Source organism: Hibiscus syriacus, unplaced genomic scaffold (genome assembly GCF_006381635.1).
Source record: "Hibiscus syriacus cultivar Baekdansim isolate YM2019G1 unplaced genomic scaffold, ASM638163v2 tig00010968_pilon, whole genome shotgun sequence".
Lineage (NCBI taxonomy): Eukaryota > Viridiplantae > Streptophyta > Magnoliopsida > Malvales > Malvaceae > Hibiscus > Hibiscus syriacus.
The window spans coordinates 2,219,350-2,291,438 of record NW_024062239.1 but is presented as its reverse complement, the minus strand read 5'-3'; the positions used below and the strand labels follow the sequence as shown (position 1 = coordinate 2,291,438).

Here is a 72,089-nt window from a genome sequence, read left to right as displayed (position 1 = left end):
TAAACTTGCAAGTAAGTGTTATAGATATGGATCCTTAACACATATGGTAAGAAACTAGACTAGTTAAAGGGGCGATATTTCACCTCAATCGAGAGAAGTGATCCCAGTAGTTTAGTATGATTGAGAACCTTCACATAGAGGTTTTAGTTTCATACTCAAACAGGAGAGTAGAGGAATGGATCAATCAGTTATCGACTTGACTAAGCATAATTCATCTTAGCAGATTATGGAGAGCAAGGTTAAGATGTTAATGTCGCATATGAGATATAAGTTAAAGAATCCAAAAATGCATATCCAAGTGGATAGTAGGTAGACATTAGTAGATTAAACAAGATTAACTTAGATAGTTGTTGAGGGATTAGATTAAACTCGATAGTAGACCTAAAGGAAGTCGTTAGCACAAGTGTTGCTTAACCTTAGGATTTTAAGGTTTAGAGTTAGGAGAAATTATGGTTATTCCTTGTTGCGTTGAAGATCAACTCTAAGAAAATGCTTAGCTGTAGAATCTTTCACCCTTTTGTTTTCCCTAATGGAATATTCTTGTAGGTTGTCAAAGTTAGATACAAGACTATAAGGATGTCTTCAAATCATCAGTAGAGGGTTCGTGTGAATGACCAGCAGAGAATTAGTAATATCAGGCTGAGTCTTAGAGGTAGAGATCCCCATGAGAGTGTTAAGAGTACTTATATTACTCTTGTAGTATAACAACCACCCTATTGTCAGAAATCTCAGAATATGTCCCAGCAAGGGCCAAAGTACTTCGGTTGCTAACTGGGTACATATGCCCCAAGGACTCGCGAGGAGTAAGTTAGCCTTATATATATTTTGATATAGCAGTTCCGAAATTCCACCCTCAATTCTAGAGTTACTATAGGTATTATAGTGAGTTGTGGGTTTTGAGGTACAATGACCCCTTAAACATCACTAGGATCTCTTTTTGCGTAAATAGTTAGTGAATTAGCTAAATGAGCCAAACCTTGTCAGTTGTGTCTTCGTGTTGGTATATGAGCGAGAGCTATATACAACAAATACCAGTAGTCAGTGTTATGTAGTACCGAAGATTTTAGTGCTTCAGACTAAAGAATATCCAGTATGATAAGCTATTTGATTAGCATTAGATGTCATTAAATAACTTAGTAGTGGTAGGTGATAGCAAGTGTCAGACATAGAATCTCATAATCCTTAGTCATAGAACAGTTATAAGAGATCTCTACTTTGTGAGGTGTGTTTTCCAAGAGAGTCAAATGTTGCTAGTTTCGCTCGAAAAGTGGTCGATTTACAGTTGTGAGTGATGAGTGTTTAGAATCATTAATATTTTCTCGTTATTTCTTCGAACTTGTGGATTTATTGCTGCTAATTTGGTTGTGTTATGCTTATTTTCGTGCAGGGTCTTACTTTGCAGAATTAGTGATAAAACGGGTGCATTCTGCATTTTTTATTATTTGGTCACGGCTGGAGACATGGGCACGACTCTGGGCATGACACGGTCTAACATGGCCGTTTCTAGAAGGTCCAGTCAGCGGCGGTTTCTAGAAGATCTACTCAGCGTGTCTTCTAGAAGATGTACGAGCAGAGTTGCATTTGGAGACTTGTTTAAAGTTTGAATTTAGGAAAAAATAATTATCTTTCGGATTATTTTATTTTATTTTCTTTGTTTATCCTTAGGCTTTGAGAGATTATAAATACCCTCTTGGGGTAAACCTAAACACACATCTCAGATTACAATCCTCTTTTCTTTCTAATTTTAGTAAAGCTTTCTCTTTTATTTTACTTTTCAAATTTTTCATTTTTACTTATATTTTCAACTTGTTTTTAAATATGATAGGTATGACTTTTGTCATGCATAACTAAATTTTTCATAAGCCAAGAGCTGAAGCGATGATGCAATTCCAACGGGAGAATTGAAACATGCCCTTAATATCTTCAGAATATCTCTCTCAATCTCTGCGCTTATTTTTCAAAATCAAAACAGTTTTCAAAATCAAAGATAGACTTTGCTCTAGATTGTTATTGCGATTAAACATGTGGGAGGAAGATTCAGCTTATAGGAAGCACATTCGACTTCCTGGGAACACACTTGGTGATATAGCTTCACCAAGAGGGAATTGAGATCAAAATTGACAGTTATAAAAGAAACAATCCAATTCAGTCACCACGAACATAAACAGGGAATGATCTACGACAATTTATGTTGATAGTGGAGTACGACCCAGAGATCGAAGCCAAAGCTATAAGACTCCACGCACAGACGCTTCAGAAAATAAGGAGACAACGATCAAATCCATAAGAAGAATCAAATTTAGGTGAATCTGTTAATACAATTCCGATGGTCGATCCTGCTATCTAGGAGTTAGCCGCAGCACCTACTGAACAAGGGCCTTTGTGCATTGATTTTCCCCAAGGTGAAACTCCATACCAGTTGAAAACTGGCCTTATTCATCTCCTCCCTACATTCCACGGATTGCCAAACGAGAATCCACACGACATTTCAAGGAATTTCACATGGTATGCTCCAGCATGAGACCATAGGGAGTAACTGAAGACCAAATCAAACTAAGAGCTTTTCCTTTTTCCTTAGCTGATTCGGCTAAGGAGTGATTTTTTATCTTCCCCCTAATTTTATTACTACATGGGCTCAAATGACTCATCTTTTTCTTGACATATTTTTCCCTGTAGCGAAAGCAAGTGAACTACGAAGGAGAATACTTCGAATCAAGCAGCTCGATGGAGAGTCAACCTAGGAGTACTTGAGCGGTTTAATAAGTTATGTGCTAGTTTCCCACAACTGAATAAACACTTATTCAATACTTTTATGAAGGATTATCTCCCCTGGAAATGAAGATGATCGATGCTGCTAGCGGTGGAGCCTTGGTGAATATAACTCCTACCGAGAATAGAGACTTAATTTGTATAATGGCCGCAAATTCCCAACAGTTCCGCACAAATAATGAACCTCCTCGAAGGGTTCATAAGATAAGTTCAACTTCCTTGGAAAATAAAATAGATAAGTTAACTGAAGTTGTCAACTCTCTTGTTGTAGGAAAAATAGGACCAAACAGATTATGTGGAATATGTGCTTTACCTGATCATCCGACAGACAATTGTCCACTTATTCGAGATGACACAGCAGCTCAAGTCAATGCAGTCGGGAACTTTTCGGGGCCTCCCCAAAGAACTTATAATCCCTACAGCAATACATACAACCCAGGATGGATGGATCATCCTAATTTCAGTTATGCTCAGAACTCAAGACCAAATCCAGGTTATCAGGCAAGACCACCTCCACCTCCACAAAAGCCGCAGAAGACATCATTAGAGTCGATTGTCGAGAGGTTAGTACTTTCCCAAGAAAAATTCCAGACTCATACTGAAGCCCACTTCCAAGAGATGGACAAACAGATAAGCCAACTGGCTCAAACCGTAGGCTGTTTGGAGTCACACAAGGTAAACTTCCATCTCAAACCGAGGTAAATCCAAGGGAGAATGTTAGCGCAATCACTCTTCGGAGTGGTACAATAGTGGCGCCATATGTTCCATCCGATAAAGCAATCCAAAAAAGAGAAGAAGACTGATGATTCAGGATCCCAGAAAAAGAATGACGAAGAACAAATGGATGATCCAACGGCATCTCCCTATAATGTGCCACCACCTTTTCTATCAAGGTTAGATAAAAGGGATAAACACGCTGAGGAAAATGAAATATTAGACATACTTCGGAAGGTGGAAGTTAACATACCTCTCCTTGAGGTTATCCGAAAAGTTCCAATGTATTTTTGGTTTTCGAATGACCTTTGCACAACAAAGAGAAAACTTACCGGGAACAAGAAAGTGAATTTGGGAGAGCATGTCTCAGCTGTTTTCCAACGATTATGAAGCACAAGAGTTATTTACCGCAAGAATGACCAAGAGTGTTGAATGGACATTTATTTATTTAATTGGAGGGAAAACGTAATAATAGAAAATAGAGTATCGATACTAAGAAATAAACCCGAGTCAGATATCGGTCTAGCCGGTCTCATAGCTAGTAATCAGAAAACATAGTAGTCATCATGAAGTCACAAAACTCGTAGAGACTTATTTAGAGTTAGAGAATGACTAAAATGCCCTTAAGTAACAAAGAACTAGATCTACATAGACTATCAGTAATAACATACTAATAAACCCTTGCATAACATTCTAGATGAGAAAACGAGTGAGATAACAACTAGGGAGAGTAGTAAACAAGATTAGTAATAACTCAGAACAACTAACAACATTAATAGATAGAATATCATAAAACTAGCCTTTTGTGACACTCGGGAAACAACCAGGACACCCGAGTTACTTTAGCAATAGGGAGATTATATTGTTTGTTAAAATGTTAAGGTATATACCAGTTAGTGCCAAGGCACTTCAGATGCCAGTTGGGCGCAGATGCCTCAAGACTCGACGAAGTAAGTTGGCGAGGTATACATTTCCAATGCAGCTCTGAATCTCACCCTAAACACCATAGGGGTCAGGTGTATGTTTTCGATGCAGTTATGGATCTGACCCATAGGCACCCAAGGGTAACTTAGGTAGGCTAAAGGGGTGTGTGAGCTCTGAGATACAACCCTTGAACCGTACCTTATTTCCTACCTCAGTTTGTGTGTTGTATAGTAGTTTCAATATTATATTAAGATAATGAATAGTAGAGTCAATGTTGCATTCAGACAATGCACATCAGATTCAGTGTTGCATTCAGACAATGCACATCAAAGTTAATGTAATATTGAGATAATGTATAGGAGTGTTTGTATCTCATTTAGACAATACGCATCAGATATAATCAGTAAAGTTAGGGACCCCTTTAGAGGTGTACTCATGGCTAAGGCCTTAGTAAAACATTTAGGGAAGCATGAGACCCCTACTTCAGTGATAAGACATCTAAGCCTTAACTAGGTAACACTTGATCTAGATCATGCATGTAACTATTGCTTAGTACATTGTCTTTAGCATGCTTGTGTTTATGAAATTCTTATGCTGCTCTAAATTAGCGATTATACTATTGGGTTCTATAAGTTCAGCCTTAGGATGTTTTCCGTTGGCATGTCAGTTGCTTGAGTAGTTTGTGGAGCAATGTCGTAGCAGGACTTCCAGTATATCCTTTAGCGTACCGTACCATAGCTTAGTGGGCATATATATTCATAGAACCTTACTTATGTATTCAGATTATTAAACTCAAAGTTTGTATTATTTTGGTTTTAAATTATGCGTCTCGGAGCTTCAATTTTGTAAAATGTTTTATAATAATTATTTATGTTTATTTATATTATCATTTAGCATGTTTGAAAAGAGAATAAATATGTTTTGAAAATCAAGGCTTACCTCAGTAGCCCAATGTGGCACTTTCGACACAATCGGATTTAGGGTGTTTCAAAGTGTGTCGAGTTGATTTCTTCAATGGCTTAAGGAATAAAGATATCTATGCATATGTGTTAGCCACAAAAATGATATTGTAACATTCTCATCGGTCAACTAGAGTGGAGATGATATCACTAAGGTTGAAGAAACTTGTCCTTGGTCTCTAAGAATATGGAAATAACTCATCAAAGACGCAGAGACCCTTTACAAGGAAATGAACATGATTTCGGATATATCTATGAGATAAATTCACAACATTTAAATCTCCTACTTAATTTTTATAGAGAATAATTAAATTATACATTCAAACTACGGACTTGGAAAATTTTTATAAATACATTGAGTTCCTCCACCTTATGTTTATCGATTCAAACGTGTTTCCTAACGAAGCGTAAAGAATCCTCTATAGAGAAGGCGTATAAGCTTGAAATAACTATGCCCAATTTAATCTTGCCAAAATTAGATATCTAATCAAGCATAAAGAATCCTCTATAGAGAAGGCGTATAAGCTTGAAATAACTATGCCCAATTTAATTTTGCCAAATTAAGACATCCCAACAAAGCATTGAGAACCCCCACAAGGTATATATGCAAGCGTGAAAATAATTCTACCTAATTTAAAATTCATCAACTCGAACCTGATACAAATTGAAATAATGATGATTAAAATAGTAGGCTTAGAAAAACATATAATTAGGCTCTTTACAACACATGCAGTGTAAAGATACTTCTAATCGTTTGAAAAAACTTAAACACTTTTATGAGTGAGAACGAAAATCTAAAAACCCATTCACTTACCATAGCTACAAATAATAAACAAAAATATCAATAATTTAAAAGATGGGATAAAATAAACTTCATTTAAGCAAAATTAAGTACATGATCCATCAAACTTATTACAACAAAAAACTATGCTAGAGGATTGTCAATAGAAGCCTTCAGATGGGCAACTAACCCATCGGAAGAACGCTACAGAATAGGACTAGAAACTTCTCTTAGATAAATCTATGCATGTAGGTCTGAAAGATAATCCACGACGGCTTTGTAAGAAATATAAGGCCTTACACCCACCTTGAAATCCTTCCAACTTTCCCCAAAAGAGTTATAGATGTCAAAAAAAAAACCTCTTGAAGACATCCCAACAACGTTAGAGATTTCACTTCAACATATCTATAGAGCCATAAGCCTTTTGAAACACACATACAAAGCAATGGTCACACCTCTCCTTATAATTCTCGAAGCTCTAAAGCTTCTATATGGCCTCATCGACCAACTTTTCAACATAAGGCTTTGCTAGAAGTAGCTATTGAATGTTCATATTCAAAGCTTCTCGCTGATGCTACTACTCTGCTATCCTGACTTGCAAAGCCCCCTCATTATTTGAAGTCCCCTTCCTAACTTCCTCGAACTTGTGTCATGCCTTTGTAATCTCAAGTGGGAGTTATCTACATACATTCAAACATTCATAACTTGTTTGCAGGACTTTCTCACCTGCCTCTAAGCTTTTGTTGCTTGCCTCTAAGCCACCGAAACATGCTCTTGAGCTCAATTTCCTCCCGAGCCTCATTTCGAACCATGTTTAGCTCTTGCTTCAACTTTTATAGTTCTTTCCTTAACAATTGGATAAGAGCATTGGTCGCCAACAATTTCAACCTCTTTAAAAGACGCCCCTTTTCCTTATGTTCAATACATTCTACATTGGCCTTTTCAAAGGTAGAATAGATCATCTCCTTCTTCATTCCTTAGAAGCATCCCACAACCTTAACATGGATTGCTTTCCCCCGACAATAGCTTGACTCACTTTTCGGATTCTCATCCTCTATCGGGTACTCTATATTCTCATTCGGATGCATAAATATTTTCATTTCATTATCATTTAGACTTTCATGATGAACTTTACATTATGTTGGATATTATTACATATTTCCTACAACTTTTATTTTTGGATATTATACTTTTGTGTACTACGATTATGTTGTATATTATGCTTTTGGCCTTATTTGATTATGTTGAAATTATATTATCTTTTATTGGCTGATTTTTCTTATTATTCTAATTATTTTCTTGCATGTATCTCTCTTAATAATTTTAGGGACAAAATTTATAGTCAAATTTTTCTTTATCAAAATTTTCATTTTTAACATAATTTTTTAAAAACACAACCTTAAATTCTTTTTCTAATGGGAGAAAAATGAAAATTTTAAAACTTTAAATTTTTTCATATTTTTAATAATTATCTTTGAAAATTTTTTATATTATACAATATTTTACAAAATGAATATATTATATAAAAGGGGGAAATCGATAAATATTCTTAAATGATTTAAGTATAGTAATGAATTAAAAATGATAATTTAGTAAAAATGTTGTTAATTATATTCTATTTTAAAAAATTCAAAGGATCTAAAAATGATTTTCTAGAAGTTAGAGATGTTAAGAATTAAGTTCTTAAAATTTTTGGAATCTTATGGACTGTCTAATATTTTTAAAACTCAAAATAAGATAAAAGTTTCAAAACATGAAGCAATGTTTCAAAACCTTTGAGACAATTCCTTTGTGGTTTCGAAACCACTCGAAAAAAGGTTTCAGAACCCTCTGCATGATTTCAAAAACCTCTTAACCAGTTTCGGAACCTCTACGATGTAAAAGTCAAAATTTTCATCCAATCATTGATGGTTTCAAAAACCCCTCAAAAGGTTTCCAAACCTCTCTGTAAATGAGCATTAATTGCAAAAAATTAAGGCTTCAGTGACTCTAAAACTACTCTAACAATTTTAAATGGCTAGAAAATATTGACAGCATATAAAAGAAGTCTTATAACAAGCGATGATGATAAATAAAAGGATAAACTATGCGAATAGTCCCTTTGCTTTGGGTATGATTGACTTTGGTCATTGGTTTAAAAATTTAGTGTGGATAGTTCCTTATATTATTGGTCCTTTTAGTTTAGGTCCCTAAATCCTTAACTACTATCAATCCCTTAACAGAAATGTTACGTAACAATTAAAAAATAAATAAAAAATCACGTGTCTCCTCCTCCTCTCCTCCTCCTCCTCTCCTCCTCCTGCTGCTGCTGTATCCCAAATAACAAAGCCAGCTAGTTTCCCAAATAACTGCACTTGAAAAAGCCAGAATCACTACTAAAAACTAAGCTAGGTGAAACCAAGTACCCAATTCTCCACGAAGGAAATAATGGCTTGTAGTGTTGCTGAAAACCCAACTAGCTTGTGCTCATTTCCATATCTGGAAATCAAATATACAAAAGATATTATTGAAGTATCATCCTTTACTTATAAATCAAACATGACACCGTTTGCCAAGGATTCTTTATAATAACTTGTTAACTTTTCAAATAAGTGATGCCCATGGAACGCAAATGGTTTTAACATTCAAACAGTGAAATTATTATTGAATAATCGTCAACTTCACACATATTCTCAATTCTAAAATTCAGTTTATTTACATATACACATCCTTCAACATAAACAGTTAAAAACTTTAGTAAGAATTACACATTTCAAGTCTAAGTGCTTGTTAGTCTTACCAATGAACATTCAAGAGATAATTCTATAGATAATGATAAGTAAAATACGTTGAATACCTCCCCATTTTGAGCAAAACTGCTCAAGAGATAATTCTCATCTATATAATACATTAATACTACAAATCTCCAATCCATAAAGTCTGAACCTCATCTTTATTGGTTGACCAGATTGACCCGTCGTCCATTGATGAGTCAACACCCCAGACGATACCTATTGTGGGGGCCACATCGGAGGAGGATGACTCCGAAGTGGCATCATGTATATGTGAGGTTTGTGACTGAGGAGCCGGAGAAGGTTGCTGGTATTATTACTATTGTTGGGCCGACGGATCTGCCTCCATAGATGGTGGTGGAGCCATTGGAGGTGGGACCATACCCGGTGTTGGTTGTTGCATCATCTTCAGTTTTGGGATTGAGAGAGGGATTCAAAGGGAATAAAACCTTAGTCCTAAATAAGGTAAGGTTTGAGAGATGTGTAAGGAAGGAAGCCATTGTTGGGAAAAGAAAATTCTAAGTGGTTGTAAAGTTACACTTTGTTCTAAAAGCTTGAGCAAGTTAGTGAAGTTTTTAAAATCCTTAGCAAAGAAGTTAATGTAGTAGATGTAGACTTTATTGAGAAGATTAAGTCACTCTTAATTGTTTGTGTCATTCTTTCTTATTTTTACCAGAAATCCCTAAAATTTTTACCGACAATTCAACCTATTCTTAGCTATATGCAAGATCGACTGACTCAACACAACTTATTGAAATTTCTGAATTATTTTCAAATGTCATTTTGGTGATCAATGTACTCATCATGATCTGATTGTGACGTTTAGATCAGATATAGAGAGTTGCATATTAGATTTTAAAATATGCGTATTTTAATAATTTCAATTTGAATATGCGTATTGTTTAAGTCGAGGCATGATACTAAATTTAGTTAGAAATTTAATTATTCGTATAGATACAATAACTATGATTAGTAAGTTTAGTTAAATATTTTGTACAATGGATAAAGTAGGTTAAACCCTCCCAAACTCCTCTATTTTTAAACTAGTCCAAACCTATCTTCTCAAACCCTTAAATTTGAAGTTAAGAAGTGCTTAAACAAATTTAAATTTACATTCTTCTAAATATTGCCACAATAAAAAAATAATATTAGATTAAGGTAACTAGGTCTATCTTCTTTGTAATCTATCATTAAATAAACTATTTATGTAACACTTCGGCATTCCAATTAGCTTGCTTACTTTTGTTTTAATAATTCCTTTCTTTGTATATCTTCTTTGTAATATATCATTATATACCAACAACCAGATGGTCTGGTGGGATGAGCACTAAATTCCTTAAGTAAGGTCGTAGGTTTGAATCTTGACGTTTGCGAATGGAGAAAACTGGGTTGGGAGGGTCGCCTTTGTGTATGTAATATTCGATATGAATTAGTCGGTCAATAGATCGGATACCAGATTAATTAAATAAAACAATTCCTTTCTTTTATTGATTCATTTTAGGTGGTGCTGATGTTATAAAGATAAAGATGTTTGAGGAGGATAAATGATGGATATTTGCATTTTGGGGATTAGTGCTGTGTTCCATTAAATAAGGAGATTCCCGAGATATTGCTATTCTTGCGTAGATTTGACAAGGAAAATGGACGTGACTAAGATGCCAAGACTGCTTTATTCCATGTTGAGATGAATGGATTTTAATGGCTTTATAGGTTCAATTCGTTTTCGTCATTTGGGCCCTGCAAAATGCGAGAGATACCCCAGTGAGAATATGTGCCTTGGGATCAAATTCCGCCTTTGATTAGCTGCTTCATCCATTGAAAATTCAAGTAATGAAAGGTTGAGATGAGATGAGATGATTAAGCGAATAACTTGTCTATAAAAGGGGCCTCATCAGCTCATTCCATACTCAGGCTGATCCTTTCTAAAACATCTCTAGTCTCCGGAAACTAGAGGCAACGTTGTGTGCCGAGCAAAGTGGGTTTTCGAGCTGTGACATGCGACTCTTTTTCACTCTCTTTCCAAAGGCTTCCAACGGCTAAATAAGATTACAGTTCGAAGCCTTTGAGAGGGAGTGGAGAAAAGTTTTGTCATGTTTTTATCCGCCATCGATAATGTATACATATTCACTCTCTTATATCTTGTAATTATTGTTTACATACTAACGCTTCTTTTGTTCTCGTCCTTTTTACAGTTTGGAAAATTATTCTATTCAAACAGAACGCTCGTAAAATTGATGACTCAGTTTTCAAACTTAATTTAAATATATAAAAATAATCAAGTACTATTTCTTTATATCACTTGTTGGTCATTTTTAGTTTTAATATTGATAATAATCTAGTTAGTTTAGTTAAACAAAATACTAAAATTTTAAAATAATAATGAATATTTAAATTTAAAAAGATAATTTTATAATAAACTTCAATAATATCTAATTTAAGTTAATATGCTAATAATAATTATTATAAAAATATTTCTTTGTTATTCAGATCAATTTAATGTATATATTGTTAACTCTACTAAGGGATTGAGAGGGTTGTTCCCAACCCAAATTTTTTAGTATGACTTTTTAGGTCATTTAGTTTAAATATTAATCAAATAAGATATTTGTGCCTCCTAATTTTAATCAAATAAGATATTTGTGCCTCCTAATTTTTATATTTAAATTTATAATAAATCCTTATTCTTTTGAAGTATAATTTAACTTCTATAATGTTTATTTTTTTTAATAGTACGAGGAGATTACAAGGTAGTAGTTGGTTAAAATTTTTCTTAAACTATGACAACACACATACTGCAGATGCAACTGTATAGAATCTAAATATTTTAAGAAGAATAAATTTTCTTTTACCCATAAGGCGACACGATAAATTTCATTCGTTTTTTTTTTTTTGAGTGATCGATTCTTTGAAAATATTTCACAGGCCAGTTCTTATAATGTATGGGATTGCAATAATAATTGTTGAAGATCTTGAAATAGTTAATTTGTTTAATTTTTGAGCTAAATAAAAAATCTGTCGCCAATTTTAGAAGTACTTTATAAAATAATAAATATTGGGGTAGACTCAAATGGCCACTTAACTATATGCTTTGTATCGATATGATTATCATACTTTTAATTTTAACAATATGACCACATAATTATTTAAGTGGTTTTAATGTAGTCACTTATCGTTACAAAACAAACGCAGTAACTGATGTGATTGTTTTTACTAAGGACGAAAGAGAAACAGGATCAAAATACACAATTTTGCATGCAAATAAAAGGTAAAGGCTATGTTTTGAAAACCGGACCGGCCGGTTCAACCGGGAACCGTTGCCTAGTCTGGTTCAATCTAAACCGGTTGAACCGCTACTAGTGAACCGGCCAGAACCGCTGAACCATTCAAACCAGACCGGCTGAAAATCGGAAAAAACCAGAAATTTTATTTTTTTTTTTAAAAAAAAAATTAAACCAAACGTCGTTTGTTAAACAAGCCAAGTCGAACTCGAGTATTGCTGAGCTCGACTCGAACTTGAAAACTTTAAAAGTAAGCTCAACTCCACTCAAACTCACAAGTTAAAAATTATCAAGTTCAACTTGAACTCGAAATATAATATTGAAACTTGAACTCAAAAAGGCTTGAACTAAAAAAAAATTTAGAAGCTCAATTGAAGCCTAAAATTCGAGCTTGATTGAAGTGAAAGAATAGTTCACTCAATGTTCACCAAAAGGCTCCATGATTTTGAATTCCAAATTACCTCTATTATTTATAGAAGTTAGTTGTGATGCTCTTCTATGTTTCTTAGCAATGTGGGATTGTTTTGTTCTCATATTTTTACTCTTTAGACTTTTGGGATGCTCTTCTATGTTTCTTAGCCATGTAAGATTGTTTAAAAAAAATTAAACCAAACAATATCATTTTGTTATGATTTTTTTAGCCCCAAATTTATTTTTTAATTATAATTATATAATTATATTTATTATTTAATATGTTTTACCTTAAATATTATGTTGTAGTTAATTTGAATCATTTTGTTTCACTTGATTTTATGGTTTTTAATTTATATATGTTATGACTTGCTTTGAATATGACTTGTGATATAAAAAAATTATTTTTATTAAATATTTTTGGTATTTTTATTTAATTTTTTAAATAATTATGGCGTCGTCCGGTTCTTCCGACCGGTCGGACCGGTTCGACCGGTTGAACTAGTGAACCGGTCCGGTTCTGAAAACCATGGGTAAAGGTAAAGATTGGTGAAGAGTAGAAACACTTCGAATCTAGGTTGACGAATGGATGCAATGATTGTTCTTCGAGTATCATCCTTCTGGCTCAAGCTGGCTATTCTTCTCATAACATAATAAGAAGCAGCACTGTGAAGCCAAAAGCTTTGGACGTGTGAGGATCCCAATTCAAGTGCTAACTCTCCTCTTTTGGTCAACACTCAGCCCTTTAGCTCCTCGCCCTCCAATTCGAGTATCCATTTGCAAATCCATTTTCTTATTGTCATTTCTGCTCTATATTTCTTCTTTGATTTTGTTATTGTATCAGGTAATTGATGCTGAGCTGAGTAGTTACTCCAAAAAAAAAACTGGGCTGAGTACTAAATAGCTTCACGTACAGTCAACGCTGTAATCAATGCATCGTCTTGGGTTAGATATGTACGCAATAAATATTATTGTATGAAAAAGGTAACTTCTTCTTTAATGAAATTTATTGGTTAATCTATCCTTACTTATGTTCCATAAGTTAAGGCTTGTTTACGTCCATTGATGAGAATATCTCTTGCTTGTCTTGTGTTTGGGTCAGTCTGCTTGTAAATGAAAAACTGACACCAGGAGTGAACTTTCATCATGGAACATATGTTTGTTTAATGAATTTACCTGATAAGGTATCTAGAAGTGTGGGTTTACCACAATTCACAGGGTCGGTCTTGATTATTTTTTTGATTCGAGGCAAAAATTAAAAATTGACCTCTAATTTTAAAAGAAATTAAGAAATATGTAATATCATATTTCTATTAGAATATTTTATTAGATTAAACAAATAATAATTCATTACAATATCAAAAAAAATATTTAAGCATATAAAAACTATAAAAAGTTGTCTTCGAGCCTTTATTGATATAAAAACATTAATGATAGTGTCAACATCAAAAATGATTGTCCCTCTTTCCCATATGTATGGGGTAAGAGGGAGGTAAGATAGTATGCTATCCCCAACAACAGGTTGAGAACAGCTTCCGTAAGAGACCTTTGAATTATAAAATGCCCTTATGGGACTCGATCCCACGACCTCAAGGTTAAGAACCTTATGCTCTACCAACTGAGTGGATGGTCATTTGAAATTTGGAAATATAACATAGCATTTGGAAATAAAAGAACGATATTATCTAAAATTTGGAAATATAAAAAAATCAAAAGAAAATTTTTGAAAACATGACCTACCTAAGATTTTAAGAACAATCTTCAATATGATTCAAGCAACACAGTTCATGATAAACAATTGTGACTTCATGTTTGTGAGAAATATGAGAAATTAAAATGTGAGAGTAATAATCTTCAGAGGAATTATGAAATGTGGAAGAGAAAAGAAACATGTTAATTATACTAATTTTTCCTCCCATTGAATTTTAAAGAGAAAAAAAAATAAGGATATAATAAAATTTTCTACTAATATGAAAAATCAAGAAATAAATTTGGTGAATTGATTGTGGGAATTTAGAAAGATCTAAATTTAAAAGATTCAATTGATTTTTTTTTTAATTTTGGGAAAGAAATTTTAAATTAAATTTTATGAGAAGTTGAACAATTTATTAATATTAATATAGAATTTCAATGATAACAATTGACACTTTAATAAACTCATAAACCTAATTATTTTATTTTACAGTTTTTCAAAAAATTCTTATCAAAAAATAAAGAAAATGTTAATTTTTTTAAATTTGTGGGCTTTTGCCGGGCGTCCTTCTTGCCTTGACCCAGGACCGGCCGAAGGACCCATTACTGCCAAGATTTCACTGGGGCGGGAGTAGCCGATTCGGCCTCAAAGGATCGATCTTCCTCCGACAACCGTGACTCACAAATCGTCCCAAGTCAATGAAACGTCACCCACCATGAATCTGTTACTTCTACATCACTGTTACTTGCTGGTACTGGATTACGTTTTCAACTTCGAAGACAGTTCGAGTTTCTGGTCTATTGTGCACCGGTTCTGAATTATGAAAGAAAGCTGCCATGAGTTGGAAAGCAAGAAGGACTCGAGATCGAATCAGGGACCAAGGTCTCATTTTACTATGCCGTTTCGGGATCGGAACAGGGACCGAGGTCTCGTTTACTATTCTTTTTCGAGATCGAAATAGTTATATGGTAATATTGTCAAAATTTGAAGTATGGTAATTATATTTATAGCAACCCGATAGTTAAGTGGTCCTTAGAGTAGTTTACCCTAAATTCTTTGGTGTGATGGAGGGACTTTTGGTTTTGATCTTAGATACTGGAATCATTGTATATTTTTGTTTCTAATGACGTTAATTGGTGTTCTTAAATCGTACGATTCTACCGCCTTTTCTTTATGTAAGTATTTTTTCCCTCAATTTCTGTTAATAATAAATCATATTTACTGAGAAAAAAAAACTCAAGCTGCCGTAACTTCTGGTTATATTTCGGGAAATCAGAAAAAAATGCATCATGTGAGGCATTCTCAAGTGAAGTTACAGCAGGAACAACAGCAGCCAGCATCTGGCCATGAAAAAAAAATGAAATCACTGCACACATTTGAACTTTTTTCCTATGAGATCCACTTGCAGTTCCTGAACTAATTTCCTTTATTAATAGATAAAAGCTCCATTATATGCAAAGGAACGTGGTCTTTGGGAAATAAAGAAATGGCAATCCAAGTACCTTAATGATAGCCACATGAGGTTTTGTTTTTCATCTTCAGGAACTAAAAGAACTGGATCCTGCATTTAACCAACACTAATAAACATAAATAATGCCACAAATATCAAAAGGTATAAATCAGAAAAACAGACCATATATGGGGACAGATAATTAATTATCAAGTTACCAAATACTACCAGCAAACAAAATAAAACAGAATGCCAGAAAAATGCATTAAAAATGGAGTTAATTACATGATTGATCATTTATATTTATGTTTTGTCTACTTTTTCTTATTGATTCTAAAAAAACATATCGATTATTTAATTAAGATGTAGTCACCACGAGTTAACTGCTGTTAAATATTTTAGTATAATCACACATTTGATCTCAGTTACACGTGGCATCATTTAATTTAAGGATTAAATTTATTTTAGTTTAATGTATTTATTTTCCACTAATTAGAGTCTGGTTGAAAGAAAACAAAGCAAAATAAATTAGAGCTAAAGGTATTCAAACCTAAATTACTTGGGAAACCAAGTATGTATCCAACCATTGAGTCAAGATCAATATTTGGTTTAAAATAGAGTATATATTTGGTATCTCAGTGTATAAATACCTAACTTAAATTTATGATATTTTATATATATTTACTTATTAAATATATTTTATTATTAACTTAATTTAAAAAGTATTTTAATTTTAATTTAAAAATATATATTTTATGTTAAAAAATTATGAAGTTATGAAAAAATAAAATATATTTAATAATTTAAAGTAATAATACAATATATTTTTAAGATAAAATGTGTACTTTGAAATGTTAAAAATAATAATAAAATATATTTTTAAAAGTTTAGATAAGAACAAAATATATTTAATAAGTTAATATAAAAAATATATTTTTTTAAAGTTAATATATATAAAATATTATGAATTTAAGTTTAGTATTTATATATTAAAATAATATATATATATATATATATACATCATTAAAATACAAAATATATACATCATGTTGTTTATTTTAGACCAAGCATTAGTCTTGGTTCAATTGTTAGATACATGTTTAGTTTCTCAAGAGACCTAGGTTTGAATCTCTTTACCTCCAATTTGCTTTACTTTATTTTCTTCAAACAAGAGGGTCACACATGTAAATAAAATAAATTAAAACAAACCTAAACCCTTTGACTGAATGGTTGAAACTTATTGTGTCACATGCCAATAGTGACACATAACATCATTTGATCGGATGATTAAATTTTATTTTAATTTATGAAAAATAAGATTAAATTGAGAGAATATCTAAATAATAGAGACTAAATATGTGATTATACCAAAATATCATGTCACTAATTTGTTAACTGTTAACGATAATTATTTTGTGGTAATCACATCTTAATTAAATAAAAATAAAAATAACCATATATTATATTTTTTGAAATCTATGAAAAAAATGAACAAAAGATAAATATAGGTAAACCTTTAAAAATATTACAATCACCTCCAACAACCAGAAAATCAGACCACGAAGTCAGATAACAAGAACCAAAACATAAAAAGAAAAAAAGAAAAGAAAAAAAACCTAACGTAGAAAAAAGGTAAACTATGTGAATAGTTTCTTTTATTTTTTATCTGAACGACTTTGATCATCAATTTTTAAATTAAGTTGACTTGATCATTTAAACTATTGATCCATCCAATTTAAGTCCCCGAACATTATCCTCTGTTATAACCTATTAGCAGATGTGCGACATAACAATTTTAAAATAATAAAAAAATCCATATTCACCAGCTGTGCGTTTCTTCTTCTTCTTCTCATTTCATTTCTTCTCTTTCATCCAATATTTCTTCTTCTTTTTCCTCTCCACATGGGTTTAAAAACCAAAATTGTAATTTTTAGCTAATTTGTCTACCCCTCTCAAAATTATTATTATTTTTTTTGAAAAACATCAAATTTTTTATTAGCCCGTAGAAGAGAATACAACGTAAATATAGGTTGATCAAAACATCTGTGTTTATCCCATAAAACCTCCCTAAGCTTTCCTTCTTACTATTTACTTTCCTTTATTCTTAACACTTTCTTCAACAACACTAGATAAAACCAAAACATCATCCATCATAATCTACCCTTGACAAAGCTGGTGTAGAGTTTCTTCCACGCATCATTGTAGGCTCCATTATCTCCAAATTCACCTTCAACCCATCACCATACGGGTCCTCAATATAGCAAAATTGTGTGAGTCAATCAATTAGATGAAACAAAATGTCTTTGGTGTACTCAGGGTGGCCTTAGATGCCCATCATATGATCCTCATATCTAAATATCTCAAACCCACACTATATCAAAACTGTTCTGCAGTGGCGTTTTAGCGGCGTTTTGAGACTAAAAGCCACTAACTTTAAATATATAGCGGCTTTTTAAAAGGAAACACCGCAAAATGGTACATTTAGTGACGTTTCTATACAAACACTGTAATAGGTTTCATGTATAGTGGCGCTTTTTCAACAAACGTCGTAATAGGGAGAACTTTAGATGCAATTTTTGTACAAACATCGTAATAGGATTCATATAAAGAGGCATTTTTACAAAAAAAATGCCGCAACATAATGTACTTTAGCAGTATTTTTATACAAATGCCGTAATAGGTTTCATATATAGTGACGTTGTTACAACAAATACGACAATAGATAAGTGTTTTAGTGGTGTTTGTATAAACATCGCAATAGGGTTCATAGATAGTGATGTTTTTCCATCAAACAGCAATGAAACAAGTGTATTTTTTCCAAAATGTATGACCAAATATGGTAGACTATAAATAATGGCGACATTTGTTGTATAGCGGATTTTTTTTTATAAAACGGTGTCAAATACTCTTACGTTAGTAGCATTTGTACACAAATGCCACAAATGACTCATACGTTTGTGGCGTTTGTAAACAAACGCTGATATATACTTGTATGTTAGCAGCATTTTTGTTCAAACGCAACAATAGTAATGGACTTTAGTGGCATTTTTTTTGAAATAAACGTCGCAATAGTGCTGCACTTTAGTTGCGTTTTTATTATAAACGCCACAATTGCGCAATCCTTTAACCCATCGTGTTCTAAGTTCCTAATTGTTTCATTCACCCATCTTAAATTACTTACCAACGGTAGCCATCACACTGATCTCACCCCCGGGCAACCATCATCGAAGGCTCAGCATCACGCCTTTTCCTGTTCAGCTTCTTAATGCAGCCAGAGCTTGGGCATTCTATGCGTTTCACGTCTTCCTTTCTAGTTCCTCCTTAGCTTTAGTTATATCCTCCAGCCGACGTACATCCCTCAATTTAGATGCTTCATTTTCCTTTCTCAATGCATCTGTCTTCCTAAGCCTTTCCTTTTTGGTGTTTGTTATCTTCGGTTTTTCTTCTTTTGCTGCTTCAATTGTATCCCTGCTAGAAGCAGTTGTTCAGCCACTTGCTGGAGGAACAGGTTTCGTGGACATTTTTGGTTTACTTATCTGATTCTTTTGCTCCATGGGGTTCACTGCAGGTTTATCCATTGCCGTTTCAGTTTTAACAGGAGTTGTTTTCTCTTGCAATCATTTGTCTGTCGTCTCAAGTAACTAAAGCCCAAGAGCAGCCAATGCTAATACGCCAGTCATCAGGTACTTTCAGTTTTGACCATTGTTGTCTTCCCTTTCTAATTGCAAATCAATCCATGTATATTTATTGTTTATTGTAGACCCTCATTTTCGTCCACATATTTTTTATTTTATTTTTGTATATATATATATATATATTATAGTTTGCAAACGGTTTTTGAAAATACGTATATAATATATAGTCTTTATAAAACATTTATGAGAACATATATTATATAGATTTTAAAACAATTTTTGAAAACATATAAATTTATAGTCTTTAAAACAATTTTTGAAATATATATATTATATAGTTTTGAAAACTAGTTTTTAAAAATATATATATTATATAGTTTTGAAAATTAGTTTAAAAAAATATATATTATATAGTCTTGAAAATTAGTTTTTAAATATATATATAATATATATATATTATATAGTTTTGAAAATTAGTTTTTAAAATATATATATTATATAATTTTGAAAGCTAGTTTTTAAAATATATATATATTATATAGTTTTGAAAATTAGTTTTTAAAAATTATATATTATATAGATTTGAAAATTATTTTTTTAAAATCTTATATATTATATGGTTTTCAAAATTATTTTAAAAAAAACATATATATTATATAGTTTTATATATATATATATATATATATATATATATATATTTTATTTATTTATTTGTTTTTATTTCACTTATTATTTATTATATCTTTTTTTTTCCTTTCTCGTTTTAGGTCCAGAGTTATTGTCCAATCAGTCCAAGAAAACCGGGCCTGAATCAGCCCAAACAGTTAGGGTTTTTACGCTTGGGACCTGCGTCTCTCAATACGAAACCGTTAGATCAGATGAAGATCAATTACCAGGATTACAAGGCAACTAGGGTTTGTTTAACCCCCAAACGCGCAGCCGCACAGGAATCGTTGGATATGGACGTCTGATCCAACGGCTAAAAATCCATCAAGAACAACCAAGCCACTGACATACCAAAATCCTCGGCCAAATCGCATGAAAACCGGAACCAAGACCAACTATTCAAGCACGATCACTGGGACTAAACTATCCCGGATGAATCGGTGAGCACCCCACAATATCCGGGGCCACAATGGCTAGTTACGGGGTTATAAAATCCCCAAAGGACCATCGAGTAAAGGGACATCATGAAAACACAACGAAAAAGAGAACCAACACAGAGAGAACCATCGAACACGATACCAACAGAACCCACAAGTAAACACAGTATCATCGAGAGACAAAACCACAAAACACAAAAAACAGTACCAAAACACGACAAGCCAATATCATCACAAGCAAAGGCCGAAGCCCCACAACAAAATAAGTAAAATAAAAGCAAAAGTGAGGATATCGTCGAAGAAGGTGGCATCGGGAGAACGAAGGATTTACAATCGGAAAGGTAAAAAAACCGAACCTTGTGGCCTAGATCTACGATTGGTGGGGTTTTAAGGTATTTTGGATTAGGATTTGGTTTCTCAGGAATGATATGAGTGTTTTGAGGGCTTCAGGTTCTTTCCGGCCGCCACCGGCGGTGGCCGGAGCGGCGGTCGGCGGCCACAACCTTGTGGCCTGGTGACCCCATGATGAGGCGCTGTAGAGAGGAGGGGGAGAGAGTTCTCTCTCTATATTTTTAGAGAGAGGAGAAAATGGAAAAATGAAGCTTTGGTTTGAAGTTTTGCCTGGGTTTGGGCCTTATATAGCCCCCACGAAATGATGTAGTTTCTATGGGGGTGGCTCGTAATTTTGACTAGGGTATAATGACATTTTGAGTCCCTCGTCCTTTGTGCATTGATCTTTTAGCCACTCAACAAACTTTTGCTTCATTGTATTTCGAGCATTAATGTTTCAGAACTCACATTTTAGTCTTAATTTTCATGTTTTTGTTATTATGTTAATATTGCAATTGGATCCTCAAAGTTGTTATTTTTTTATTCATTTTTTCTCTCTTTTATATTATTTTTTATTTAATGCTTTTCTTTTGATATCTTTTTATTTTTTTCATCCTCTTATTTATTTATTTATGTTTCCTTTTATTTATTATTTTATTATTTATTTATTTATTTGTTTTTTTTGTTATGTTGATATTTTTATTCTATTTTTTATTTCTATATTTCTTTCTATTTTATTATTTTAGCATTGTTATATTTGTACTTTTTTATGTTTTTATCTAATACTTATTTATTATTATTATTTTTATCTAACCTTTTCGACTTTTCTTTTAGAAGAACGCCAACAAATCAGAGGTAATTAATTTGAATCGAATGATTTTAAATTTTAATTTAATTTTTTTAATTTTCGCAAATAAAGACACCGACAAATTAATTGGTACCGAAAGGGCGGTTCAAGGGTGCTAATTCTTCCTTGACCGTAATCAACTCCCGAACCCGGCACACTTCTGGTACAATGCAAATCAGGTAAGATGGTGTCCGACCCACCTAAATTCATTTTAAAGTGGTCGGTGGCGACTCCAACCCAATCAATTCAAGTCGAATCCCAATTCCGGGTCCAACCGAAAGACGGTTTCGACAGCTTGGCGACTCCCTGGGGATAGGTAAGTCAGTCAGGCTGAAATTAATTTTCGGTTGTCTTTTTAGCGAAAATTACAAGTTTAAATTTTAATTTATTTATTCGATTCTTATTATTTATCTTTAATTATTTTTCAAGTAAATAGTTGTAATGACATTTTTTTTTCAATGATTTGTGATTTTTAAAAAATTTCATCTCTGGCTCTATACCCGAGCTCCAAACCCTTTTAAGTGGGGGTGAAAACGATGCCTTCGTGGGAATTTATTCTCTGCATGTGCCTAGCAAGTAACCTTTGGGATTCATATACCTTATGCTTTCGTGTGAATTTATTCTCCATATGGGCATAAGGGAATGCATCCTCTCAAGTTTAACTTCGTCCACATAAGCTTGTAATGGGCTTAGGACTAAGGGTCTGGCAAGCCCAAGGGGGTTCCAGCAAGGAGAACTCGGGTACCTTTTTAGAACCTAAACCGGGAGAGTACAGAGAATTAGAGCCCACCCCAAAACCTCATTTTAAACCCTAGGATGCTTGAATTATTTCTTGCTTTACTTTCTGTTCAAAGCATGCAAACTAGACAAATATGAGGTTAAGATTTGTTTGAAATTAGCACGCGGGATAGAGATCATGTCCTGGTAGGAATAATAAGCATGTGGGAAAGAGATTTATTTTATTATTGTTTTGATTTACCTCACTAATTTTTTTTTATTTTTGTCCTCTTTTATTTTGTTTTCATAATTCTCATCATTTAAAAGAGGTGTTGGTCCACCAAAAACGTGTTTGTTAAACATGAATAATATGCATTAATGGACAAAAGGGGTTATAATACAAAGAGATGAAAAGCTCAGAAGTCCAACCGTGGTCAAGAAATACTCCGAGGCAAAGGTTGTAGGGGCAAGACGAGGAAACAGTTACTGACCCAGATGGTCCTTTCGAAAACTACGAGAACAAGATGGCGAAACCCTAGCTAAGCTGGAGACCATTATTGACGAATTCAAGAAATAAACCGATAAACTTGGGATAGAGAGCTCCAATGGAACTTTCGTTAGAAACAAGCTCGGTAGAGAGTGAAAGCCGGAGATGCAGTCCTTCGAGACCTTTTTGGGGCAAGCAACTCATCACTTGCACAGTTTAGCCAAAGGGGCCAGAACGGTTCGACAGGATATTCAACTTGTTTGAGGCTGGTCGGGATTTATACCATCAAAATGTTTTTTTGTCTATTTAGACGTAACACTTTTGTCCCTAATAAGGATTATTTATAATAACAGACACATTTTTTGGATCAATGCCTTGAACATTTCATGCATCATACATTTAGACATATTTTGCATTTTGTTATTTTTCTTTATATTCGCATTAACTAACAGAAACATGTCTCATCGAAAGGAACACATACTGGATACACCACCTCAAGCATTGGACACACCCCATCCGTATAACACCCACCTTAAAAAGAAGAAGATAGAAGCAAGAATCGAGAAAATCGAGGAGAACATGGCAAAATTGTAGAAAGAACTTGAAGATAAGATAAACCAGAGTAGTCTGAGTACTCTGAATACAATCATGAAGAACCAAGACTCTTTGGTTGATCAGATTGTTGCCAAGTTAGTTAGCCTACAATAGACCAGTGTTCCTGGGGAAGGTTCACCGAAATAGGTAACTATACCACCTACCCCACAAGTGGTTGTCTCACTTAAAATCTTACCGGAACTTTGAGGGGACTCATCTACTGCAAAAGCGAAGCCCTCTTCCTTTGTATTTAACCCTGAGAACAATATGAGTTAATACCATATACCAGATTCAGATGAAGAGGATAAATCAAAGAAGATGGAGGAGAAAATCAAGCAATTGGAGGACCAAATAAAGGTAGTTAAAGGAGACCATGACTACCCTGGAGTCGATGCCACGGAGCTCAGTCTAATACTAGACTTGGTTCTTCCTCCGAAATTCAATTCCCCGAAATTCGAGAAGTTTGACGGAAAAAGTTGCCCATCCGCTCACATCATCATGTTCTGCCGAAAGATGACAGGATATGGAGGAAACAACCAACTCCTGATCCACTACTTCCAGGAGAGTCTGTCGGGCTCAGCCATCTGGTGGTACAACCAACTAATTCGATCAAATATCAAGACCTGGAAGGACCTGACCAAGTAATTCTTGGGACAATACAAGCATGTCAATGACATAAGACCAGATCGAGTTATGCTACAAAGCATGGAAAAAAGCATAACGAGAGTTTCAGGCAATACACACAAAAATGGAGGGACTTGGTTGTGCAAGTTCATCCACCCTTATATAAAAGGAAACCCGGAAGTGTTTCGTACAGACCCTGAAGGCTCCATACTTCGGACACCTGGTTGCAATCACATCAAGAAGCTTTTTCAGACTTGGTTATGGCCGGAGAGATGATTGAGTCGACCATAAAGCAATGAAAAATTAAGGATGGGAAGGCTAGTAGGAAACCTCCTATGCGAGAGAGGGATGGAGAGATTAATAACATCAACTATGTCAGTAAAGGTGTTATAATCTCTAAACCAAAATCAATTACAGCTGTACCATCAAGTACTTCTAAACAAGATTCCAGAGAACCCAGGAAGAAAATAGAATATTTCGACCCTATTCCAATGACATATAGAGAACTCTATCAATAACATCTCGACACCCACGTAGTGTCACAATATCCGGTGGAACCCATGAAGCCCCCATACCCCCAAGTGGTATGATGAGAATGCTCATTGTGAATATCACGGTGGTGTCCCAGGGCACACTATCGAGAAATGTTATGCATTCAAGAGAGTCGTACAGAAGATGCATAATCCGAATTGGATCAACTTCAACAACTTGGGGGAATCCAAGTGAGGGAGATCATTTCATCATTTAAAGCATCATGTTAGAATTTGTTTTTTCATTTTTTCTCAAGTTTTTGTAAGGACTTTTAAATAAATTTTTGTTACTTTAAAGATGTTGAGCAATGAATCACATTTGCAAACTTGCAATTCTTTGAATATCAACTGAATTTAAAACTCTGTAAATGATTCAGAATTACAGATCTTTGACAAGTTAACATGATCTGATAAAACACGGACTTTCACCTTACCCAGAATATACCCTCAAACACCGTACCCTGCTCTTACAATTAACAAATATAATATTTTCCTTTAACAACGTGCGAACAACATGGGGCATCCTTTTGCATATGACATTACTATGCTTTTTATTTAAGACGTTCAGTGATGATCATGATCTTCACAGATGGAATAGTCAAGTAAGTAAATCTATTTTAGGTCAGTTGTTTGGAAATTGAACTCTAAAGATGAGATTCCTTGACTTTCAAAAACACTTAGACTATAACAGGTTCTTCTTGAAAAACTTAAGAAATTGAATCCGTATACCCAAATTATAATATTATATATATATAATAAAGCTTGAGTTGTCCCTCTAAGGTAATTGGTTAAACGCCCCGACTTTATGGATAAGATTCGGCTAGCCTGTTAAAGGTGATTATAATATACAATAAAGCTTGAGTTGTCCCTCTAAGGCAATTGGTTAAATGCCCTGGCTTTATGGATAAGATTAAGCTAACCAGATAAAGGTGCTTATATATTAAGCTGTCCATCTAGAGCAATTGGTTAAACGCCCCGGCCTTATGGATCCAGCTAGCCATTTAGTGGCAAATTTAAATAAGGAGTTTCGGTAAAAATGGACTAAGGGAGTTAAGGAACACCTGTTATAGTCAAGTACACACGAGCACTCAAGAATTTCAATTTTAGACTGATATTTCCGCACTGCCTTTGTTAGAGGAGCCTACAAAGCTTGAACAAACGGGAGATTTCAGAGGATCGAAATAGAAGGTCTAGTAATTGATAATGATAGTTGCGTAATTTTGTCCGCATCCAATTAAAATACCAAGCCAAAGAAAAACATGTTGTAATAACCAAAAAAATGACATTTTTATTGTTGAAACCTTAGGCCAACCTAAAATCAACTCATCATTTTGAACATTTGTCAAAGATCTATAACTCTGAAAGCATTAAAAGATCTATTGATTCCTTTGATATACTTTGAACTCAGGTTTACAATTTAATTCAATTAAGGAGAAATATTTGACAACATTTTTATCCTTTTCCCTCCTAAAACAAGAAAAAGGAGAAAAATATTTTCAAGCAGAACAATCTCAGATATGAAAGGTTTATAAAGCCAAAGCTTAAAAAGAGAATGGGGCACGATCGATTCCATAGACCAGATTGGCAGACAAAACACGATACTCCAATCTAAAAGATAAAACATAACTCATTCATGTTGCATGCATCTTAGGCATACTTAAGAGCATCACATTTGTTATTTTTCGCATACATGATTTTTTACAGCTTTTAGAGTCAAGTTTCGACTTCAAGACGAAGGACACTCGATTCGAAAACACCTTTAAAGATTGATGATGGTTGCTTAACTCAGCAACAAGAATCTACACCTCAACCAATTAGATAGATTGAAAGACCGATAATCAATTTCAGATGAGTTCGAGAACCAATTCAGAAAGTGTCTAGTTCAGATTAACTCAATGACGAGTGCCTAGTTCCCGATCGACGTTTTCAAGACATATTTTAATTCCACGACGGAAGATATCCGACTGACAGAGTTTATCAGTGGACTTTCCTGTGAAGGGGAATCCTCCAAAAATCAAATTACTTGGTTCAGACCCGCTCAGGGGAACCACATAGAGAATTATAAACGGCTTAGACTCGTGAAGGGAAGCCATTCTTTAAGAAACTATCGGCAACATAACTCAAGGGTTGTCTGTTAGCCAAGACCTTCGAGTTTGACTACGCTCAGCTCCAAGGCATGTCATCTGCAGCATAGCTCAAGGCTAGAAGGGTTATCTGCCACCAAGACCATCGAGTTTAGCTCTAAGGCGTATCATTTGCAGCATAACTTAAGTCGAGAAGGGTTATCTGCCAACTAAATACCTTCAAGTTCGATTACGCTCAGCTCCAAGGCTCATTATTTGCAACATAGCTTAAGTCAAGAAGGGCTATCTGCTAAGACCCTCGAGTTTGACTATGCTCATCTTCGAGGGCACATCATTTTACAGCATAACTCAAGGCTATAAGGGTTATCTATGACCAAAAGACCTTCGAGTTTGACTACGCTCAGCTCTATGGCATATCATTTACAATATAACTTAAGTCAAGAATGGTTATCTGCCAACCAAAGACCTTCGAGTTTAACTATGCTCAGCTCCAAGGCACATTATTTGCAACATAGCTTAAGTCGAGAAGGGCTATCTGCCAAAGACACTCGAGTTCGATTACACTCAGCTTCGATGGCACATCATTTACAACATAACTCAAGGCTAGAAGGGTTATCTATCGCTAAAGACCTTCGATTTCGACTACACTCAGCTCCAAGGCACATCATTTGCAATATAGCTTAAGTCGAGAAGGGCTACTTGCCAACTGAAGACCTTCGAGTTTGATTACACTTAGCTTCAAGGGCACATCAATTACAGCATAACTCAAGGCTATAAGGGTTATATATCACCAAAAGACCTTCGAGTTCGACTATGCTCAGCTCCAAGGCACATCATTTGCAGCATAGCTTAAGTCAAGAAGGGTTATCTGCCAACCGAAGACCTTCGATTTCGATTACACTCAACTCAAAGGCAAACCAAATTTACAGCATATCTCAAGGTAAGAAGGGCTATCTGTCAATATTTGATGCTAGATGAACTGAATCCTGAAATTGTGGCACCTGAAATTCAAGCTGCACATTTTGAGCTTAAACCAGTTATGTTTAACATGTTGAATTCTATAGGGCAGTTAGGGGGAATGCCAAATAAATATGCTAGGTAACATATTCATAATTTTCTGGAAGTTTGTGATTCTTTCCGCCAAGAAGGAGTGCATGAGGATGTTTTAAAATTAAATTTGTTTCCATATTCGTTGCGTGACCAACCAAGGGCTTGGTTGAGTGGTGTTCCATCTGGTTTGATGGAATCATGGGCTGATCTTTGAAAGAGTTTCTTATTGCGATATATCCCACCAAACATGAATACCCAGCTAAGGAATGATATAGCATCCTTTCGTCAAGACGATGACGAATCTATGTACGAGTATTGGGATATATACAAGAGTTTGCTTCGAAAGTGCTCAAATCATGGTTTTCATGATTGGACTCAAGTGGTTATGTTTTATAATGGTGTCAATGCACCCACGAGAATGATGCTAGATGCCTTGGTAAATAGGACATTACTGGATAAATCACCTACTGAGGAATTTGATATTTTGGACATAATTGCTAATAATGACTATTAATTTCCTTCCTCATGGACTGGAATGGGAGGAAAATTCCTGGAACATTTGAGTTAGATACCAAGGATTCAATATTCGCTCAACTCTCAGCTATCACTAATATGCTAAAAAATTTACAATGTTCGACTGATGTGAAGGAAGTGAAAGCAACTAGCCTGGCATATCAGTTATGCCAAGGCAATCATCACGAGAGTGAATGCCCGACCAACCATGAGTCCATCAACTTTGTAGGTAATTTCAATCGAGGCAATAATAATCCTTACTCTAACACTTACAATGCAGGATGGTATCAACATCCCAATTTATCATGGGGAAATCAAGGAGCCCACAATGCTAATCAGTCCATTCGACAACAGAATCACAATGAAACTCAAGGTTACCAAAATGATATGCCCTGGCATAATACCAACAAAGGAGCTTCATCTTCAGTGAGCATAAGTTCATTGAAAGCTACAATTCAAGATTTCAAATATACTAAAAAGACAATATTGCAAGACTATTATAATTTAATTTAGAATCAACGAGCTTTACTTCATAGTCAAGGCACCTTACTTCAAAGCCATAGCTCGTCTCTGAGAGCTTTGGATGGTCAAGTTGGTCAGATTACTACGACATTGCAAGAGCATCAACAAGGACATTTTCCAAGTGGCACTGAAGTCATTAAAAAGCATGGAAAAGAGTATTGTAATGTGTTAACTCTTAGGAGTGGAACACAAATTAACCAACAAGTCAAGGTTAGTGGGACACAACATGATGACTCTACTCCCACTACTGAAATGGGTGAAGCTGAATTACATGATGATATCATTTTCGAGAAGGATAAGGAGGAGGGTTCTACTAATGATCCTACAAAGGCATAAAATTTTTATGCCAAGGAAAAAGCAATTCCTATTCATGTAGTTAAGAAAGCTAGACCCCCACCACCCTTACTGCAAAGATTGAAGAAACATAATGATGAATTTCAATTCAAGAAATTTGTGGACATTTTTTATCAGATCCATATTAATGTACCTCTCTTGGAAGCTATTGAACAGATGTCGACATATGCCAAATTTCTTAAGGAAATTTGTACCAAGAAGAGGAAAGTAAAGACTTACGAGACAGTTGCCACGACAACAAAATTTTATTCTTCATTGAGTATGTTACCGCCAAAGCAAAATGATCCGGCCAACTTCGTTATTCCTTGTTATATTGGAGCTAATTTCTTTGGAAAGGCACTATGTGATATTGGTTTAAGTGTAAATTTAATGTCGAAATCTATATTTTCGAAGTTTGGCATATGAGATGCAAGACCACATCAATTATTTTACAACTTGCTGACAGATCCCATGTTAAACCTAGAGGGAGAGTCGAGGATGTAATAGTAAGGGTGGATAAGTTTGTGTTTCCAATCGACTTCTTAATTCTGGATTGTGAAGTTGATGCCAAGGCACCCATTACTCTGGGAAGACCTTTCCTAGCCACTGGTCGTATTTTGATAGACTGTGAAAAAGGTGAACTCACCATGAGAGTGACTGATCAGTGTGTGACCGTTAATATGTTTCAAACTCTCAACTATGTCGATGACACTAAAGAATGTCAATGCATTTCTGAATTGAACTCAGTAATTGAATAAGAAATTGAACAACTTTGCCTGAACAATTTTATTTAGCTAGCAGATGTAATGCCCTAAATATTGAAATAAGGACTATATTGAAAGGATTTAAAATTTGAGAATCTATTTGATTAATTGATAAAAGATGAGAATGATTTGGGAAGAGTAGTTTAGACTAAATTGTAGTAATGAATGATGAAAAGGATGTGTTGGTCATTTAGAATTAAACAAATTAAAAATATATTTCCTAATAGTGTATTAAAGTAAGAATAAGGGAAAAAAGGATTTGATTAGGTCAACTCTTTTCTTCTTCTTCTCTCCCCGTGGATAACTCTCATTCCTAGCTCAAAGGTAAGTTTTTAAATTGTTAGTTTATCCTTTTGTTTTTGGTTGGTTATTGAAGCCTTATATATGATGGAAGCTTTAGGAAAGTTTAGATGGGATTAAAACGATGAGATAAGGGAAATAAAGAAGATTTTAGAAAATGAGTTTTAGAATGATATGTTAATATATGAGTGTTTATTGATGTTTATTGGTAGAATTGACTTGTTAAAGAGGTAAATGAAATATTAACATCATTGGATGAGTTTAAAAACAAGTTAGAAATCTTGGTGTGATTATTAGAATCAAATTCTCTTGAGGGATACTAGATGTTTTAAGTATCTAAATGAAGGAAAGTTAGCAAGGATAAGTATAGAAGAGTTACATAGTATTGTTAAGGGTAAACATGAGGAAAATTAACCAAATTTGGGTATATCTCGGGTTGAAAACTGAAAACTCTGGGCACGACTATCGGTACTGATAGAACAATACCGATACTATAGGCTAAAATTGAATGAATCAGTTGAGAAGTATCGATACTGATTCAATTGGTATCGATACCGAAGGGGAGTATCGATACTAGAGGGAAGGTATCAATACCATTTAAAATAGAATGCAAAAATGGCATCGATACCATAGTAGGGTATCAGTACCATAGTATGGTAGTATCGATACCATGGTAGGGGTATCGATACTGTGGAGCCAGAAATTGTAAGATATGATGATATTGATGTAGAAAAGTTAATAATAGGTACCTTTGATAAATGTTTAAGTATAATTGTTAGGAAATATACTAACAATTGATATTATACATGTATTTAATGAATATGGAATAGATCGAAATCATGCTCCCGAGTTGAGTAAAGCAAGAGGCAAAGACATAGTCCCAGAGAAATCATCTTTACATTTTGGAAATCAAAGCAACTCAAGCCTGGTGAGTGCATTTAATTATGTACGTATATGCTATGATAATCATAGTTGTATGAATTATTGATGTATGTATGGTGATTACCAAATAGCACTAAGTGTGTAAAAAGTTAAGAAATTCATACTAAGTTTATGAATTTCCGTATTTGGCACTTTGTGTTCAAAAAGGTAAGGAATTCATACAAAGTGAATGAATTTTCGTATTGGGCACTTTGTGTGCAAAAACTTAATAAATTCTTACTAAGTGTATGAATTTCCATATTGGACACTTTGTGTGCAAAAAGTTATGAAATTCATACTAAGTGTATGAATTTCCGTATTAGGCACTTTGTGTGCAAAAAGTTAAGAAATTCATACTATGTGTATGAATTTCCGTATTGTGCACTTTGTGTACAAAAAGTTAAGAAATCCATACTAAGTGTATGAATTTCCGTATTGGGCACTTTGTGAGCAAAAAGATATAAAATTCATACTAAGTGTATGAATTTCCTTATTGGGCACTTTGTGTGCAAAAAGTTAAGAGATTCATACTAAGTGTATGAATTTCCGTATGGGAAATATGTGTATAGACATAAGAAATTTATAATAAGGAGGTGGATTTTTATATTGGTAATGGGTATACAAACAACCTAGATTATAGTAATGGTTGAGAAATGATGATATTAGCAATACCGATGTAAACCATAGTGTTAATGAATTGAAAGAATCCCTTGTGTGAATTATTGTAAAATAAATTATGTTTAGAATTTTACTTATGATTATTATGCCTCACTAAGAATTTTCTTAGCTTTTGTTAATTTCACGCGTAGGTTTTACTTCCAATGGAGTAAGAAGATTTTTCAGACATTGAAGCTAGGATCACCTCTTCAGTAACAGTATGAAACATGTATACTTTTTTATGTATTTAGTTGGAATGTAACATATTTAGTAAAAATGCTCTGAAAAATATTTGAATGGTACTTTTATTATGTAATTAAGTTAAATTATATTTTGTACTAGTTTAATTAGAATATTTTATAAAAAGAAATAAAAAATTTTAGGTTTTCAAAAGAATAACTATTTTAAAAGTAATATGACATCCATATTCCGTGTATGGAAAGATAAGGGAGACGAGTGTTACATTTATTGGTATCAGAGCTATAGGTTTAGCCGATTCTCGATTGAAATTGAGTGTATTTTGATGTAAAAAGAGTTTACATGCCGCTAAGATGTCAAGTTACTGATAGAGTATAGAAAGAAATATGATAGATGCCTCTTCTTACTAACTTAAGTATTATTTTATGAATGTTGTATTAGATGTCGGATTCTACGAATTCGAGAAGAGCGGCTGGATGATAAAGTAGAGATGGATCGGGAAGTGAAAGTTATGATAAAAATAGCGAACATCTGATTCCGTCAGAGAACTCCAGCACACCGACACCTCAGGTTATGCCTGTTCTAGATTTTAAAGCTTTTATGTAAGCTCTAGATGCTATCTTGACAAGGTTTCAACCTCCTATACCTCCCGCTGCTCCTCCAGTACCGCGAATGTTAATCGAAAGGAGTTAAGAAGTTTGGGAGCTCCTGAGTTCCGGGGAGAATAAAGTGAAGGTCCGATGGATGCATATTTATGGTTGAATGATGTTAAGACAATGTTGGAAAGTTTCAGTGTTCGGATCATGAAAAGTTAGGTGGCGCGGTATCGTTACTTCGAGGATTAGCTTAGGTGTGGTGGACAAATACGCCAATGTATGCATTGCCGGAACAAGTGAGTTAGCAATTTTTCCAAGATGAGTTCAAGACAAGTACATCGGCAAACAATTTGTGAGATACATCTTATTGAAATTTTTAAACTTAAAATAAGGCGATTAAGCGGTGCATGAATATGAGGTCAAATACAATACACTTAGTTGTTATGCTATTGAGGTGGTTCCTAATGACAAAGCTCTATGGGATTGGTTTATTGAGGGTCTGAGGACAAAGTTGAAAGAGATGATGTTGGCCTTAAATTTGCCAGCCTGCGAGAAGTGATTAACAGAGCCAAGGCTATTGAAAGAGCTCAAGAGGAGATGTTAGCAACGAAACAGAGTATTCAGATGGGAAAAAGGATTAGAACGTCTTCATCTACACATTGTGCAAAAAGGGGCAAGGGCTCAGGTTCTCGATTCACTGACAGAGCTTATTATTCTGCAACTTCACAGAAAACTAAGCAATATCATTCCTATGCGGCTAGCTCGGGTAGAGCTCATGGAGAGAAATCTCTATGTCAGACATGCGGTAAGTCACACGAGGGAGTATGTAGGTTGCTTTCTGGTTCTTGTTTCCATTGTGGTGAATCCGGTCACTTTTCTCAGAGTTGCCCGAAAAAATCATGAGATAGATCAGCATAATAGGAGAGATCAATCACCGCACCAAGTAGAAGTAGAGGAAGAGGAAGATCAAGTGGTCAATATGAGTCTAGCCAGAGGCAAGAGACTCATGGTGTGGCCCGAGTTTATAATATAAAGACCAGTGAAGTTATGGATGATCCAAAGATCATAACAGGTACATTTCACCTTTTTTTATGAGCCTGTTTTTTTATCTAGTTGATCCTGGTTCTACGCAGTCATATATTAGTACAAATTTGGTTAGAACTAGATGAATTCCTTTAGAACCAATTTCTAGTGAAATGATAGCAGTGAACCCTATGGGTCAAAGTGCAAGGGTAGCATGGGTGTGTAGAAAATGTCCAATTAAGGTTCAAGGGGTTGTGTTTTTGGCAAACTTGATAAAGTTTCCCTTTGATGAGTTTGAAATCATTTTGGGCATGGATTGGTTATCTCCACACCGTGGATAGGTAGATTCTGAAAATGTGGAGATAGGTGAGAATGCAAAATACCTATCCAATGTGATATCAACCATGACCGTGAAGAAAATGATATTAAAAGGATGTGTAGCTTTTATAGCTAATGTGATAGATAACCGAGTTTTGGAAGTGCAATTGTATGATGTACCCACAGGTAGGGAGTTTCCATAAGTTTTTCCTAAAGAGTTATTGGGTTTTCCTCCAGATCGTAAAGTAGAATTTAGAATTATGGTTTATACGGGTGCCAAACCTATTTCTATAGCTCCGTATTGGATGGCTCCAATGGAGTTAAGGGAATTAAAGGCTCAGTTGCAAGAACTACTCGACAAAGGATTTATCAGACCCATTGTCTCTCCTTGGGGAGCACCTGTACTATTTGTGAAAAAGAAGGACATGTCTATGCGGTTATGTATTGACTATCGTCAACTAAATAAGGTAACAATAAAGAACAAGTATCCTCTTCCAATGATTAATGACATGTTTGATCAATTGAAAGGTGCATCAGTGTTCTCTAAGATAAATCTAAGGTCGGGGTAACATTAGTTAAAGATCGAAAGGGATGATATCTCCAACACGGCTTTTTGGACTCGATACGAACATTATGAATTTGTGGTAATGCCGTTTGGATTGACAAATGCTCCTACAAATTTATGGATTTAATGAACATAGTATTCCAACCATATTTGGATCAGTTCATGGTAGTGTTCATAGATGATATCATGGTATATTCTAAGTCAGAGAAGGATCATGATGCTTATCTTCGAGTGGTCCTTCAGATACTTCATGATAAGAAGTTATACGTGAAATTATCCAAATGTGAATTTTGGTTATTCAAGATTTCTTTCCTTGGTCATATAGTTTCAGCAGAAGGCATTAGAGTGGATCCCAATAATATTCAAGCCATAGCATATTGGCAATCCTTAAAGAATATTACGGAAGTTTAGAGTTTCTTAGGGCTTGCTAGTTATTATAGTCGATTCGTGAAGAACTTTTCAATGTTAGCTCTGCCGCTAACTAAGTTTTTACGAAAGGATGTTCCTTTTGTTTGGATAGAAAAGTGCCAAGAAAGTTTTGAAATGCTAAAGAGAATTGTAACTGAGGCTCCACTACTCGTGCAACATGAGTCGGGTAAAGAATATGTCGTTTACAGTTACGCATCCCATAATGGTTTAGGATGTGTGAGGATGCAAAAAGGGAAAGTCGTGGCTTATACCTCAAGATAATTGAAGAATCATGAGAGAAATTACCCGACACATGATTTAGAATTGGCTGCAGTGGTGTTTGCTTTAAAAATATGGCGTCGTTATTTGTATGGTGAGAGTTACCATGTTTACACAGATTATAAAAGTCTAAAGTATTTGTTGACTCAAAAAGAGATGAACTTAAGGAAAAGAAGATAGATTGAGCTCTATAAAGATTATGATTTGGTTATTGACTATCATTCGGGAGAGGCTAATGTGGTAGCAGATGCACTCAGTCGAAAGACTTTTACAACTCTAAGGGATTTATACGCACATATGTTTTTGAATGAAGATGGTGCTTTGATTGCTGAATTAAAGTTAAAATTGATGCTTTTGGATCATGTAAAAGAGCTGCAAGGTCGAGATAAGAAATGTTTGATGAGATTGGCGTAGGTTGAAAAAAAGAGATCAAAGATTTTGAAATATGGGATAATGGTTATGTATATTACCGTGGAAGGCTTTGCATTCCCGATGATGATGATTTGAGGAATGATATACTTTTTGAATCCCATTATAGCCCTTTCACTATGCACCCAGGCAAGAATAAGATGTATCAAGACTGGAAGAGTCGTTATTGGTGGCCTAGCATGAAAAAAACTGTAACAGAGTTTGTTGCTAAATGTTTGACATGTCAGCAAGTGAAAACTGAAAATCAAGTGCCATCCAGGTTATTTGATGTATATAAAAGAGATAGTTAGACTGCATGGAGTACCAATATCGATAGTATCCGATCGAGACCCAAGGTTTACCTCAAGGTTTTGGAAGTCTTTACATGAGTCATTGAGTACTCGATTGAACTTCAGTATAACTTTTCATCTGCAATCAGATGGGCAATCAGAATGAACTAGTCAAATATTAGAAGATATGCTAAGGGTATGTGTAATTGAATTAAAAGGATCATGGGATAAGTATTTTCCTTTAGCGAAATCCACGTATAATAATAATTATCAATCAAGTATTAAGATGGCCCCGTATGAAGCTCTCTATGGGAGAAAATACAGAACACCATTGATTTGGTTTGAAGTGAAAGATCGAGATCTGGTCGGCCCATAATTGATGAAAGATATGGAGGATAAAGTAAAAATTATCCAGATCTAAGGATAGCCTCATATCGCCAGAAGTCCTATGCAGATCTGAAAAGAAAAGAAATAGAATATCAAGTGGGAGACAAAGTATTTTTTAAAGTATTGCCTTGGAAGAAGGTATTACATTTTGGGAAAAAAGGAAAATTGAGTCTGAGATTTATTGGACCATATGAGATATTAAAAAGGGCTAGATATGTGGCTTATCAGTTAGATTTGCCTCCGGATATGGACAAGATCCATAATGTTTTTCACGTATCAATGCTTAGAAGGTACATATCAGATCCATCTTATATTATCATGCCTGAGGAAATAGAGATTCGACCAAATTTAACTTATGTGGAGGAACCAGTGGGGATCTTAGCTAAGGAAACCAAATAATTGCGTAACAAAATGATCCCATTGGTTAAAGTGATTTGGCATAATCATAAGGTTGAAGAGGCTATCTAGGAAAAGAGAGGAGGATATGAAAAAGCAATTTTCACATCTTTTTGCTTCGGGTACTTATTTAAATTCGAGGATGAATTTTCTTAAGGGGAGAATTGTAATGCCCCAAATATTGAATTAAGGACTATATTGAAAGGATTTAAAATATGAGAATCTATTTGATTAATTGATAAAAGATGAGAATGATTTGGGAAGAGTAGTTTAGACTAAATTGTAGTAATGGTGGATGAAAAAGACATGTTGGTCATTTAGAATTAAAAATCTATTTCCATATAGTGTATTAAAGAAAGAATAAGGGGAAATGGGATTTGATTAATCAACTTTTTCCTTCTTCTTCCCTCCACGTGGATAACTCTCCTCCCTAGCTCAAAAGTGAGTTTTTAAATTATTAGTTTATCCTTTCATTTTTGGTTGGTTATTGAAGCCTTGTATATGATGGAAGCCTAAGGAAGGTTTAGATGGGATTAAAACGATAATATAAAGGAAATAAAGGAGATTTTAGAAAATGGGTTTTAGAATGATATATTAATAACTGAGTGTTTATTGATGTTTATTGGTAGAATTGACTTGTCAAAGAGGTAAATGAGAGAATAGAAGCATTGGATGAGTTTAAAAACAAGTTAGGAATTTTGGTGTGATTCTTCGAATCAAATGCTCTTGAAGGATACTAGATGTTTTAAGTATCTAAATGAAGGAAAGTTTGTATGGATAAGTAGAGAAGAGTTACATAGTATTATTAGGGGTAAACATGAGGACAATTGACCAAATTTGGGTATGTCTCAGGTTGAAAACTAGAAACTCTGGCCACAAGTATTGGTACTGATGGAATAGTAACGATACTATAAGCTAAAATGGGATGAATCAACTGAAAAGTATCGATACTGATTGAATCAGTATCGATACCGAAGGGGGTATCGATACCAAAGGGAAGGTATTAATATAATTCAAAACAGAATGCAAATCTGGTATCGATACCATAGTAGGGTATCGGTACAGTATTGATACCATGGTAGGGTTATCGATACTGAGGAGCCAAAAATTGTAAGATATGTTGATATTGATGTAGAAAAGTTAATAATAGGTACCTTTGATAAATGTTTAAGTATAATTGTTAGGAAATATACTAACAATTGATATTATACATGTATTTAATGAATATGAAATATATCGAAATCAAGCTCCCGAGTATAGTAAAGCAAGAGGCAAAGGCCAAGTCCTGGAGTAATCATCTTTACATTTTGGATATCAAAGCAAGGCAAGCCTGGTGAGTGCATTTAATTATGTACGTATATGCTATGATAGTCATATTTGTAGGAATTATTGATATATGTATGGTGATTACCAAATGACACTAAGTGTGGAAAAAGTTAAGAAATTCATACTAAGTGTATCAATTTCCATATTGAGTAATTTGTGTGCAAAAAGTTAAGAAATTCATACTAAGTGTATGAATTTCCATATTGGGCACTTTGTGTGCAAAAAGTTAAGAAATTCATATTAAGTGTATAAATTCCTATATTGGGCAGTTTGTGTGCAAAAAGATAAGAAATTCATACTTAGTCAATGAATTTTCGTATTGGGCACTTTGTGTGCAAAAAGTTAAGAGATTCATACTAAGTGTATGAATTTCCGTACGGGAAATATGTGTATAGACATAAGAAATTTATAATGAGGTGGATTTTTATATTGGTAATGGGTATGCAAACCACATAGATTATAGTAATGGTTGAGAAATGACGGTTTTTGCACTACCGATGTAAACTATAGAGTGTTAATGAATTGAAAGAATCCCTTGAAATATGAATTGTAATAAAATAAATTGTGTTTAGAATTTTACTTATGATTATTATGTCTCACTAATAATTTTCTTAACATGTGTTAATTTCACGCTTAGATTTTACTTCCAGTTGAGTGATAAGTTCTTAATTTAGTTAATATTTTACTTTTAAATTACTCCTTAATCAGTGATTTTGTGGATTGATTGTTTGTTTTGATTCATTTTCTGAGCAGGATGTCAGATTTTGGAAATTGCACAAAAAGGACAGAATTCTGCAGTTCTTTTATTTTCGGAATCAAAGCTGGTTGGAATTCTATTTGAATTTAGGATAATATTTTAAACATTATATTTTATCTTTTTATTTTAGTTTAAATAGTTTTTAGTATTTTAATTAAGTTGTATGATATTATTTTTATATTTTATCTTTGTTTTAGATATTTTAGTTTAAATATGTTTTAGTATTTTAATTAGAATTTAGAATATTATTTTAAATATTATTTTTAGGTATTTTAGTTTAAATAGTTTTAAGTGTTTTAATTAGGATTTAAGATATTTTAGCTTGTTTTTTGGAATTTGAAGCCTTAAGCCTAGAAACATATTTCTTTCGTCTGAGAATAAAATATTCTTTTTTCTCTCTAACTTTCTCTTTATTTTTCTCATACTTTTCAATTGCGCTAAGTATGACTTTGGTTATGCTTAGCTAATTTTCTTTCAATCCAAAGACTAAAGTGAATGCTCAATTCCAAACGTGAGAATTGTAAGGTACTTAAATCGCTTCAGATTCTTTCTGTTTACTGAGCTTACTTTTCAAATCCAAACAATTTTGACATTGGTCCAGATATTGTTATGGTTAACGTTTGAAGAAGGATTTGCTTATTGAAGAATATTCAACTTCCCGAGAACACACTTAGAGAAATTGTCTGCTAAGAGGAAATTGAGATTAGAATTAATTATTGTTGAAATGACACAATCCGAGTTGAAAGTGAATAATTGTCTTTGTAAGCTAACCTGAATCTTGAAGTAAAAATCTGTTTCGATGATCCGAGGAATTTGAGGCAAAGCTAAAGTCTGAAGCTACTTCTATCTCCTCATAAAATCAAGAAACATTATAGACCCTGTGGATTGACCCTGCTTCTCTATAATACCTTTTCCTTTCTATTTAAGAAGCCGAAATTATTTTGATAGCAAAATGATGGTTATCAAATTGGCATCGTTTCCAGGGACTAACGACAAGTACTGATTTATTTTTCTAGTTTTTTATTTATGACCATAAGAAACCCAAGTGAATTAGTAGATTTAGATCCTGAGATTGAAGCACGAGCATGAAGAATCCACACACAAACGATTCGAGAAAAGAGAAAAAGACAAGAAGAACAAGACCAGAGTTCAGAAGTATAATAAAATCTGGTGACTGAAGCAGACGCATACAACATTCTGATGGTAGAAGAAGAACAAACGATCCGAGAGCTAGCCATAGCTCCTGTCACTTAGACGCCATTATGCATTAATTTTCCTAGCGGCGGGACTCCGTTTCAATTGAGAGCTTTGCCACTACAGATCCGCACACATGTTGGAATTCAACATGGTTTGCACTAGCATGAAACCACATGGAGTTATTGAGGATCAAATTAAATTGAGAGCTTTTTCTTTCTCTTTAGCTGATTTGGCTAAAGATCCGTTATTTTATTCACCTCCAAATTCAGTTAATTCATGGGCTAACATGACTCAAATATTTCTTGGCAGGTTCTTTCCAGTGGCTAAAGCAAGCGGATTACGAATAAGAATTCTTTCCATTCAACAAAAGATTGAAGAAAGTCTTTATGACAATTGGGAACAATTTTAAAAACTTTGCGCACGTTGTCCGCAACATGAATTAAGTGAGCAAATGTTACTTTAATACTTTTATGAAGGCCTTTTATCAATGGAGATGAAATTAGTGGATGCCACCAGTGGAGGAGCATTAGTCAACAAGACCCTAACAAAAAACAAGGGAATTGATTTCAATCATGGCATCCAACTTTCAATAGTTTTCAAGTGAATCCAGCTGACGGGTTCACGAGATAAGTACATTTTCCCTTGAAAATAAGTTAGATAAATTAACTGAAGTAATTAATTCACCTGTTACAGGAAAATCTTGCGCAACAAGAGCATGTGAGATATGCACAAAGCTAGACCATCTGACGGATTGCTTCAAGCTAATACAAGAAGGAGGCAATGCAAAAATCAATGCAGTAGGGAACTTTCCAGGTCCTCCACAAAGACAATACAACCCATACAACAATACTTATAATCTAGGATGATGAGACCACCCAAACTTCAGCTATTCGACAAATCAAAGACCATCATTGGAGGAACTCATATGAAAGATAACAATTTCACAAGAAAAGTTCATTGCATCCCAAGAAAAATTCCAAAGTCGAACCGAAAAACATCTTCAAGAGTTAGATAACCAAGTAAGCCGACTAGCTCAAACTATGGGAAAATTGGAATCACAAGGAAGACTACCTTCTCAAACAGAGTTAAATCCAAGAAACAATGATAGTAATATCACACTCTGAAGTGGAAAAGTTATTTCACTAGAAGTTCCAACAGAAAAAGTATCACATCAGAAAGAACAAGAGAACACGCCACCTTCAGAAATACAATATACATCTAACACCCATCATTCTCTTTATTCTAATGAAATCACGCCACCACCCTTCCCATCAAGATTGATGAAGCGTGATAAAAGAGCTGATGGAAAAAAGATCTTAGAGATGTTCCAAAAAGTTCAAGTCAATATACCTCTTCTTGAAGTAATTTGACAAGTACCAAGGTATGCTCGATTTTTAAAAGAACTTTTCAATACAAAGAGGAAATTAATGGGGCACGAAAAGGTAAATTTGGGAGAAAAGTTTCTACAATTTTTAAACAAAATCTCCCACTAAAGATGAAGGATTAATGTATGTTCTCTATACCTTGCAAAATAAGTGATTTTAAAATTAAACGTGCAATGTGTGACTTAGGAGCTTTAATTAATGTTATGCCATTTTCTATATAAAAAATGATTACTATTATAAAATTAAACATGAATAGCCATACAGTTGGATGACCGATCTGTGATCTATCCAGTGGGAGTAATGGAAAACGTCTTAGTGAAGGTTGATGTACTATTATTTCCTGCAGATTCTATGTCATTTACATAGAACATGACAGGTCAGGTACTTATTTTGAGGAACTTTTAGGCTGACCCTTCCTATGCACCGGACATACAAAGATCGATGTTAGAAGTGGTATACTGAAAATGGAATTTGATGGTGAGATCGTTGAATTTGATGTTTACAAAGCAATGAAATACCCTTATCATGTTGAAAGAATTAATTCTTTAATATTATAGATCCTTTAATTGATTAATATATTGAATCTAATTTTTCTTATGATCTTTTTAAGGATCCTAAACTTTGCCACGAAGAGGAAGAAAAGGAGTTTGAAAATATTAATTAAATAATTTCTGATTTATATTTATCTTCCTCTAAAACTAAAATTTTACCTTCTGTTTTGCAGGCACCTGAGGTAGAATTGAAGCAATTACCAGAGCATTTGAAATATGCCTTTTTGGGTGAAAATGAAACTTTCCTGTGATCATCTCAAGTAAATTATCTGAAGGAGAAGAGGAAGCTTTGGTAGTAGTGTTGCGCTCTCACAAAGAAGCCATATGATGGACCATTGTATACATTAAAGGATTAAGTCCCTCAACTTGTATACACAAGATCAAAGTCGAAGAAGGAGCAAATCCATCACGAGAAGGACAATGCCGATTAAAACCACTGATGATGAAAACAGTAAATAAAGAAATTCAGAAACTCCTTGATGCTTACGTAATCTATCCGATATCGGAGAGTAATTTGGTAAGTCTGATTCATGTGGTTCCCAAGAAAACAGGAGTCACAGTGGTCAACAATCAAGAAGGGAAGTTAGTGTCCACAAGAGTTCAAAATGGATGGTGAGTTTGTATTGATTATAGGAAGTTGAACTCTCTTACTCGAAAATATCATTTTTCTCTTCCTTTTATAGATCAAATGATTGAAAGATTATCTGGGAAAACTCATTATTATTGCCTTGATGGTTTTTCAGGTTTTTTTCAAATCCCAGTGGAGCAAGAGGATCAAGTAAAGTCGACTTTTACTTGTCCCGTCGGTATATTTGCATATATACAAATGCCCTTTGGTTCTTGTAACGCACCGACCACCTTCTAAAGATGCATGTTAAGTATATTTTCCGACTATGTGGAGAAGGGCATCGAAGTCTTTATGGATTACTTAACGGTTTATGGTAATTTTTTAATGAATGTCTTGATAATTTAACTAATGTGCTTAAAAGATGCTTAGAATATAACCTTGTTTTAAACTATGAAAAATGTCATTTTATGGCTGATAAAGGGTTAACTATAGGTCATATTACTTCCTCAAAAGGGATTACAGTTGATAAACCTAAAACAGATGTTATACACTCATTTCCTTACCCCACAACTGTGAGAGAAATTCATTTTTTTCTTGGCCATGTAGGATTTTACCGCAGGATTATTAAGGACTTTTCTAAGATAGCACAACCTTTATGCAATCTACTTCAAAAGGATTAATACTTTGACTTTAATTCAAAATGCAAGGAGTCTTTCGTTTCACTAAAGGAAAAGCTTATTTCAGTTCTAACTGTTCAACCACTAGATTGGAATCATCCCTTTGAACTTATGTGTGACACATCGAGAACTAATGTTGGAGTCGTTCTTGGCCAAAAAATAGGGAAAGAGCTACATGTCATATCCTATGCATCCCGAACTTTTGACCCGTCTCAGAAAAATTATTCAACTATGGAAAAAGAACTTTTTGCTATAATTTTTGCTTTAGAAAAATTTAGATTATATTTGCTTGACACTAAAATTACTGTTTTTTCTGATCATGCAACTATAAAGTATTTGATGAGCAAAAAGGAGGCAAAACCGAGGTTTATCCGATGGATTATGCTTTTATAAGAGTTTTGAACATAAGGCATACTGGGCCATTAGGCAATTGAATTTTGATGCTCAATTAGCTGGGGAGCAGAGATTACTGGAACTTAATGAAATTAAATAGTTTAGAATACAAGCATATGAAAATGCACAAATATATAAGGAAAAAACCAAGAAGTGGCATGAACAAAAACTAATTCCATGACATTTTCATATTGGCCAACATGTATTGCTTTATAATTCCAGACTCAAACTTTTTCTTGGGAAGCTTAAATCTTGATGGTCAGGGTCATTTGAGGTGCATTATGTTCATCCCTATGTAGCTGTTAACATCAAGAATATAGACGATGGGATGATTGTCAAAGTCAATGGCCAGCGTCTGAAAGCTTCTAATGGAGTTCCACCACTGAACAACAAGGCAGTGTTGTATCTGCATGATGTTGAAATGTGCCTAACTGAGAACCAAATTTCGATTCCACAACATTTAATTCTGTTGACTGTGCATAAATAATAATTTTATTTTTCCTTTACTTTTATTCTTATTCTTATTTTATTTTGTAGATAATTTTAATTTGTTTTGTAGGGGACCACAGTATTACAGCGTACAAGGAGAGGTTACAAAAAAGAGGAAAGGGCAAAGCAATTAATTGGGGAAAAGATTCTTTTTGATTTATTTTTTTCTTTTATTTTATTTCTTATTTTAACTTTTCTCTCTCCACTGTTTTGACCCATCACCATTACATTTACAGTTTACTTTTTTCTTTCCCCACCTACCCATTTACCCCTCATCCACTCATTTCTTTTAACCGTCATATCACTCAATTAATTTAATTTTTTTACTTTTTCTTTTTTATCTTTCATTTCTTTTCCTTCCTTCATTTTCCCCATAACCGAAACTCCTCAAGTTCTCTAAGCAAAAATCTCACTCATTTTTCAACTTTTCTTTCATCAAACTTTGAGAAAAAATGGTGCATACTAGTCCCACTAAAGCCAAAGTTCCCATTTCTCAGTAGTTAGAAAATTATGAACCAAAATCAAGGTTTCAAAACATCAAAGATAGGAAGCTTTTCTTTGAGTTGGGGTTCATTTTTACTGATAAAGTGGATGGAGGTTTTGGACTAGATGTGATGGATATAGTTGTTCCACACAAATGACACAAGTTTACAAGGCACCCTAGTTCAGTGAATGCATTCATTAGTGAAAGAGTTTGATGCTAACATTTCCAAACTGAACCAGCATGTTATTTTTGTGCGAGATAAGTATATTCGATTTACACCAAATGCTATTAATAGATACTTTCATTTGCAGGGTGTTGAAGACCAACATGCAAAGTTTGAAAACGATGCTGATAGTGCCACTTGTGATGGAGTTTTGGAGGACTTATGCTTTGCAAATACCTCCTGGAATTGTCGCCAAACCATTCACTATTCGGTTAATCATGGACATCTCCACTTGCATGACAAAATGTGGAATCATTTCCTTAAGCACAAGATAATGCCCACATCCCATAATAAGACGTTATCTTTTCCCTGTTTAATTCTTTTACATTCGATTATAGAAACCTATTCTATTGATGTGGGTAGGATCCTTGTTCAATAACTGCATGAATATTTAGGAAAAAAGGCGAGTGTTTTAGTGTTTCCAAATTTGATTACTGCTTTGTGACGAAAGAAAAAGGTAAGTAAAAATTCCTTTGATGAGATTTTATCTGGAGTTTCGGGTATTACTAGGGCTAGATTACCATTATTGTTGGGACTTGAAAACCCAAAATGTAAGGCCCTTGTTCATGAAAACTTTGTAGAGGAGGCACAATCTAATACCGAGGCTTGGATGCTTGGTCTCGAAGAAGCTGTTATGCAAACTCATACTCATTTACATGCTTTACACGGTGATATCAGGAATTTCTTTGGTTATGTCAAACAGAGAGATGTTGTGGTGGAAACGATGTTTCAAGAAATCTTTCCCCACGTCCAACAAAATTTTCCAGGCTTTCCAGATTCGGTATTTAATGTTGAGGCATCTCCCAATCCAGAGTAAGATGACGTTGATCCTCCAGTTAAAGAACGGACTCTCGACCCTCAACGTTCCAAGACCCCTGACTCATATGTTGTTCCTGCTGAAAAAAACACCCAATCCAATTCTTGTGCCTAACCCCTCTCATGCTCAATGTAGTGGCTGACATACCAAAACATCGGTTGGACGCTTCAATGTAGCGCAGTACCACTCTAGCTCTTTGAAGTCCAGCCTTGCACCATTGCGAAAGCGCACTAGACTAGGAGCTGCCAGCACCTCCAAGGTAACACCACCTCATAAAACATGAGGTACCTCCACTTCCATCCATTTGCATTCATTTTGCATTTCATTGCATGGCATATAGTTTTATTTATTTTAGTTCTCTTTAAGCATTGAGGACAATGCTTCCCTTAAGTTTGGGGGAGGTAATGTTCTAGGTAGAGCATATGCATGATAGTATTAGTGTAACATTATGCCATGGCATCAGTAAGTGGTAAAACATTTAGATAAAATGTCTTGATGATACTTGATGATGATGAACTTGTTAAGTTAGAAATTGAATATAAATGACTATTGAGAATGATAGAACTGACTCTAGGGCTTGATGCTTTGTGAATTATTTTTACACGATTTTTATGTTCTCTATACATAGGAAATTTAGAAAAATTTTATGAATGAACTCTAGCTAGTTTTGGAATTGAAATTTAGTATTGTGATTGAAAGAAAAATAAAAAAATAACTCCCTTATATCTGAGACTGTGAATAAATGCTTAGTCATAGCTGTAGAAGGACAATCCTCTTTGTCGTGGCATTACCTTGAACTCCCTTTAATAAATGGAAGTCACGCGTATAAGTGAATAAAAGTAGTTAAGGGATGACTCTACCTAACTAGCTTGGGGGTGGAAGGTATGCTCCATTTCACTTAGAGTATGGGAATGTAGGTGTGATGAGTTGACTCCCTTCGTAGCAACATTTGTAAAAACAAATCAGTAAAAATGTGCTTAATGAATGAGTAAATGCCTTGACAAACACTAGGGGACTTGATAAGAAATCGTTTAAATTTGCTAAGTATAGATTGGATACAATCATGCACACATACTACCACAAAGAATCTTGGCATAGGGAAAGGTACTTGAATTCTTGATATGTCTAGCATGTTGAAGCAAATTTTTATGAGGGTTGAAAGTTAATTTTTTGTTATGTTATCCTATTGTTGAAAATTGCCATGACATTCTGCTTATGTTAATTGCTATCAATTGCTTGAGGACAAGCAATAGCTTAAGTTTGGGGGTGTGGTAACTTCCTAAAAATGCTACTTTTAAGGTTTTTTTCACTTAAGTTATTGTATGTTTAAAAGCTCATTTTAGTCATTTTAGGATCATGTAGTTGCATATAGTTGCATTTGTGGTGATATTGCTATTTTATCTTTTAAGGATGTTATATGAGATAAAGGTGCAGTTGCTTATGGTGTGCAAGAAATAGCAAGTAGAAGGTCACACTGGAATGACAGTTGGCGTAGCACGTGAATGATGGATGTAACTGCCTATTGGGGACCACTGCCACGTGGAATGATAAGACTCACACCTAAGGGGTAACTCTAGGGGTATTTTGAACGTAACAACCTCATCATTACCCTTAGATATATTTATTATATATTACACCTCACATGAAAGAAAAATAGGAAGAGGATTTTCTGTAACATTTTCTTATCTTTTTCACCGTATCCCTTTCTTCTTCCTTTAGTTGTGTTCCTCCATTGATAAGCTCCAACGAGTGGAAAGCTAGACGTTCGAGAGGAGCTAGTAACTAAAGCGAGTCTTGGTGGTTGAGGAAAGCTCCGGTGGCGCGCGGCGAAGGCTTCTTCTCCCTTCCCTTTTTGTTGCTATTTTTTTATTTAGTGTTAGGTTGTTTGGAACGAATATATGTCATTGTTTTATGGATGGTTCGAACCCCACCATGAACTAACTTTATTTGGTGTGGTTGTTTTATAGGTGTTTAACTTTATTTTAATAGTAGATTTATATTTATATTTATATTTATATTATGTATTTACTTACTTTGCTTATGAATACTTCATCGTCTAAGTTTGTAAGAGGCATGAGAGTGTCAATTTCTTAAATGAAGGCTAGGTGTCCAAAAGAAACTTAGCTAAAAATACTTGTAGTATTCGAGAGAAACACAAGAAAGATCCACAAAAGCAATGGGCTATAGTATTTTCTTAAGCTTTGAACTGGCCTAGTAATACTATATCCTAATCCACTAGTACTTAAGAGAGACTGAGATAGGATTTCAACAACTAAAAAGGGTAGTTTTTATCAATAGTGTAGATTGTCATAGCTGAGACTGAGAGGAGATGTTGTGGCATTCTATTCTGTTAAGTTACTTTGACTAGAGATAGAGAAAGCATTTTCAGTAAACCCTATCGAGCAAGTGAAGTTTAGATAGATTAAATCTACCTGAGAGATAAATTATTGCATCCTTAACTCAATCCTTACCATTCATTCCAGTGGAAGCTTTTAGTGTGAGGATTATCAAACTTATCATTTATTTTTTGTTTTTACTGTTTTCATTGCCTTGACATTTCCATCATTTTCTATATTAAAATCTACTCTTGCCACTATATTTTAATTTGCTACCCCATCAGACTTTCAATCCATATCCACCAACATACACTTTCCATTGCCGTGACATTTTTCATTAGTACATATCACACTAACTATACTTAGATATAGTAGTGATTTGCTTTGGTTAAACTTTTGTAATTTCATCCAATCCCTGTGGATATGATACTCACTCATCACTTTATTACTTCAGTGATTGTGTATACTTTCACATTATTTGCGTATAATTTTATAGTACTCACAATATGCAACAACCTGCTAATTCATCTTCCTCACGAAGCAAAAGTTGGTGGACTAGTTTTTTATCAATGGATGTACCCTATATAGAGGTGTTAATTAAATTATATGTATTAAATGACTAGTGATTATACCTTTTCATAAAGCCTATTTACATAGTATTTTGTTTTATAGGTTCTTGTGCAAGTTGAAGTCTTATTGTCGTAATAAGCGTTATCTAGAAGGATCAATTGCTGATGGGTATTTGGCAGAGGAATGTATGACATTCTATTCTAGTTATTTGGAAGATGTTGAAACAAGATTGAATAGACCAAATATAAATGATGTGTTTAATTCTAATGACTTAGATTAGACTTATTTGTTTGGAAGTTATGGTGAACCACTCGACAAAGTTGAAATTGTACATTTAGATGATATGTCTTGGGTACAAGCACACTGATATGTTCTTTTCCATCATGATTCAATAGATCCCTTTCGCATGTAAGTTTTACAAACTAAATCCTAACGTATTTACTTTATTTTATATTTTTCATTCTTTAACAACAAAATATACTTTATAGTGAGTTTAAAGAAGTCTTGAGATCTCGTGCACGCTCCCGAAGATTACATCAACGAGAGATACATAAGTTATTCACAAAAACTTTTCATGAATGGTTAGGGCAGACGGTAAGTAACTAAATCATTGCACATAGTTGCAAATAATATATAAGTCTTGTTTGTTTATATCGACATAAATGCAAATTAATTCACTTTTCACGTGTAATAGGTTTGGAGTGGGAGAGAAGTTAGTGAAGATGTTAAATGACTTTCTCAATGTCCAAATAGAATTGTTAAAAGATATAATGCCTTCTTCATTAATGGGTTCATGTTCTACATGAAATCTCGTGAAAGATTAGAGAGAACACAAAATTGTGGAGTAGTAGTTACTTCTTCAACTACAAGTTATGCTAGTGCCAGGGACAATCATCCTTTGGAGGGAGATGTAGAATATTATGGAATTCTTATGGACGTTATTGAGTTGGATTATTATAGAAAACGAAAGGTTGTCTTGTTTCAGTGTGACTGGATTGATGTAATCGCTACTCGAGGCATAAAAAGAGATAAATTCAATTTTACAATGGTGAATTTATCTCGATTAATTCACACTGGTTAACGGTTGATGTATGAGCCATACATATTTTCTTCTTAAGTGAAACAAGGTTTTTACTGTCTCGATCCAATGGATGAGGGTTGATATGTTGTGCTCCGTAATACCCCCAGAGACTTGATAGACATCGGGGATGGAAGTAGAGATGACATTGAAACAAGATCATAATCTTTACCTTTTGTTGCACAAAACTTAGATGAAACTATCATTAATACTACACAATTGCAATGGGTTCGAGAGGATGTAGATGAAGATATTTATGAAAATTGATATGACATAAGAATGTAGTAAGATTTTATATCTTAATTTATTAATTTATAATATTATAACTTATAGCATATTGTCCTTCAATATATTCATTAATTAAACTATTTTCTTACTAAAATTATTTTTTGTTTATTACATATATCATGCCCAAGAGAAAATTAAGTGATTTGGTGATTGTTCGAGTTTCTCAAGAGTATGAACAAACAAATAATGAGGAATCGAATGATGTTGACTCTTTGGAAGTTCCAATTACTGTTGAAGAAGCTGAAGAAATTGAAGGTAATGTTCAACACTTTCTTTAATTGTTGGTTCATTTTGAAAACTTACATTTAATTATTTCTTATATAGTTAAAAATGTTAGAGCACGCAAGACTAGAGGACGTACAACGTTGAAGGAATTATACCAACTTCCTCCTGGGCACCGTGTGAAAGTTTCAAGAAATGATGTCGGTCAACCTATTGGCCCAGAAGCACGTATTCTATCTGGTTACATAGGCAAGGTTACACGTAATGCTAATCTTTTACCAATAAATTATGAGTCATGGCGTGAAATGCCAAATAGTAAAAAATCAGGCTTTGGATATTTTAAGGTAATAATGTCATTATAATATATAATTCATAATTGTTCAATAGTAATTTATACTTATGTTGAACACTTATGTTATGTGTAGGAGAAATTTTCTTTGGAGGTATCAGACGATTATTTGAAGCAAGCGTTATAGAAGAGATGGATAGACAACAAGAGTTCATTAAAAAAGAAATACTTCAAGAATGATCTCAGCCTTGAAGAAAAGCTACAAACTATCCCGCCTGGAATTCTCAGGTATCAATAGGAAGATGCAGTCAAGTTTTGGAGTTCACATAAAGGACAACTATAATGTATTTTTCAAAAATAATATTAAGGAATTATAATACTGACTTTATAAGTGATTGTTTCAAATTGTAGGATCGAGAGCATGTTGGTGTTGCTACCAGAAAACAACAAAAGTTTACTCACACAGCTAGACCAAAGTGCTTTGCATGTATAGCTAATGATGAGGTGTTATAGATTATTCACATAGTGATTTATAATTGGTAGCACATACTAACAAAAATTAATTATATTTTTAATTAATTTTTTGTAGGAAAATACATCTGGTTCTAAAGTTGGACGAATCAAACTCTTGAAAATGACACATACAAAAAGGATGGCACTCATATGACTGTTGAAGCTGCAGAAATTATGTTACTTTTATTGGACAGAGGATTTGAATTACGTTATATTTATATCTATAGTATGTCATTCTTATTTGAAATAATTATTGAATTGATTATTAGGAAAAAATTGAGGGATAAAAGGGAGGAGTATGAAACTACGACTTCAAGTCATGGTATTGTTAATGCGGATGACATCGAAAATCAAGTTATTAATGAAGTTTTAGGTCCTGAAAGATATGGTCAGGTGCGCTGTCAAGGATCATTCGTTACTCTCACCAAATATTTTGGATCCATTCATCTCAGTACATGTCATCACAAACTCAGTATTCCCAATTAGAAGTTAGTCGTTTAAAACAACAGTTGGCTAAAATGGATTAAAAAATGGATAAATGAAAGCCAAAAATAAAGCGAGGGAAGCAGAGAGAGAAGCAATATATCAGCAAAAATGTCAAGAATTTGAAAATCGACTTGAAGCTATGATGCAGATGATAAGGAAAAATCAACCTCAGAGTCTACCATCTTACGTCTTATTTCAGATATATGCTCTATTCATTCTAGTTAACAATGTTAAAATGCATTATATATTACGTTAATGTAAAGTTTTATTTATTATAATGATTTAAAGTTGGTTGTTATAGAATTAAAGTTTGTTGTTATAGATACCATGTTTATTGGATAATGCTACAAGTTGAAAATTTAAATTTGGGTAACAGAATAGCGGAAAACACTGATTGCAAAATATGTGTTAATTAGCGGTGTTTGTATAATAAACACCACTAAATACATAATCAATATCGGCGTTAAAAAACACCACTATAGCATAGTCAATAGCGAAGTTTTACTTTATAAACGTTGCTATATGCCATGACCTTTACCGACGTTTTTGGGAACAAACACAACTATATATCATAACATATAGTGGTGGGTTTTTACAAATACCATAAAAGGAAAAGATATATAGCGGCGTTTCTTAACAACGCCGCTAAATGACATAATCTTTAGCAGCATTTGTGGAAAAGACGGCGCTAAAACTCAAACCTTTAGTGGCGTTTGTAGCCAAAAATGCATCTATCTTTTATGGCGTTGGTTTCAGCGACGCATTTACTGGCTTTGTTTAAGCCACAAATGTTATTAGTGACGCTTAAAAATGCCACTATATGACTAAAAAACCGCTGCTAAAAACATGGTTTATTTTAGTTCTAGTTTTCTCAAACCATGTTATGATCTCTGCCTTGGGTGGAAGTTCTCAAACCTCGTCATGGTGGCACTCCATGGTGGAAATAGTGGTGGGAATTTGAAGAGACGAGAAAAGCATCGATGAGAATGATAAATGAATTGTTCTCACACCAATGTCCCAACCTATGATGGCTCGACCGGTTTTCCCTCCGAGTGCACGGCTAAGAATGTGGTAACTGAAGCAAATCCTGAGGACTTTCTTCTTCAATGAATCCAATTTCTTCAAAAGAGAAACCAACCTACATATCCAAACGTCATTCCCATGAGCATCACTCAACTCCCAGTTATAATAAAGCCATCGAAATCACTGATCTCATCATCATTGAGAAACCGTTCACCCCTCTAAAAACGTCCCACCTCTCCCCTTCCTCCGCCAGCATTTCGATAAACAACCCGTAATACCCTCTGTACCTCTTCTTCTCATAATCTAAACCTCAGCGCACAAAAGAACACCAAATTTCTTAGCAACACCCATGATTCATAATCTTATATATATATATATATATGGCCACGTCTCAGTCCCTCTCTCTATTTGTTGAAATTGAATACTAAAAAGCTTGAATCTTTAGATTTTGGAGAGAGATATTTATCTCTCTATATCTATAGAATGGAGATAGAGAGATGTAAAGACTTGTTTGTTTTATTGGGTTGTTATTGAGGTGATACGGGTTGAACTTTTTGGAATTTGTTTTATTTTTTAATAATTTTTTATTTCCCCATCAATTAAAGGTGAGTAATGTAAATTTATTTATTATTTTTAAATTATCAACTCAGAGTTTTGTTAATGGGTTAACAAAACTAAACGGCCGAGGGACTTAAATTAGACGGACCGAAAACGTAAAGGATCAAGTGTACATAATTAAAAAAATAAGTAACCAAAGTCGATCAAACCAAAAACAAAGGGGAATATTGACATAGTTTACTCCAAAAAAATACCACAAACCTAAGAAAGTACATCACTACATTAAGAATTCAAACACTCAGAGATGGAGCCAGGATTCTAACTTATGTAGACAAAGTATAATTAATCATAAAAAATGAGGGAGACAAAGTATAATTAATTATAAAAATAAGGGGGCAAAACATGATTTACCCATATAATTTTTTTAAAAAAATAGTTGGGGGGCAATGCCCCCTGGGACCAAGGTAACTCCGTCACTGCAAACAATTACAAGCTATTCAGAGAGATAAAACCATAAAAAGCCAAAATGAAATTAAGAAGTTACGAGATCATATCGAATTCCATTAAACTCAAAGCTTCCATAATGGTTCCTCCTTTACACTCCATTCCCTAGAAACCTTAACAACCCCTCTTGAGCTCCCTCTTCCTACAGATCTTCTTCTTCCTCATTGTCATTACATTTTTTCGTCATCTTCTACTTTTTAACTTCATTTTCTTTCTTCTTTTCTTTCCTTTCCTATTATCTTTGGATCAAAAAACAAAACCCCACTTGAATAAATATCGGCAGAAGCCACCATCCTTGCTTTCAAATAGGGAATATGTTAGAAAAAAATGGTTAATCCTAGATAAAATAATAATAATAATAATAATAAATATTATTATATAATCAAACGAAACAAAATAAATAAAATTTATAGTAGAGGCAAGAAATTGGTTTACTCATATTTAGACAATGAATTGGATGAGTAGAGTGTGATAAATCGAATAAGGATTTTTGTTGAGGCCTGTATGAACAGTTTCCTTAAGACAAATTCGTCCTCTCCTCGGTGCTTTGAGAAACGTTGGATGTCAGTCTCCCAGGATACAACAACAAAACAATCACAATAGTAAGCACAACCGTAGTGATCAGTCGAACACAATCTTGCCTTTCTCTATCATCGGAAAGAACGAATTTAGAAGGAATTTTCTAAGTGTTTTTCCTATTCAAATGTTTGGGAAATTATCTCTAAGATTGAGCCTTAACTAACCTATTTATAGAGGAGAGGAAACTAATCAAAAGGTTATGACCTTTTGATGAAGAGATTTGTTGAAAAGCTAATAGGTATAATTGAATTGATGTAATTTTATACCAAATAATAAGTTTGTTCACCAAGTGACATAACTTATTATTAAAAGACATCAATTTTATTCAATTATTTATTAATTTTTCCAACAATCCCCCACATGAATGAAATTGATGATTTCAAACATTAACTCGATATGGTGATAGATTCTACGTTCGATATTTGCATAGGATAGGTAGGCGTCCCCCTTTGAACCTTCCCTTTTGAAAATATGTTTACCTTACTGGTTGTCTAGTAGACGTGATGTCCTTGAACTGTCCTGTCGTTGATCTAAGTGATGACATACCTCACACAAATATCTCACTGATAAGAATTTGGTTCTCATGGTTATGTCCATATAGCCGTGGACATCTCCTGGTTCTGCAAGAGTTTAGAGAACTATGCCCCAATAGTCTCTTTGAAGCGACTCCACTTCACTCTCACATAGGTGACTTATGTTGTTAGGCTCACCAAAACACATAGTGGTCATTAAAAGCATTTCTTAACTTTTTCCACATGTTAGTCACTGTTTTCATCATAGGAATGGACTTGGGGATAAGAACCCCCACAGTGACCTCACAAGGTCTATGCAAGTAGGTTGTCCCATTGAACTTAGATCTTGGGATCTCCAGTCAACTAAGTTGGGTTTTCCTTCACATAGCGCCTTATATATTAATGGGCTTTAGTCACATTCCTTTCGATGTTTATCAAATTGATCTCGATTCAACTCATTGTTTAGCGGATCCAAAATGTTATCTTTTGATCTTACAAAATCAGTATAGATAACTCTAGTTGAGATCAATTACTTAATGATAATATGTCGATGACATATGTGTCTCGACTTACCATTATACTTATACAAGGCACCCCCACATTTTCATGTAGCTGTAGAAAATTTTCTACATTTCCATAACTCATATGATGTCTCACCTATTTCCTTTTAAGTTACCTTATTTAAAGGTAATTTGCTAATAAAATAACTTCCTCTACATGTTCTGTAACAACTCAGAATATGGTCAAATGTCATTCATAATTATTTGGCAATCTTATGGATATTATACTCTTCATATGGTGTATTTGACAATCCATTCAAGATGCAATCCGACATAGAAACTTAGAATGCTTTTAAGCTTTAATGACAACAATGTCTATCTCATCGTCTCTATGAATATGAGGATCATCCTATGTTTGACCATATTCAACATGATTATATATAAAATCTTACGTCGCTTATGTCTTGAAATTCTATTTATGAATTTCACATGCTTCTTGTCGTGGCTCACGACCACTGACATTGTTGAATTTTATTCAAATTGTGAATAGGAATCAACATTTCAAATCACGAGTTAGGTGAATCAGTGGGGTTACCATTGTTTCGTTTTAAACAAGTAACCAGAATTTGTAAATATTCCAACAATAAATTGAAAGTTAATTCAATTTATTTTACCATTTGTTTCTGTTGAACAACAAAATTTAATTAGAAATTAAAATTCTAAAACAAAATTTGTAACAATTTTGTTACCTCCAAACGATTTTTGTTATCAACAGTAAATCAAATAAATTTTGTTAAATAACAGGATTAAAATCCTGAAACATAATTATAGGCCCGATTTTTTTCCACAGACATCATAATTCCTCTCGGTAACTTATTTATCGCAACGAATTTTAGTCAAAACTAAAATCCAACAATTGAGTAATTTCTATTAAACGGCGAGAATTTAGTAAAACTAAAACCCGAGACAAAAATGTACAATCAACACTATTTTGTTGAATTCATTAAATGTCAGGATTTAAAACTAAAATCCAAACAAAACCGACTTATGTTGGACAACGGGATTAAAACCCAAAACAGAACCAATTACTGTTGAACGACGAGAATTTAATAAATTAAATCTCGAAACAAAACTAACTTCTGTTGATCAGTGGGAATATAATAAAACCCAAAACGAAATCAACTTCTATTGGTCAATGGAATAGAACCAATTTCTGTTTAATGGCGAGACTCGAAACAGAAGTACAAAGTTCAATAGAAAATATTATTGAAGATTTACTCTTACCTCTTGAATTCTGAATCGACGGAATGTCTTCCATAATAATAGTAGCCATATCATCATCGACAGGTCCACCACAACCAACTATTCCTATGTTGAAAAAGTTTGCTAATAACATTATGAAATGTTCCTGCATCATTGTGACAACTCTTTTCCATTGCGCATTATTTAATGATAACTCATTCTCAAATCATTAATAAGAGAAATTTCAATCTCCACAATTATTATAAGAATAAAACATGTGTAAACGAAATGATAATGAAGGGACCATGGTAAATTTCTATCTCCAATATGCAGAAGTAGGGGGTTTTGTTGTCAACAAGAAATGCTTGCATTTGATCCTGTAATGGAACCTTTTTCCATCCATCACGCTTACCTTAATTCTTTCAACCTTGTTTCAATGATGAGACTCGTATATCGAAAGAAATAACTCTCAAGCATGAAACATCAAAGTTTATTGATCATAACACTTGGTATTTAATATTAGTGCCAAGCATATATATATTTTCCCCAAGATTAGCACAAGAGAAAAAAAGAATTCTGATCCAAATGGCTCTGCTAAAAAGTTGTACCAAAAAATAACTTACCACATAGTTTGAATATCTGGATTCACCCTCTTTCTGGTGTAGTATCCTTGTCATTAGAAATTTCACGTAACACAATAAAGGAGTTGTCTTCGAAAGATGAACCCTCACAATTTCATTTATTGAAAGATTTGTTCCCTTGCCACTAGGAAATTCACGCAAGAGAAAGACCCTTTCGGGTGTCGTTCCCCTTAACTTGGTCATCTCGTATGTAAATTAAATTCACCAGATTCCTTTGTTGTTGAAAAGACTCGTAACACAAGAGCAAAGAACCTAACAGCACGTTCGTTTTGCAAAGAACGCCTCACTGTTTGCATTCAAACGTGCAAATAGCCACCAATACTTGTTTTGCGCTGGGTTGATACTTCGTTCAAATAATCTCATTTCGGATTAAAAAAATAAAAGGATTCTGTCTTAAGATTGTTAGAAAAAAAATGGTTAGTCATAATGAAAAGCCTGCGAAATTCAATGGAGATAATTTCAAAACATGGCAACAGAAAATTTTGTTTTATTTGACGATATTGAATCTGGCTAAATTTTTGAAGGAAAAAATCGAAGGGTTACTCAGGTGTTCACCGACAAAGACGAAGTATTGATGACTCGCCGAAGGTTTTGGTCCAAAGATGAAAGGCAAGAAAGGAAGAGGAAGAAAATGAAGTTACATGAAAAAGATGAAGAGGATGACCAAGAGATCGATGGAATCAAAGAGGACGATGAGCAAGAAGAAGACCCGAAGGAGAGAGGGAGAAGAAGAAAAAGAAGACCCCAAGAGAGATAGATAGACTGGTTGATACCTTTTGAAGGTGGAAACGTTTAATGTGCCGAATCTGATCGACTCTTGAACACATGAAACATAATATGGTTTTCTGTAATATGATTTATACACATGCCATGTAACTATTACTCCCTAATTTTGTTAGGGATGTACAAATTTGGATACTAAATCCGATTAGAAATTTTGGAGCATTAAAATACTGATATGAAATTGATCTAAAATCCGATTATTCGAATTTCAGATTGGATATTCTAATATTAGATCTAACCATGTAACTTGTTTTACTTGAAAGTAATTCTATTTTAGAGAAGATATGTAACCCCCACAGACCGATAAGGGTAACCAGATCCGATTCAGGGTGTCACATTTGGGCCACCGGAGCAACCCACTGTAAAAATAGCGGAAATTTTAAAACTTTTATTGAAACGTGTAACTTATAAAATCAGTTGTCACTATTTAAAAATAAAACAGATTTCCAGACTCGCATATAAATCAAAATACAATTACATGCCCCATAATCACATGTACCATACTCTGCAAAAACGCCGGAAGAACTCCCTTACTGAAGTCGATAGCTGCACTGGTACAATTATTTTAGCCTGAAAAGATGAGTAACAGAGTGAGCTTTGGAAAGCTCAGTAATACAGAACTACCAGATGATGCTAATGAACGTGCATATATAGATAAATATATATTTCCTTATTATTTTCGAACATTTACAGATTTTTATGCTGAGCAGAGATCCTACTGATATTTCAGATGGTAACGCAAAATGAGCTTTCAGTTCTGAGAAATATTTCGGAGGACTGAATTCAGGAGATCAGAATAGGTTATCTAGTGTGTTCCCAAAAACCATGTAACTTTTCAGATCTTTTTAAAACATATATATATACCCCCATCCAACACATCAGAATGTGTAGGTTCCCCAGAACCATACACCCAACCCAACACATCGTATAAGGCCCTGAGCACAAAGCCGAGGAACCTGCAGAAATTCTTCCTTCAACAATACCCCCAATTAAAACATTTTTTCGTTTTTAAACGGAGATATCAGAAATCAAAACAGAATTCAGAACAAATATCATAACAGATTTCAGATCAGATGTCAAAACAGAATTCAAATCAGAAATCAGATAAAATATTAATATAATTAGGGAACACACTAGAGTTTACAGATATTATCTAGAGATACAAAATAATCTTATCGGCCAGAGAAACACAAGTCTTCAGTTTACCGATAGAATGTCGGGAATTAGAATCACTATTGGAAGAGTTCAATATCTGACAGAGTCATCAGTTATTCAGAATATAATTTATTAAGATCATCTTATTCGGATAATTTTCGGAAGCTTTATGAAATCTTAAGGGTATTCAGAATCTTTACAATCTATGACGATTATCCGATTATCGAACAACTCCAGATGAATAGCTTCCAGAACCAATGCTTATCAACTTGTCAATTCATTAATCGTCCAGGTTATTCACTCTTTAATACCAAATATTCTTATCCATGTATCATCTTCTGAGTCATCACTGAACATATCTTAAGGAGACGAACAAATATTCTAATGGTCTTTATTTCATTTTCATGTTTCAACTCTATAGGAAATACTGACGTACTTGATTTGTGGTTCATAATCCATTGGGATGATACATCACATAAGTTCATTCGAGTTTTTAAACTTATTCCAATCTCTTACTTAATCCTCAGTCATTGAGGTTACTTAGTTCATTTAACATTCAAGTCCAATCCAGTTACTTCGTAATTTCCCAGATTAATTCAAACATTCCTGAATTTCAGATACATATTGTACTTCTAATCTATTCAATTTGGTATTCATGGTTGATTTGTCGAACAAACGTCCAATTCTTAGTACTGAATGCGATCTAGAGTTAAGCTGAGCTGAATACTTCCAAAATTATCATCGAGCCAAACTTGAGAAGATGAACACGTATTCAAGTAATATCTATGCCATTCAGGTATTGACGTAGCTTTAAGATTGATCAACTCACTTAAATTATGCTCCATAATTTCGAAAGGTAGTCCAACACCTATACTTATTTGGACTCCTTAATTAATCCAAGATATTTACTTAGTTTAGGCCATAAGGGTATTTTAGTCATTTTGGTGTTCAGTTTATTCCAATCATTACAGAGCTCAAGGATATCTAATCATTTCTGAGCTTGGTGATATTCTTGGGTCATTTCCATTACAGGGGTATTTTTGGTCATTTTATAGATTCAGTGCACTTTAATCCTTTCCTTCCATTTGATCTTACTATTAATTTCAATCTTATCATTTATTTCAGTCATTTCGAACAATTCTGACAACAGAACACCCCCGACATATTGTTCTTCAGGTATTTACTCATAACTCGGATATTTTCGGGTCAAGTGCCTTCTCAGATTTTACAAACGAAATATCAGGAATTTTCCTGCACTAAGTCAGGATCTTAACAATTAAATCCGTACTTAATCAAGTTAAGTACGAATCCTCTAAGTATTTTCTCATTCAGAGTCAACTCAGACTATTCTACCTCTTAAGGGCATATTCGTAATTTCTTAACTAACTAATTTCGATATTAGCTCTTAACGAAAATAATATAATTTAGAGATCCTATGATTAATTGATTTATTGAACACTCTCTGATCTTGAAACGGTTCTCTTAACAGACTTCTAGTATCCTTCACAAACTCTCCTAGCATTAAAACCGGTTATCCATAATTTCCAAATAAAACTAACATTTCTTATGCACATCAATATTTTTATCAGATCAATATGTCTGTAAAATCCTCTTATCTAACTTCCATATTCAAATCTTGTCTTTTTATAACATAAGGGTATATTCGTAATTTTACCCTACAAGAGTATTCTCATAATTTCTCATCCAAGTACCTTTAACATTTAACCTTTGATAAAATAAATTATAAGTTGCAGATACAGGGTTGATTTCTTTATCACTAATCACAAACTTGTAATTTAATCTAACAATTCCTCAATCTCTTATATTAGTCATTCGATCCGTAATTAGTTATAAAATTTCTACCACATCATATCGAGTGTATAATTATTCAACTCCACCAAAGTGACCAACATTATCTTGTTCATGCATTTATCAATATAAACATGTTCCATAAAGCATAAAGAGGTAGTAAAGTATTACCTCGATTTCTGTGCAATATTGATCAACCATAAAGATTCCATTCGAACACCTTTGATCTTTAATTCAACTTCCAATAATTCCTCAAATACATATCAACATAAATTATATCAAAAACGGACCTTAATTGCGATAAACAGATCGAATCGGGTGATAAATCAGTGAAAAATAGCTTACCGGGTTTGAATTTGGCAAAACGGAATTCGGATTTGGATTCAGGACGTCGAAAGCATAAAATATGACTTTTCAAAAATTTGGAATTTTTGGTCAAAATCAAAGTCAAAAGGTTTGACCGGCAATTTCGAGGCCTTCGGGTTCGAATTTTGAAAAAGAGAATGAGGAATCGGATTTGGAACGTCGAAAAATGTCAGGATAGGTATACTCGGTCAAAGTCAAAGGTCGTTTAATGCCCGGTCAAAGCCAATCAAAGTTTTAGTCCACGCCGGTCAACGGTCAATGGGTCAACGGGTTAACGGGTCGGGTTGGGTCAACGGGTCAGGTAAACCAAGAGTTTAGTCACTGAACTTTATGCACTTAATAAAATGGTCTGCCAACTTTAAAATCTTACAATTTAATCCACCATTTCTTTCAAAATACCAATTAAATCCACCACTTTATAATTTCTTAATTTTAGCCCCTAAATTGAGGTGTTACAATTTTCCCCTCCTAAAAAGAATTTCGTCCTCGAAATTCATTCATGTCACATAATTGTAGAAATAAAACTTCCATCAGTTCTTACATATCTTTAAGTAGCTCTTATAGAAATATGGATCCTCCACTAATCCTTAACCAGTTGAGCATACATTCTTATCAGAACTCTCCCTCATTTCAATAAAAGAATCTGAATGAAAATTTCCTTGAGTAATCAATTCAGTCTTGGTCATGGGAATAGTCTTATAGAGCAGTAGCATATCCCAATTTCATTTCTGGAGTCGAGTCAGAATTTCTCGGATAATTAACTCTCACATGGCTCGTGAGGTACTTTACAACGTTAAAACAAATGTTACTGGTATTCCTTTTTGTACAATATAGCCTTAACGGATAGAAATTTCGGTTTACTCGTTATAGATAGGGACTCAGCCCTGGAGTTCCGGCTCAGAGAGGTACTATTGCAGTCTAGGGGCATGTACTGATCAGACATATTTTGACATTCGATCGGCCGGTCTATCTTGAAAAATTTTGACTCAAACCATAGCTCTGATACCACTAAATGTAACCCCCACAGACCGAAAAGGGTAACCAGATCCGATCCAGGGTATCACATTTGGGCCACCGGATCGACCCACTGTAAAAATAGCGAAAATTTTAAAACTTTTATTGAAATGTGTAACTTATAAAATCAGTTGTCACTATTTAAAAATAAAACAGATTTCCAGACTTGCATATAAATCAAAATACAATTATATGCCCCCTAATCACATGTACCATACTCTTCAACAACACCGGAAGAACTCCCTTACTGAAGTCGATAGCTGCACTGGTACAATTATTTTAGCCTGAAAATATGAGTAACAGAGTGACCTTTGGAAAGCTCAGTAATACAGAACTACCAGATGATGCTAATGAACGTGCAGATACAAATAAATATATATTTCCTTATTGTTCCCAAAAACCATGTAATTTTTCAGATCTTTTTAAAACACGTATATATATACCCCCATCCCAACACATCAGAATGTGTAGGTTCCCAGAACCATACACCCAACCCAACACATCGTATAAGGCCCTGAGCACAAAGCCGAGGAACCTGTGGAAATTCTTTCTTCAACAATACCCCCCAATTAAAACATTTTTCCGTTATTAAACGGAGATATCAAAAACCAAAACAGAATTCAGAACAAATATCAGAACAAATTTCAGATCAGATATCAAAACATAATTTAAATCAGAAATCAGATAAAATATTAATATAAGTAGGGAACACACTAGAGTTTCCATATATTATCTAGAGTTACAAAATAATCTTATCGGCCAGAGAAACACAAGTCTTCAATTTACTGATAGAATGTCGGGAATTAGAATCACTATTGGAAGAGTTCAATATCTGACAGAGTCATAAGTTATTCAGAATATAATTTAGTAAGATCATCTTATTCGGATAATTTTCGGAAGCTTTACGAAATCTGAAGGGTATCAGAATCTTTACAATCTATGACGATTAATCCGATTATCGAACAACTCCAGATGAATAGCTTCCAGAACCAATACTTATCAACTTGTCAATTCATTAACCGTCCAGGTTATTCACTCTTTAATACCAAATATTCTTATCCATGTATCATCTTCTGAGTCATCACTGAACATATCTTAAGGAGATGAACAAATATTCTAATGGTCTTTATTTCATTTCCATGTTTCAACTCTACAGAAAATATTGACGTACTTGATTTGTGGTTCATAATCCATTGGGATGATACATCACATAAGTTCATCCGAGTTTTTAAACTTATTCCAATCTCTTACTTAATCCTCAGTCATTGAGGTTACTTAGTTCATTTAACATTCAAGTCCAATCCAGTTACTTCGTAATTTCCCATATTAATTCAAACATTCCTGAACTTCAGATACATATTGTACTTCCGATCTATTCAATTTGGTCTTCATGGTTGAATTGTCGAACAAACGTCCAATTCTTAGTACTGAATGCGATCTAGAGTTAAGCCGAGCTGAATACTTCCAAAATTATCATCGAGCCAAACTTGAGAAGACGAACACGTATTCAAGTAATATCTATGCCATTCAGGTATTGACATAACTTTAAGATTGATAAACTCACTTAAATTATGCTCCATAATTTCGAAAGGTAGTCCAACACCTATTCTTATTTGGACTCCTTAATTAATCCAAGATATTTAGTTAGTATAGGCCATAAGGTATTTTGGTCATTTTGGTGTTCAGTTTATCCCAATCATTACAGAGCTCAAGGATATCCAATCATTTCTGAGCTTGGTGAAATTCTTGGGTCATTTCCATTACAGGGGTATTTTTGGTCATTTTACAGATTCAGTGCACTTTAATCCGTTCCTTCCGTCTGATCTTACTATTAATTTCAATCTTATCATTTATTTCAGTCATTATGAACAATTCTTACAACATAGCACCCCTAACAAATTATTCTTCAGGTATTTACTCATAACTCGGATATTTCCGAGTCAAGTGCCTTCTCAGATTTTACAAACGGAATATCAGGAATTTCCCTGCACTAAGTCAGGATCTTAACAATTAAATCCGTACTTAATCGAGTTAAGTACGAATCCTTTAAGTATTTTCTCATTCAGAGTCAACTCAGACTATTCTACATCTTAAGGGCATTTCGTAATTTCTTAACCAAATAATTTTGATATTAGCTCTTAACGAAAATAATATAATTTAGAGATCCTATGATTAATTGCTTTCTTGAATACTCTCTGATCTTGAAACGGTTCTCTTAACAGACTTCTAGTATCATTCACAAACTCTCCTATGATTAAAACCGATTATCCATAATTTCCAAATAAAACTATCATTTCTTATGCATATCAATATTTTTATCAGATCAATATATCTGTTAAATCCTCTTATCTAACTTCCATATTCAAATCTTGTCTTTTTATAACATAAGGATATTTTCATAATTTTACCCTACCAGAGTATTCTCATAATTTCTTATCCAAGTACCTTTAACATTTAACCTTTGATGAAATAAATTATATGTTGCAGATACAGGGCAGATTTCTTTATCACTAATCACAAACATGTAATTTAATCTAACAATTCCTCAATCTCTTATATTAGTCATTCGATCCGTAATTAGTTACAAAATTTCTACCACATCATATCGAGTGTATAAATTATTCAACTCCACTAAAGTGACCAACATTATCTTGTTCATGCATTTATCAATATAAACATGTTCCATAAAGCATAAAGAGGTAGTAAAGTATTACCTCGATTTTCGTGCAATACTGATCGACCATAAAGATTCCATTCGAATGCCTTTGATCTTCAATTCAACTTCCAATAATTCCTCAGATACATACCAACATAAATTATATAAAAAACAGACCTTAATTGCGATAAACGGATCGAATCAGTGATAAATCAGTGAAAAATAGCTTACCCGGTTCGAATTTGGTGAAACAGACTTCGGATTCGGATTCAGATTCAGGACGTCGAAAGCATAAAATATGACTTTTCAGAAATTTGGAATTTTCGGTCAAAATCAAAGTCAATGGGTTTGACCGGCAATTTCGAGGACTTCGGGTTCAAATTTTGAAAAACGGACTGCGGAATCGGATTTGGAATGTCGAAAAATGTCAGGATAGGTATACTCGGTCAAAGTCAAAGGTTGTTTAATGCCCGGTCAAAGCCAGTCAAAGTTTTGGTCAACGTCGGTCAAAGGTCAACGGGTCAAAGTTTTGGTCAACGTCGGTCAAAGGTCAACGGGTCGGGTTTGGTCAACCGGTCGGGTAAACCAAGACTTTAGTCACTGAACTTTATACACTTCAAAAAATGGTCTGCCAACTTTAAGATATTACAATTTAATCCACCATTTCTTTCAAAATACCAATTAAATCCACCACTTTATAATTTCTTAATTTTAGCCCGATGTTACAAGATATTTGGATACTATTATAAAATAAAAATTTTAACATTTAAGAATTTTAAAATAAACAATCAATAAATTTTAAAATAAATAGTTAAACATAATACATTAGACAATAGCAAATGATGCTGCAATTTTATTTTAAAATATTTCAAATTTACCATCATTGAACATATTTTTTTTTCAAGGAAAATATTTGATTACAACATCAAGTTTTTGAAATAAACTTTCCGTGAAATGGTAAATTTGAAATAATATGATAATTGATAACACCATAAACTAGGATGGCAAATGGGTGGGATGGGGAAGGGGCCGGTGCGGATACCCTTCTCCATTCTCATATCCATCTAATTTTTTCTTATCCACTATCTATTCACCATCCGCTATGATTAACTTTTTAAATCTACCCCTGCCTGCGAATACATTCTCAAATCCACCCCATGCCCATTACCCAACTGAATACTCACCATTCATCTCGTACCCGCCTGTACCAGCTCAAACATGTCTGGTAGCAACCTTACAGATTACATAAGTAACAAAATATAAAACAAACATATCAATTAAGAAGCATAATAAAATAAACCAATGATTAATTAAATTTTTACCTTAACATTTGGTTAAATTAAAAGTCATGTCCAATAAAATTATTATAGAATAGGTTTTGAAATTATACCAAAATTCATAATATTCCAAAATTTATATGGTGGGTAATTAGTTGGCGGGCGGATGTGGGGTAATTTGCAGGACAGACGGACGCAAAGCGGATAAGGTTTTAAACCCATAATATACCCACTAACCACGGAGGGAATGACCTTTTACATCCACACCCGCCCATTATCCACTAAAATTATATACATCCCGGCTCTAATTGAGAGAGTACAGTGCAATTTTCATGAAATTGTACTCGTCTATCATCCCTACCACAAACGAGATAATTTGAAATACAAAGTTCACCAAATAAAATTCTCATTTCCTTTTCTTGTTATTGGATAATTTATTATTGCAAGGTTCATATGTTTTTTTTATCAAATCCACGACATTGCCGAAGGATTGTAGAATTTGTTTGGACAAGTTCGAGATTGGAGAGATGGAATTTTGGAAATCTTCCCATTTTTGGATATTCAAATAATTCAAAATTGAAATTTGTTTCTATTCGTATTTGATTCGATTATTTTATTTTTTATTGGATATTCAATTTGAATTAACTAAAAAAATTGGATCAGATCATCGGATAAATAAATCAAATTATTTGGATCGGATATTTTTACAAATCTCTACCCACCTTTTTATTGCATTTCTGACACTAAGATTTTGATTTGTTGTGTTGAAAAAATGGGTATAATAATATATCTGAAAAAAATTATGTTGGGAATTTATTCTCTATGAATCAACCGAAAATTTTAGCTAAGAAGGGAGAATTTTACTTTTTTGAAAATTTGGGAATAGAGGAGAAAGGATATGAAAATTAAGCACAAAAAATTATAGTAGTTCAACTACCTCAATGAAGTTTACATCCACTACCTTAGCTCCACACTAAGGATATTTAACAAATTCACTAAATTGTTCTTTCTTTTTCTATGCTCAAGAGTGACCATTTACAAATTTCCTATCTTTTTAATGGATACCATAGAACCACTCACCTTTTACAAAGGATAAAAAATGTGTAAACAAGAAAATCTCTAAAAGGTATGTGTTTACAAATTAAGCTCACTAAAACACTCTATGAATAAGAGAAAAGGAAAAATAAGATTGAAAGAGCTTTTCTTTTGATGAGAATTGCTTGAATATGTGTTATAACTTTGTCCTCAACTTGTTTTTATATGTTGTAATGAATTTAAGATCGTTTCTAGCTGTTGGAGGAAATTTAGAGTCGTTGGGGATTAAAAATCTGCAAAATAAAACTGTCCATACTAGGGAGTATCGGTACTGTCCTAATAACTTTTAAAAAAAATAACCAATAAATGATTGTTGGGTTGGGAAAGTATCGATACTAGGGTTATGGTATTGATACTGCTATGTAACAATATTGATACTCCTTTAAGTATCGACACTATTTTTACCTACTAGAATTTGAACACCTTTGAAAACACTAGGCATTGTCGGTACTGTCAGATGAGTATCAATACCCCTAATCTCTTTAGTATCGACACTGTAAGAATAGTAACGTTATTATTCATGCGATATTGATATTATAAGAACAATATTGGTATTGCTAACCCAAAAAATTATTTTTTTGTTCAAATTCTTGTTTAATGGACTTTAAATTATTTTTGAAAACTTTGAAAAAATTCAATCAAATTCAAAAACATTTTCCCTTAAAATTGTTATATCAAAATAAGTTCAACAAATTATGAAGATAATCCATCCAATGTATTATTTCCTAAAATAGGGTGTTTGTTATAATGTATAGGAGAAGACGTAGAGTATTATATGGTTCTTCAGAAGATTCCAGGAATGTCATCACCCGTAAAGACTCCAAAATTTTCATGCGTCTTCACCCATAGTCCGTGATCCCTTGTAGGAGAACAAGTTTTGCACAACAAACTATTATTGGTCTAATTATTGGTGCAATGAATAGGTGGGTGTGGGGGCGAGAATATATATGGAAGAGGCTTTATGGTTTACACCACTAAGGACAAAAGAAGAAAAGGAGAGTTGAAAGAAAACAAGTTAAATTTTTTTGTTTAGATTATTTTGTTGTTTAAATTAATTTATATTAAATTATTTTTGTTCAGATTAATTTAGATTATTTTTATTTTATCAATTAATATTTAATTTAGAAATATTTAAATTTTTTCTACATATTTGTTGAAGTATGACAATACAAAATTAATTTTCGAGGCTAGAAGATCAACATATTTCTACTTATTTGGGAACATTGATATTAGTATTCACTAATTTATTTTATTTGAAAATGAATTATAAAATAAAAAGTATATTTTATGATTAATTTAATGAATTAATTAATTGCAGGAAGACGAGCAGTGACATCTCCGTAATCAACTCAATGTTTGTGATAAACAACACTACCGTATTATTCATTATTTGAAATTAGCGAGATTTTACAATGTAATATTTCTTCAAGAATAAAAGCTAAGCTAGTCCACAGTTTGGTCAATACGTTGATTGAACAATAGAGACATACATTTCATCTATCATGTGAAGAATACAGGACCACTCTCGAAGATGTGGTCTTACAACTCGGGCTCCGGTAAATGGGATGGCAGTGGTAAGGAAAAAAGAAAAGGACCTGATTTTAATTTGTGAGGAGTATTTTGAAAACATTTTGATGTTTCGATATAACAAATTAAGTGTTAATGAATTTTAAGATTTTATATTTAAAATTAAAATATATATTCGATTAAATTTTTCGATTATCAAAAATATTACTCCGAGTTTTCAAATGTCTTTTTCAATCCTTACTCAAGTGTAAAATTAAGTTTCAATCTTAACATAATTTTGAAACAATTTTTACAAAGTGTTTCGAGCCATATTCGAGCCAAAATAAATTTTATTTAGTATGGTATCGATACCCCCATATAGGGTACCGATACCCCTATGAACATTTTAGTTCCGAGAAATAACAGAATGCTCAGATGGTACCGATACCCCCTATAGGGTACCGATACCCCCTATAGGGTACCGATACCCCTATGAACATTTTGGTTTCGAGAAATAATAGAATGCTCGGATGGTACCGATACCCCCTAGTAGGTATCGATACCCCCTACTTAGGTATCGATACCATCAAGCATTTAACGGTCGAAATATTTGAATTTTACACTACAGGTACCGATACCCTATGAATGGGTACCGATTCCCCCCACGCTCCAAGCAGAAATATTTATTGTTTTCACACTTAAACGACTACAATAACTTCATTAATGATCCCCAATGTTCAGAAGTGATTCAAGGTGTATTTAAGCAAGCTTAGAAGCCATTGATCAACAACAAGAAACATCAAACAACTAGAATCAAGAGAGAATCAAAGAGAAAGCATCAAACATCAAGTTTGAGCATTTCAAGCCTATTTTTCATTCAATATTCATTTTGCTTTCAAAAACACTTATTGTGATCAATTGTATTTATTCTTGAGTGTTCTTTCTTTGTTCTAGAATTGTGCAAACATATTTGCCTTATGAGATTTTTCTTTTGAGTTTGCAAATTTGTAATCTTCTCTTTAAGAAAAGAGTGTTCTCAAGAATTGGGGTATATTCTTGAGGGAGTTGTAAGGTTATCTCTTTGGCCTAAAAAGAAAGAACAAATTAGTGAATTTGTTGGAAAATCCTTAGTGTGGATAGCTAAGGTAGTGGACGTAGACTTTGGTTGATAAAGTTGAACCACTCTAAATCGTTGTGCAATTACTTTCAATTTTCTGCAAAAGCTTCCACAAAATTTTAATTGCCAATTCACCCCCCTCTTGGTTGATTACGTCAATCGATTAACTCAACAGAGTACCTTAACAAAACGCCACCACTAATAGTTTTAAAAGGGTCACATTTGAGGCTATCATGGTTGAAGAATGAATTTAAGCTCAATCATTGAAGTACCAAACATGAAATTTTATATGCAACTCGAGCATATATACTCTAACTGATTGTAGGGATTTTGATGTACGATAAATCTGATATTCTAGTTCACATACAATATCTACCATTTTGGAATTGTTTTGGGAAACCAATAAATACAGTTGGGGATGAGTGATATTGACATTCTTGTACATCGAGATGTGTAAGACTTCATTAATCGTAAATAATATAGTTATAATGGAAATCAGTGGATGTCTAATGTTATTATAGTCGTAAGCTTGGAAAAAGCATCCATTTTTAATACTGATTAGTGGAATTGTGGTTGTGTAATACCCCAAATTATGATTAGTGACCAAAATGTAACTTTTGAAAGTTTAATGTTCAAAGTATAAAACTTGGAAGAAATTTTAGGGAATTAAGTGATAAAGTCCCTAAAAAGAATTTTATTTCATTAATAGATAGTTTACTCTTGGGAGTGGGGTTTTATGGAAATCATATTTTGGATTTGGAATTTTAGTAAATAAAAATTAGAAAGGGTTAAAGTCGGTAAGAAATCGACAATTTCATATTGATTTGGAATTTTAAAAAAATTTGAAGGATGTTATAAAATGGTTGGAAATATTACTTTAATATTTTAGATCAGAGAAATTTAGTTTGTAATTGTGCAATTTTTCAGATTTAATTGAAATAGTGGAATTTAGTGACTAAAATGCAAGATTTGAAAAATTTAGGGGAAATTTCAGAAATGAAAGTCAAAATAATTCAGCTTTGACTTTGAAATATGATAAGGATGAGTTGTCATGGTTTTATGGTGAATAAGAAGATTCATTAAGGGTGATTTGGTCTTATTCCAATTAAATGAATATTATATTCATTTATAGTGGAATATAATTTAAACAAAGATGAAATGCACCCAACATTTCATCCAAATTTTCTCTCTTCTTCTCCAAAGCTGTGTGGGTTTTCTCCTAAGGTAAGAGAAAGCTTCAACTCAATTTTCAAGCAATTTACTTAGGATTTTGAGTAAGTTGTAAATATAAAATTGTTATATGCGAAAAACGCTACCTTTTGGTACCAATATTGCATGATAATCTTGTTGGTGTGCAAAGATCCCAAATTCTATTGTTTGTGTTCATAAAAGGGATCATGAAATTGATGTTGGATCTTGATGTTTGTGAGGTAGTTGATTCGTATTCAAGCATGTATGATGATTAGAACATGTTTAATCTTTCTAGAACTTGTTCTTTAAGTTTTGGTCATGGATTGTTTGAGTGAGAAAAATTATGGAAAAATTATATAAAGGTTGGAAATGATGAAGGAAGTATTCTACAAGTCTTAGAAAAATTGGGGACTTTGTACTTTTTGAAAAGTTGGGGATCAATTCAGAAATTTTAGAAAATTGATGGGTTGTTGTGTAAGTGATATGTAATTGATGTATTATTGCTGGAAAATGTTGTTTTGGGAATTGACATGAGTGTTAGATGTGAAAATGACTATTATTGGAAGTTTGATAAGATTTGTGATTTAAGTACAACATTTGCATAGTTGGGGTACTTAAATGTAATTATGTTTTTGTAAAAGCATTTGAATGGTAATAATTTCAATGCTGGAATTATTGGTATTAAGAATCAAAGTAATAAAATGGTGAAGGACCATTTTATATAAATTGGAAAAGTTGGTTCCAATGTTAAAAGGAATTATTAGGTGTTAAATATTTTGGATGAAAATGAGTTTCAAGTATATTATGGAATTGTTATGGGATTTGTTTATGTTAGTACAATACTAACATATGTATCGTTATCAAATTGTGATTTATATTGTAACCCCCTCAGACCGATGTAGGTAACTTGATCCGATCTGGAGTGTCATATTAGGGTCACCGGAGTGGCCCACTGTAAAAATAGCGGAAAATTTAAAACTTTTATTACAACATGTAACTTATAATTGCTTTATCAGCATTTAGAAATAAAACAGATTTTCAGACTCGTATATAAAACAAAATATAATTACATGCCCCCTAATCACATGTACCATACTCTGCAAGCAACGCCGGAAAAACTCCCTTTCTGACGTCAATAGCTACACTGGTTCAATTCTTTTAACCTGAAATGGTGAGTAATAGAGTGAGCTTCGGAAAGCTCAATAATACAGAACTACCAGATGATGCTGAAGAACTTGCAGATACATATAAACATACATTTCCTTACTGGTTCAGATATCTAC

The 72,089-nt window shown here is 33.7% G+C and overlaps 1 pseudogene; it reads right to left on the bottom strand.

The window, feature by feature from the left end:
- Positions 1-17,900: 17,900 nt before the first annotated feature.
- On the bottom strand, positions 17,901-52,652 carry LOC120204468 (annotated as a pseudogene).
- Positions 52,653-72,089: the final 19,437 nt, after the last annotated feature.